General features: G+C 40.4%; 1 long non-coding RNA gene across 1 annotated transcript; it reads left to right on the top strand.

Moving 5' to 3' along the window:
- The first annotated feature begins 46,155 nt into the window (after positions 1-46,155).
- Positions 46,156-64,302, top strand: LOC140707788 (uncharacterized). Its single transcript, XR_012087970.2, has 4 exons — positions 46,156-46,424; positions 50,576-50,647; positions 52,145-52,303; positions 54,533-64,302. It is a non-coding gene; the product is annotated as an uncharacterized LOC140707788 (long non-coding RNA).
- Positions 64,303-72,089: the final 7,787 nt, after the last annotated feature.

Raw genomic sequence — 72,089 nt, 5'->3', positions numbered from 1 at the left:
TAGAGACAAAAGTCTTCCAGCATGCCTACGCGTAGCAGCTTTCAGCTCTTTAATTTAGACTTGACGGAAAGAGGATTTCCCTTTAGATCTGGTATGGAGGCTCCAACCCAAGAGGACCCCACCATACTTTCACCTCATGAGGAAGATGCATGTGTTGCTATCTTCCATTCCTGCTATTCCAGACATTTACTTGGGTAACCCAGGTGTATTTGGACTGCAACTCCCAGCAACCCTAACAAGCACAGCTAGTGGTGAAGACTTCTGGGAATATTAATCCAAGAACAGTTGAGTTACTCAAGTTTGGGAACTACTTTTCTAGAGGAAGTACTGTATATCCTTCTTCATGCTGTGTTAGTTAATGATTGTCCATTAAGACAGGCTTCGGCCCTATAACTGATGAAATTTGCTCACTAAATGTGGTGCTAGCTATCCAGATGAAACTGTAGCTCTATTAAACATTCAGATCAAGATTACATCATACTGAAGCAACATCTTGGGACCTGTTGTTAGGAAGTCTGCATGCAGCTTTCCAGAATGCAATCTGAATCCTCATGCCTCATGTTGCCTCTGATAAACCTAGATGTTGTTTTCTTTGGCCTCATTTTGTAACTCTGTGTGATACACTTAGCACGTCAGTAGAACTGGAACTTTCTTGACTGCTGAAAGACATCTGTTTACCATAGCAAGTGCCTTTGTCACTTCCCTTATCTTGGAAATTAACTTGGTTTGTTCTGTGATTGGTCAATCCGAAATAATGAGGTTTGATTTGCAAAGCTGTCTGCTCAGACGCACTGCTATGACGGAATTATGTCACTGGAGGAGTGATACGTTATCAGCTTCTAAATGTTAGTTGTAGTTTGAATCTAGAATATTTGTCTTGGGTCCTTGACTGGCCTGAGACTCCTATACCGCTGAGGCCTTTTGTGTGGAAAAGGAATACTATGATGACTTGATGATAAAATACACTGGTCTCAAATCAACTCAAGTGAGCATTGTTGGATATTTTGCTTTCACTCAGATTAAATTTTTCAGCTATAAAATGTGCACTGTTAAATGGTCACACAGGGCCTCAGATTCCAAGATAGTACACATTTTCCCCATTTTAAAGGGAGCACCCATATTCCTGTATTCTAACTCAGTTCTGTGTATCTTGTGATCTGAGCGCATGGTGAAATATCTATTCTGGTTTCTTCCTTTTCACAGAATAGCCACCTCAGGTAGCAGATTTTAGGGGTCATTTATTTATTATTATTATAGTTTCCTTGCCAGGGATTGAAAGAGAGAGGCACTTGTAGGACTTTTTGCCTTATGTAATCCAAATAATGTGGCTGGCTTGAGGGACTAATGAGTAACGGTTGTTGTGGGTTTTTTGGGCTCTTTGGCCGTGTTCTGAAGGTTGTTCTTCCTAACGTTTCACCAGTCTCTGTGGCCGGCATCTTCAGGGGACAGCACTCTGTGCTCTGGTGTAGTTGGCTTGGAAGTGCAGTATTTATCCCAAGCCAACTACAGCAGAGCACAGAGTGCTGAAATCCAAAATAAGATTATTAAAACAAGATCTATGTCCTAGACTGGGACATTTGACTTCTGCAGACACATGCAAAACGTCTTTTTCAGTTCCTCCTTTTTTAAAAAAACTGAGCCTGAAGAAGATTTCTGTATAACTGAAAAGCTTTCAGATTTGGTTATGAACACTGGTTGTCTCCATTAAATGGGCACTATTTTACTGCCTGTGTAAGTGGCAGCAAAGTTTTTGAGTTTAACATTATGTGCTCTCTTTTTCTGTCTTAAAAGAAGGGAAAGCTATTATCTCTCCAGTACATTGGAGGCAGCAGTGCCATTGCTTAAATGGGCCTTTTAAAAATCCATTTTATGTAGGATAAAGAAGCTTCGTTTGTTAGCTTTTAAAAATTCCGAGACTTTAATTCTGTATCATTGCTCCCTAGAGAAGCCAGTTGGAGTCCTCTCATCATCACCGATCTGATCTGAACTTTGTTTGCTCTTCACTATTCTGTGCTTTCATCATTTTTAGACAGAACCAGCAGGCAACTCTATGTAGAAGGGAAAAAGTAAGTCCCTGCAGCACTGTGAAAAAACATACATATAATTCACCCAGGCCCAGTTCATTATATGTTCCTAAAAACAGACTCACATTTGCATTAGATTAAAACAAATGAGCTTCCTATTTTAATCATAGAGATAGTTGTGTTAGACATTAGACTCAATTCACTGGTCACTGTAAACTATATTTTTGTGGGTGAGAAGAACAGGGTAGGTAAGAAATTAATTCACCTTTAACTGGACAAAACTTCACAAATCGAATTAATCACTTGACTCCACTCTGCCTCTCTGGATTACCAGGCAATTAAAAGCTTTTCAATACTTTTTGATGGCATAAAATCAGTCTAATCTAACACATGTTGGCTTATTGCATGTGGGTTCTAGGAAAACAAGTTGCTTCTGTAGAATGAAGTGTTTTACAATTTCATATGATATTCATCCTCACAGCATATGTACGATGCTATTTATCATTGTTGTCTTGCAGTTGGAAAACTGATGTAGAGAGCTGGTCATTTGCCCAAGATCATGATCTAAATCCAGTTGTTAGTTCTAACTAGATAGACCTAAAACTGTCAGGGCCTGGGCCAGCAGCTGAAGTATCAGTGAATGTTTATGCCTTGCCACATTTGAAAGTAGGGAGAAGATCTCAGAGAGAGCAGCACTGGAAGAGGAGTACATTTAGGTTTTGTATGTGCAGTGATATGAAAGTCCAAACAGCAAATGGTAGACAAAGTGCACAGTACCAAACACCAGAAAGGTTATCTTGGCATATGTGGCAGAAACCCCCACAAGTGCCTCTTGCCACCCTTTCTGGTAAAAATATGACAATTACAAGCTAAATAGAGTATTCCCGAAGGCTTTCACGGCTGGGGATTGATGGTTCTTGTAGGTTTTTCGGGCTATTTGGCCATGAACTGAACATTTTTCTTCCTAACGTTTCACCAGTCTCTGTGGCTGGCATCTTCAGAGAACAGGAATTAGAACTCTGTCTGTGTTCTGGTGTAGTGTAGTTGACTATTTGTAGCTATGGGATCAGCTTTTTGTCCTTTTCAGGAGATTGGGTGATTATGGTGATCAGGGTGTCTTTTGTTATGGGCAGTGGATTAGAGATGCCATGAACGCACAGCAAATAGTTATTTAGTTTGGTTGTTGTAGGTTTTTTGGGGTGTTTGGCCATGTTCTGAAGGTTTTTCTTCCTAATGTTTCGGCAGTCTCTGTGGCTAGCATCTTCAGAGGACAGGAGGTAGAATTCTGTCTGTGCTCTGGTGTAGTGTGGTGGATAGCTAAGTATTTATAGCTGTGGGATCAGCTTTTTGTCCCTTTCAGGAGATTGGGTGATTATGGTGATCAGGGTGTTTTTTTTTCTTATGGGTGCATTGTTCTGATAAGGGGGGAGATGATCTGTCACAGTGATTGGTGGGTGTTGTTAGCTAGTCTTTTGTGTGCAGTGATTACTGCTCCTTATGGATGAGTAGAGTTCGTTGCCTTTTTCCAGGCTGTATTTTTGCAGGCTGAAAAATACAGCCTGCAAAAGGTCAACGAACTCTACTCAGCCACATGGACCGGTGATCACTGCACACAAAGACATAATCACCCAAACTAAATAACTATTTGCTGTGCATTCACGGCATCTCTAATCCACTGCCAGCAGTAAGCAACCTGATTGCATGATGGTTGTGACACTCCTGAGTTAGCACCTTGTTTATTAGTCAGGTTGGTTTGTAAAATTGTCCCCGACTACAGTTGTTATAGAAATATTAAGTTTGTTTTGTTTAGAACAGCATCATTATGAAAACCTTTCCTTCCTGTAGATGGCACTCTAGGGCTAAATAGAAATCTGAGTCCTAAATCTTTTGGACTGGATGCATAAGTTTTTATAGATAAGACTCCTTTAGGAATATTAGGGCTTATCCAGATGGGCATTTGTTTCATGTAAAGTATCTGATTGTTCTCCAAAGTTCTCAGTCCCCCCCCCCCCCGCTCCGATCCAGATGATATTGACCCTTCTTTCTGTATGAACAGGAAATCATTGGGAGTTTTGGCTGATTTCCTGGACTATTTTGTCCCTTTGGGGTTCTTTTGTTGTTGTTCCACTTTGTCATGTTACCCTTTCCAGTACATACAGTAACCTACCATCCCCTTCAATTTTTCCTTTTAGAAAAGGAAAAGGTTGCCATTGTGAGGTGGTCACTTCTCCCAGCTACTATTTTTTGAATGATAACATAGAAAGTTGTCAGAGGTAGAGGTAATATGGTGTGAAATGTCCAGAGGCAGTAGTGGGGAAGGATATACCTGGTGTGTGCATATGGAGCTGTGGAGGAAGATGCAGATAGTGGAAAAGAGTTGCTGGAAAGCTACAGTGCTATTTACTCTTGTCATATGAGAATGTAGATGCAGGCTAATATGTCTCAGCACACACAAGCATTCTGTTCCATGGAGCTTACCACAGAGATGCTGTTTAATGCAATCTCTTATACTTGGTTGGCTCTACTATGAGGCAGAATGAGAGAGTCACTTTGGAGGGCAGATACTGAGAGTGACTTGCTTTGAACCCTGTTCTCTCAAACTATCTAGTTGCTCCCAAGTGTAGTATAAAAAGTTATTGTGTCACCAACCCTGAAGTAAGATGTGATTGTCTGAGTGTGAACAGCTTCTGAGCATGGGATGGAGGAAACAACACCATGTTGTTCTTCGTGGTCATCCGTGAATACACACTTCCCGCCCGTCCTTCCCTCTGTCCATCACTCCTGTATCACTTCGATGCAGTGGCGGGCTATTCTTCAGAACTGAGGTAATTACCAGGACGGGTGGATCAAGTGGGCTATGGGAGTGGTGCTTGATGAATGTATCATAAAGCTCTAGAATATTCCGGAGATCTCTGCGCAAGCGCAGATTAAATCCATTAGTGTGAATTCACAGATGACCACTCGAAGAACCGGAGTTACAGGTAAGTAATCTCTTTCTTTATATCAGGTAGCAGAGTATTTTGGGGCTATACTCCCTCTATGTGGCTGCTATACTGCAAGAAGATGACCTAAACATATGTATTGATGCTCTGATCTTTAGCATTTCAATGCTTATATATTTCCACTGCTGGTGTAACATCTCTGTAGTTTCAGAGCAGATCCCAGCTTGTTCTTCTTGTGGGTTATTCCCAGAGCACGGGGAGGGGGGGGAATAAGGTTTCTAAGCTCTTGCTTTTCCTAATTAGTTGTTTCAGTTTATTGGTGCACTAAGGGATTGGTCATAAAAGCAGTAAAGTTCTGTCAAAGCACACTTTGGTCTTCAAGCAAAAGCAGCCTCAGATTAAAAGTCATCTCCCATAGGTAAAACTTTTACTCACATATCGTTGCAGATGACATCTGAAGGCCAGTGTGGTGTAGAGTTTAGAAAGTGAAACTTTAGCTGGAAAGCCCAGCCCAAAGCTTACAAGGTGACCTCCAGCACCCTAATCTACTTTATAGGGTTGTTTGTGAAGCTAAAAGGAGAACTAAATCTACTGTGTTGAGTTCCTTCTAGAGCAGAATAAACATCTTACAAATTCCCCTGCTACAGTGTTCCATAACAACCCTCTCAAATATGCCACTGTTTGCTATTTATCAAGTCCTTGTTATGTGTCATCAAGTCACCTCCGACTTACAGCGACCTCATTAATGTCCTCTGCTCAAAAGCCCTGCTCAGGTCTTGTAAACTAAAGTTGTGGCTTCCTTAAGGGAGACAGTCCATCTCATATTTGGTCTTCCTGCTTTTATGCTGCCTTCCACCTTTCCCAGCTTGTCTTTTCCAGAGAATCCCATGTTCACATGATGTGCCCAAAGTAAGACAGCCTCAGGTTCAACCTTTTTGCACCCAGAGAGAGTTCAGGTTTGATTTGATCTAGGACCCACTTGTTTGCCTTTCTTGCAGTCCAGGGTATCTGAAAAGCTCTCCTTCAGCACCATATTTTAAACAAATCATTTTTTCCCTTTCAACTTTCTTGACTATGCAGCTTTCACACTCATACATGATGTTCGGAGATACAAGAGTATGGATGATCTTAGTCTTAGTCTCTCCAATGACACACTTGATACTGTATTTTCTAATTCCTTCACTGCTGCCCTTCCTAGTCTCAGTCATCTTCTGGTTTCTTTGCTGAAGTCTCCATTTGGATTGATGATTGAACCAAGGTATACAAAATCTGTATGTTTTAATTTCTTCATTGACAGCACTACAGTTGTGCAGTTCCTCTGTAGTTGTGATTTTTCTTCTTCATGTTCAACTTATTAATTATAAATGGGTAAGTTAGACATTGTGATAGCTTTTTTGGGGGGGGAGGGCATAAAAGTAACATTTTTCTTAAACCCAAACTGCATTATTGGAAGTATGCAAAACTGGGGAAATATGCTTCTTTCTGCACCTCACTTAGTATAGATCTTCTGACTGTTGTTGCCGTTTTACTAGTTTATACCAAGATCTTTCTAACAAACATCCACTGGAGCAAAAGCATGGAACTCTTCTGCTGAAGGAGCAAATTCAGGTCCAGAAGTTCTTGGAGGTCACATGCCAGGGTGAAAGGCCAGAAGGCTGGGAACCAAAACAACAAACAAACAAACAAACAAACAAATAAACAAACAAACCAAACAGAATTCTACCTTTTTACTGGCAATACCAGTGTGGTATAGACCAGTGGTTCCCAACCTTGGGTAATCCAGATGTTCTCAGACTGCAACTCCCAGAAGCCTTCATCACTAGCTGTGCTTGCTGGGTTTTCTGGGAGTTGTGGTCCAAGAACACCTGGGTTACTCATGGTTAGGAACCACTGTTATAGAGGACAGAGTGCTGGACTAAGACTTGGAAGACCTGGGCTCAAATCCCCACTTGACTGGAAAATGACGGGAGTGGTAATATATTCCTTTACAATCTCATATATTTTGAAAAACTGATTAGGGTTGCTATGAGTTGGAGGTGATTTGATGTCTTATGACAACAACCACTGATGACTACATCTTGCATTATAATTCTTTTCTTATTCTTCAGCCTCAACACTATTTCAGCTCATTATTCATAAAAGCAATATCTATCCTGGTCCTGTTTGCTTGTAATAGACACAGTTTATACTAGCTTTATTTTGGAAGCCCATTTGCTTTGTTAGACACAGTAGTTAAAGTCCTATTGAGTTCTCCTGGTGCAACACCATTGACAAAACTCTTGGTGAGTCACCACAAATATAGAAGTTAGTTATGAATTTGCTGTTGTGCACAGGTTGAGTGACTCAGTTCACAACAGGAAAAGCCCCCCTTTAACTTGTTAACTTGTAGCACAATGAATTTTACCCCAATTGTTTTACACAGGCAACTAATAAGATTTGAACTACAGTGGGGTCTTGACTTGAGAACTTAATCCATATTGGAAGGCGGTTCTCAAGTCAAAAAGTCTGTAAGTCAAGTCTCCATTGACCTACAGTGCATTGAAAACCAATTAATCCCGTAACAGGCCGTTTTTGTTCCATTTTGGTTTTTTTCTGGTCTGTAAGTCAAATCTCAGTCTGCAAGTCAAACCTAAATTTTGCGGCCAGAGAAGTCTGTAACTCAAAAAGTCTGTAAGTCAAGCCATCTGTAAGTCAAGGGTCCACTGTACTGGACTTTGTATTAATACGTCATTAAGCATAGTTTTTACCTCACATCACATTCCATATATTCATCCCATCCTTAAGGTTTTTCTTGTAGTTCCCAAATCTCCCCCAGTTTCAAAATTTCTCCTGTCCTTTTCAGGCTAGTCTAAAACAATATCAAAAACTAATTTTACTTCAGAAGAAAGCTTTGTTGTGAAGGGTTAGACTACTAAAGGGATTCAACTGCAAAAGTAGTTTCAGATTTGTGACAGTGTCTTCCACAGACTCATCTGAAACAGTGGAACATAAAAGATAGTTTATTTAGTAGCTGTATTTTTAGGCAAGAGACATACCGAGTTATGAAAGTACCACATGAACAATAAAAATACAGTTACACTTGAAAACTCAGAACAAAGATCAAAAAACAAAATAAAAAAATACAGGTCTTAAAACTATAAAAAGTCAATATCTCGAAATCTGTTTTAAAAGCCTCAAAAGCACTCCTTTAAAACCTCTGAGGATGAAAGAAACTATTTGGCACTGAAAATAATGCAACAGATGCCAAGCCTTTCTGATGCAGCCATCGCACAACTGAGCAGAGCTTGGAACATTTGTGCTTCTTCGGGTTTCAACTGCCAACATTTCCAAGCCAGTGGTCAGTGCTGACTAGGCTATGCTCGGAGCTGTCATCTGAAAAGTCACATTTCCAAAACTGCCATCGGAGAGAGGACTCTCTTTCTTGTAGTTGGTACCACTCCCCAGCTTTTGCATAGACATTGCCATATCTATGGCAATACTCTGGCTGGGTATCCAGTTACCCCTAGTGCAGCAGTCTGGGTGTAGAGCAAATCAAAGAAGCACTCATGGCTTCTTTGTTAGTGTTCAGCCTTGTCATAGTCTGAGTCTTTCTTTTATAATTTTTAATGCAAGTGAAAAATTAATTTTGCACCAGTGGAATTTTGCTTCAACAGAGGGCAGCAGAGGATGAAAAGATTTCTCTTTTTTTCCCCCTTTCCATTTCCCACTGTGACAGGTTTCTTTTATCATTGTTTTGAAAAGTGGTCTTTTATGCCATCCAGTGAGAGGTCATAAATTTCTGCAATATTCCAGAGTGTTGCTCCTCTATAAATGCCAGCTACCAAACATGTTAAAGTGATGTTGATCTGGTGGCACATGGAAGTATGTTTAGCCTAATCCTTTCGGGACAAATATTAGAGTACAAACAATGACTGCATTTGATATTCACTTTCTCTCTGGTTGCAGGATATTTGTCGATGTCTGGCATCTGGTAATCCAGATGGCAGCTAGTGCTCACCGCCATGATAATCACAGCTGGTTCACAGCCCCTAGCTGGATTGTACTTAGGAGAAAAGGAGATGGTCACATCAAGAGAAGGATGGCAGCTCCACATAATAATAGGTGTTATCCTATAAGGCAATTATCTTAGAACTACAGAGCTGGAAGGGACCCTATGGATCATTGAGTCTAGCCCCTGTCAAGGAGGCACAGTGGGGAATCAAACTCCTGACTTCTGACTCCATAGCCAGATACGTAAACGATCTATCTAACAATTCCTATACAATGTCTAGGTTTGCAGAGCCAGCATACCATAGCAAATAGTGTCAGACAAGAACTAACTCAGGAAACCTGGGTTCAAATGCCCACTCAACCTATTGTAGGGTGTGTGGCACTGATACAAACACTCTTTAAATATCTCACATGCCTCAGAAACCCTATCCTCTCCATATCTTGGAACTGATTCAATAGCAGATAACATACACAATATTTAAGTCTGCAGGTATTGCTATACCACTGGAAGAGATATTTGAGCCTATTAGAGAATGGATGGGTTAGGAAGCACATACCCTACTATTAGGGGCTGGCTTTATTACTGGATAGAATGAAGCAGTCATGTGAGATGTAGCAGCAAGGTATTGAAGGAGAGAGCTGTGTCCATATCTGTATGAGTTGCCTCCATGTCCAACTGCTGGGCTTCTGAGGAACATCTGTGGAGAATAGGATGCTAAACTATCCTATTGTCTTTGGTTCAATCCAGTAAGGCTCTTTTCATGTACTTAAGATGATGCAATGGAAGGCACCTCTCCAACCAACACACATGCACATGCATACACATACACATAGAGAGAGGAACAGCCAAGCAACCAGCTGCATCAGCCAGACCTGATGGTTGCCTTGATAATCTTTGACAATGCGCTATCTCTTTTTTTTTTTTTACATAAACATACTGAGCCATTATTGCTGGACCTACGACACCCAGAGAATTTTGCTAGAGAGCCTATGCAAGTGGCTCTGTTCTCTGCCACACCTGCATAGGCAGCAGAATTTATAGTCAAGTCACCACAGCAATTTTCTTCAAAGCTACCGACAGCCCCACCAGTGACGCTGCCTGGCATGTGCTTGGGTTCCAGCTACGAGCATTCTACCGCCTGCCGATGTATCAGTGCAGCCAGCTCAGTAGCACATTCTCCCAGGAGGAGATGAGGCTGGTTGGGACAGTAAATAATTAGCTTTGCTGCCGTTGGCTACAGGAATGATTATGAATTTTTAAGCGCGGCAAGCGATTGAAGAAGTTTCTGTTTGCTTTTCCCCATCCAACTTGCAAACCTTTGCTCCTGGAGGCAGTATATCCCCCAAAGCTGCTCGACATGCAGGTGAGAAAACATTTAAGGTGCAAAAAAAAAAAGAGAGAAAAAAAGCTGAGGCCGGGGCCAGTTGCTCAGAATTCAAAGCTGGGAAGCGAGGGAAGAGGAGTAACAATGCAAGGGAGATTCCAGAATAAAAGCATATTTTAAAGGAGTTTCTTACTTGTACAGTCTTGGGTCTATCAATTAACAGATTACACCCTAGGCAATTTGCTCCTAGGAAGATAAATTTGAGTGGGTTATTATGACTGCAGCAACTCATGTTTGGCAGATTTTCAGTGTTCTTCTTTTAATTTGCGTTAAATCTCTCAAAATTAAATGTCGGTGAAAAGCACCATATTGACAGCTTTGGAAAGTTTTCTCAACTTTCTTTTTAAAAATTACCTCAAGAAGCCCCTTGTTGCTACAGCCTCTTCTACGCATGTCACCTGTTTTATTCCATTGCTATGAGATCAGGCAGTGTACATTGAAAAGCAGCAACAAGATGAATGGAGCAGCTTTAAACAGCCTACATTCTGGGGCAGGTTTTGAGGATTCTTTTGTTGGTTGATGGCTTTTTGGTGAACTGATGTTGGGCTCATCATGCTGCTTGAAGCATAGCAGGGAATGGAGCCTTAGCAGCAAAGCCTAGAAAAATCTCCCCTACCAACCCTTACTTGACCTGCCTCTGTGACATCACAAAAATCTGCCATCTGAGGTTTTGGACCTGCAATTTTAGGGAATGGGTTGCTACTGATGTGGCAAACCTACTACCAACATATGTTTCCCCCCCTGTACATTTGACAATTGAATGTGTAGACAAGGGCACAAAGGAACATTGTACAACCTGAAAAACAAAGATGGTGATACCATAAGGAGCACAGCAGGTTGGGTAAATAATACCCCAATGGCCGATGGTACCCAAATATGGCAGCTATGGAGACAGAGCGCATGTATCACCTCTGTATTCCAAGATATTTACAGGAGCGGGCCACATCTTTTTTCCAACTGCCACTTCCCAGTATTTAGAAAGGGTTGCTGATTTGTGCTTTGTGTAAACTTTCCCCATGCCCAAGCAGCAGCATATCCTATCCTGAAGCAAATTCTATTGATTTCAATGGAAAACATGCTTAAGAGTGTGTCTTAGGGTGTGCATCTTAGCATAAACACTGCCGATCACATTTTTATCAAATAGTGACATGTACACAAACAAAAATAGCATAATCCAAATGTAATTTCTTTTCATAGAGGTGGTCAAATGTTATTCCGGCAGGTTTCTACCTTTGATGATCATCTACTTTGGGTGAAAGGTACTATTACTGATGTATTAAAAAATAAATAATTCTAAGAAAAAACAACTGTTTGTCTTCAATGGCACAGTCATACAACAGTTTTGTCAAATGTTTCATCTAAATATTTGAAGTGATGCTGAGTCAACAAAGCCAGCAAAAAAATTTCATGTTAAATACTCAGCATATTAGTATTCAGAACATTTTGAAAAATTAGTTCCACACTATGGGTTGGATCCAGATTTAGTCATGCTTATGTCTAGTTGAGTAAGTACCTCATCGGCCAGAGTTAGTGCATAGCTGCCAATTAACAGCATGGCAGTGAAAAAAACTGGCACCAGAAATGCTAGTGACCACTGGCTAATCAGCTGCTTGTTGCTGTAATTTATGTATATACACCAATAATAATAATAATAATAATAATAATAATAATAATAATAATAATAATAATAATAATAATAATAATAATAATAGGTGGTGGTGGTGGTGGTGGTGGTGGTGGTGATGATGATGATGATGATGATGATGATGATGATGATGACGATGACGATGATGATGATGATGATGATGCACCATCAAGTCAATTCTAACTTATGGCAACCTTTTTCAGGGTATTCCAGGTAGAGAATACTCAGAAGTAGTTTACCATTCCCTTCTTCTGAGGAAATCTTCAGACTGTGCAGCTTGCCCAAAGCCACATAGGTTGGCTCTTCTCACAGACAGCACAGTAAGGAATCTAACTCTCAACCTTTGGCTCCACAGCCAGATACCCAAACCACTGCCCTCACACCAGGGTAAATCCACAATAAGATTCTGGCCTTTGATTTCAGTGGATCTAATTTAAGCATGGCAAAGTTGGATCCTGACAAAGGTTTTTCTTGAACACAAGTGTGTGTTCTTCGAGCAGAACCTGGGTGAGTTACTTTTTTGTATTATAGTTGCCAGCCCCTCCCAGCCCCATGACTGCTGGAGTGTTCCGGGAGATGCCATCGGGGGGAAAAAAAGTAAGCTCTGTCTTAGAGCGTGAAAAGTGTTCTTAGCACAAGAATAGACTAGAAGGCAAAATAACAAGAGGGGTTTATACAGAAAAGGAATGCTCAAATAAAGTTAAACCAAACATTTCTTTCCTTTTCCTTTGGCAGAGAACTTGTTCCCATCAAAACCAAAGGTTATGCCCTGAGTTGAGCTGCCTGGAGAGAGAGACTTTGATGTGAAAGAGGATCCTGGTGAAGTACCGGATACAAATGCCTCTGTGGAAATAGGAGGAACTTCCAGAAGCAGGAAAAAAAAACATTGTCAGAGGGGAGGTTTATTTATCCCTTCTCCATCATCACTCAGACAGTCTGGGTGGTTTCCTCCCTCAGGTTCATGTGCTGTGAGGAAAATTCTATGTTAATCACAGGACAAATGTTGACAAACATCACCTGTTTGTCAAAACAAAAATATCTCACCCCCTCATGCTCAAAGCTATGTGAATACAGCTTGGAAAAATTACCTTTTTTTTTGGACTATACCTCCCAGAGTCTCCAGCTGGGATGGACATGCTAGCTGAAGGATTTTAAGAGCCACAGTGGAAAAATATGTCTTTTCCAATCTCCACAGATAAGGTGAGTCTTCTCATAAGAGACTGCAAATCCAGATGGAGACATCTTTTCATCAAGACTGACACAACTGCTTTAAGAAAAGCCAAATCAATTTTTGTAAGGAATTAGAAGGAAACTTGGACTTGTACCATGTTTCCCCGAAAATAAGACAGGGTCTTATATTAATTTTTGCCCCCCCCCAAAAAAAAGAGAAAAGAAAAAAAAGAAGAAGACCGCATTAGGGCTTATTTTCAGGGGATGTTTTATTTTACAATCATGCCATCTTCTGGTTGCTGCACAATGCTGCACAATGGTGGAGAGTGGGGTTTAACTTAACTAGGGCTTATTTTGGGGGTAGGGCTTATATTACAAGCATCCTGAAAAATCATACTAGGGCTTATTTTCAGGTTAGGTCTTATTTTCAGGGAAACAGGGTAGTCATACAAAGATGGAGTCTGTTAGGTTCTGTATAGTTTGGATTTAAACTACTGAAATGTTCTCATGGGATTTTTGTTCCAAGTTTGCTCTGCCTGGCACTAAGATAAGGAGCCAGGTTCGAGGAGAAGACCAAACGCCACATTCCTCTTAATTGGGATGAGATAAAACACCTGCAAGATCTCATGTGAAATAGGGGCGGTGAAATGCATTACGCCCTCATGATCCTAATTGGTTGACAGCTTAAAAGTGTCAGAAAGAAGGTAGTCCAGAGACGTGTAGAAAAACGGTTGTTTCATGTATGTAATGTGTGATTGATGGTTGGTGTTGTGGAATGTGAGAAGAGAGAGGTTTGTCTTTTTGAAAGAGAGGGGGGAGAGATTCACCCAGCTTAATTCCATATGTTACTGTTGTTATGTGCTATCAAGTCACCTCTGCCTTATGGTGACCTTATGAATGAGCACTCTCCAAAATGTCCTGTCAACAGCCCCACTTGGCTCTTGCAAACGTAAGCTTGTGATTTTCTTTCGGGTATCAATCCATCTTGTATTTGGCCTTTCTCTTCACCTGCTGTCTTCAAACTTTCTCAGTATTGCTGTCTTTTCCTGAGAATTGTGCCTTCTCACGACATGCCCAAAGCAGGACAGCCTCAATTTCAGCATTTTTGCCTTTAGAAATAGTTGAGCCTTGATTTGATCTAAGACCCACTTTTTCATCTTTCTGGCAGTTCCATATAGCAGTGAATATTTTGTTATATGTGGTGGATCTGTGTCAGAGGATTGAATGAAATATTCTTCTACAAACCAAAGGAATGAGTATGCTTTTTTCATTTTTTGCATCCTTAGATCACCCAATAAGTAGATTTCTCTTGGTGGTATGAAGTACATTAGAACTGCTGTTCTTCTGCTAATGAAAGTTCCAGAGGGTGGGGATAGGAAGGGTGGGAAGATTATGATGTATGGAGGGAGAAGGAGAGAAAAAGAGGAAGCTAGAGTCAACAAGGATGGAAGAGGGAGTTTTGTTTCTTAAAATAATGGTAAGTGGTTGAGCACTTGATGTTGGCCTGCAGCAATCCATAACCCTAGTGACAAAGCACTGGGTTTCAGAGAAGGAAAAAAAACTGAAGAAGCCACTTGGATGAGTAGCAAAATGTTTCAACCTAACAAGAAAGAAGTCCAGTTGCCATGAGGCAACTTCCAGATAACCACAACTGGATGGCTGAGAATCTTAACAGATTCATGTGCATTCCTTTCAGAACCAACTTAATTTTGGCTGGGCAAAGTAAAAGCCACCGCATCAACAAGAAAAACAAATATTTTGAAAATGTTTTTTAAGTTATGCCAAGACTCCAATTTTTTGGGGGGGGGGCAGAAAGTATTAATCATTTAAGAAACTATATTATTTAAATCAACCTGTCTATATATGTATACACACTCATGTGTACTTGCCTGCATGCATGTTTTCCAAACAATTGAGTGAACTATGACTCAGCTCTGGTAGTGCAGCCAAAGTTCAGAAGTAATTAGCTACAATTAGCAGCTAGTTAATTTTGCATAACATGTGTCAGGATTTGGCGACAGGAAAATGCACAGAGTTAATTGAAGACACTTACACGTTCTTCTTCTTTAGCAAGACGGTTGTATTTACAATATTTACAAGTACATACAGGCTGGCATCACATCAGCATGGCAGGAAATCATTAAACAAATCGGCATAGAGGATAGCAGCAAGTGGTGGAGAGAGAAGAGAAAGCTATGAAGACACTGTTCACTTACATACATATACAAGGCTTCTTTAGTCCAATCAGAAGACACATTACTTCATCTTCTGCACCTGGGTGTCTTCTCATTTTCAGACATTGCATCATCTTCTCAGCAGTCAGAGTGACTCAGCATACACACATCTGTTCACAATGGCAGCTCATTAATAACACATTTATCCAGGTTCAGGCCTATAAAAATTACAGTATCCTGACAACATGGAATGTAATTAGTAGTTATATTAGACAGTCATCCCCAGATATTTTAGTCCCATGGAGAAGAACAAGTTTGCCCCTTCTCCCATTCCATGTACAAAAGCTACGTGGGCTGGCAGTTGACTCTCTTTCAACACTTGGGATTTGAAAAGTGTTCTCAAGGCAGCAGGCCAGCTTAGGAGGTCCAGAGTAAGCTGCATGGTACATACTTGTCTCCTGCAATGTGTTGATGCCTTTTCTAGCTTCTGCCACTTGAGACAACAGCCTCCGTCCTAGTCCTCGTACATTAGCTTGTGTTTTGCTTCCCAAACATCATTGTTGTGCTTCCATGTCACATCTGGATATTCTTATCAATGCTACTTTGCCAAAGTAGGTTGATCACTGGCATGGCATGATACCATTTGACAGAGAAGAGAGACAAAGAAATAAGACCAAAAGGCAAAGTATTATAAAATGAGTAGGTTTTCTTCTTTTTAACTTCAGCTTGATGTTCCTTTCTTTCATCTTTCTCATCAAGGAAGCAGTAACTCTTAGCAGCCTCAGGGGTCAGTAAACAAGAGAAGGTGAGGTAACACTTTCTCATTACTGGCTGACAGGTAAATTACCCACTAGCTATTTTCTATAGGATTGGAACAGATCAGTGGTGGGCTGTTTCTACACATGCTCAAGCCACCAAAGCACAACAGTATAAATATGTCATGATATGACATGCCTGTATCCTTATGTCTATCTTATCTTCCTTATGTAAAATTTATTGCTTAACTAAAGTTCTAAAGTAGTGAACAACCTCTGTGCAATGCACTATATCTTGACTGTCATCTTCGGCCAATCAGTCTTCTAGTTAGAAAGAGATTTAATGGTCCTTGCTCATTTGAGCAGCTTAGCAAGCTATCACCTAAATTGGTTCATGTGCAAGCTTATGCTTACCTCTGAAATGTGCAAGACTGACACCATGTTTACAACTGACCTGGAACATATAAGAACCCTAGGCTAAGGTTGCAACTACACAATAGAACAAATGTGAATGCACCTGCTATGGAGTCACAGCAGGAAAATCACGCAGCTTACCACACAGGAGTTGGCAGAGAGAGGAAATTGTTTGCAGTTTGGTTGTTGTGGGTTTTTTGGGCTCTTTGGCCATGTTCTGAAAGTTGTTCTTCCTAATGTTTCACCAGTTTCTGTGGCCGGCATCTTCAGAGGACAGGACTCAGAACTCTGTCTGTGCTCTGTTGCAGTTTGTTGGATAGTTGCATATTTATAGCTGTCGGATCAACTTTTGTCCTTTTCAGGAGATTGGGTATTATGGTGATCAGCGTGTTTTTGGTGTAGGTGTATTGCTGTGATAAGGGGGAGAGATGATCTGTCACTGTGATTGATGGGTGTTGCTAGCTGGTCTTTTGTGTGCAGCAATCACTGGTCCTTGTGGCTGGGTAGAGTTTGCTGACATTTTGCAGGCTGTATTTTTCAGTGCTGGGAGCCAGGCATTCTTGAGTTTTAAACTTTCTTCTTTTTTGTTGAAGCTCTTTGTATCACAACAATACACCCACAACAAAAACACGCTGATCACCATAATCACCCAATCTCCTGAAAAGGACAAAAGCTGATCCCACAGCTATAAACACTCAACTATCCAACAAACTGCAATAGAGCACAGACAGAGTTCTGAGTCCTGTCCTCTGAAGATGCCGGCCACAGAGACTGGCGAAACGTTAGGAAGAAAAACCTTAAGAACATGGCCAAACAGCCTGGAAAACCCACCACAGCAATCGGATCCTGGCCATGAAAGCCTTCAAGAATACATTGTGTGCAGTTTGTTAAGGTAGCTCTGCTCTGTCTGTATAGATTTGAAGGATGCATGGTTAAAGCAAAGCCACCTTAACAAGCTGATTGATAATTTCCTCCTCTTTTCCTGCTGACTGCTTGCTCCCATCGCACCCTTTAGTCTCCTAGGTGCCCTTGTGCTAGGGCAGTAAGCCTTTAAAAACATTTTACATTATAATAATCCAGTTATTCATCCCAACTAGAGAGGGCACACTGAATCAGCAGGACTCAGGTAAGATGATACTAATGTATTTCTCATTGATTCAATGGACCTAGTGGGGTTGGAGCTAAGTAGCATTTAAGCCACTATTTGCAACTTTTACAGGAATCAGAGCTGCCATATATATTCAGGTAGCAGCCCTGACCTAGCATAAACAGTGCTTCTCTGCCATGATGTCAATGTAAACTTTTTATGCACTTGAGGTGACTGAGTGAGAAATATTTCATATGTGAACAAAGTGTGGAAGTGTTGTCTCAGATAGGGAAGTGTTGCAGCAAGAATATCATACCTGGCAAAATGCCTCCTTCCAATGAGATCTTCCCAGGCTGGGTGGTTGAGAACATTGACCCCCAAGAGAGGCCTGGAAAGAGAAGATGAAAAACAGGACCTGTCTGATGGTCACTCCGGATCTTTGGAATAAGTGCCTGCCTGAAATTTGCGTGGCTCTTTACTGGGAATTTTTAAATGATAATTGAAAATGTGGTTTTCCAGAGTTTACAACATCTTAACACAGTGGTAGTCACAGCATTTATACTGTATTACTAGTTCTGCCACCTTGCCTTAACATTACTCTTAATTAGTTTTAGTTAGTTTTATGTTGTTTTTGTGTATTTGCTTCAATGTTTAATTTTGATTTGTTAGTAGCTATCCTGTTCATTGGAAGGACAGATCCTGAAGCTGAGGCTCCAGTACTTTGGCCATCTAATGAGAAGAAAAGACTCCCTGGAAAAGACCCTGATGTTGGGAAAGTGTGATGGCAAGAGGAGAAGGGGACGACCGAGGATGAGATGGCTGGACAGTGTCTGCGAAGCAACCAACATGAACCTGACACAACTGCGGGAGGCAGTAGAAGACAGGAGGGCCTGGCGTGCTCTGGTCCATGGGGTCACGAAGAGTCGGACACGACTAAACGACTAAACACACACACATCCTGTTCATTGTCATTAATTGTTGTCTTTTATATTATTATATTGTAAACCATCCAGAGTTGCCTTGGCAGCCATACGGGATGTATAGAAGTCAAATGAATGAATGAATGAATGAATAAAATTCTGTTGTTCAGATTTATACTGCATCTCAGAATGGCATTTTATGTGAAGTGTGATAGGCTGAGGCATGCAGTTTACCATTCCAGTCAGTGGTGGGAGAAATTACTCTTTTGGACTACAAACAATGGTCGGGCGCTTCTGGGAATTGTATTTGAAAGAAGTTACATTTTCCAAGCTTAATTTAGGCATTAGTTTCCTAATTGTATATACAACACTGCAACTTGGGCAATTCTGGAATGAGATTAAAATGGTAGGACACAGATATTGTGATAAACAGATGAATCAGCATAATTTGTTATCATAATCACAGTGTTAACCATAGAGCAGCAAGAGCATACCACGTCTCTGCAGCCTGAAGTGGCACTATCATTTCTTCTTAGTGGTTGCTGTGGCTAGCAAAGGGCATATAACATGTAGTTTTCCAAATGAACAACAGGAGGAAAATAAATTAAATATGAAAGTGGGATACAAATGATACTTCTCAGTTTCTTCAGTGGTTTATTTGAACTTTGAATTCCAAATCTTGGCTCTGCTATATGGCTGCAACGCACATGATTACAGCTAGGATTGTGTTCTGGACTCAGGCAAATCCCAAATTATTAACTTAGCTGGATCTGGACCAATTTGTGTAAAGTCCTGAGCAAAGCAGGATGGCTGCATTAGGTTGCAGAATGAAGGACTTTGGTCAGTTGATTTGCACCTGGAGCATTTGTGGCAACCCTTTTCTGACTCTTCACTTACATTTTCTTTCCTTTCGAAAAAAGCAAATTTCAAAGATGCCTCATGTACAAACACTCTGAGCTTGCTATCTGACATTTTGTCAGTTTTAATCTCATCTTTAGGGCCCATTTTGTCCCCAAATTGCATGTATATAAATGAAAAGGCAAAGAAGTTATAGCCATTTCGGTTTTCCAATGTAAATTAATGGAAGGCTTACGATTCAGCTTAGATCCAGGCATAAATAAAATTGGATGAGGTACAAACCACTCTGGACCTAATCAGGATCTATTCAGAAGTCCCAAATGTGTGGTTCCTGGAGCCTGTGTACAACCCCGACTTGCAGGTATTTGTATAATGATAAAGTCAGGTTCTGTGTTTCAGTATGTTTTGTTTTCTTTTTCTTCTTTTAAATTCAGGGAGACATTGAAAGCCATTGCTTTTAGTAAAAGCACTGGTGCTTCTGTTTGACCTGGCAGTATTCCCTCCTCTTTGATTTTTGAAAGAACAACACTGGGTGTTTTCTTTATGCTTTAGAATCATGTGACTCAACCGAACTAGAGAGCCAGCAATCATTCTGAGGTACTTGATGGTATCTATTTAACTTTTGCTTGTTATAGGAAGGTGTGCACATGAGATCAAAGAGCTAAGCCCTATTGTGCAGAAGCTTCTCGTTATAAACATCTCCCCCTGCCTCGCAAGTAAACCCTGGAGTGGGCTCTCTTATTTGCACAGTTGCATTTCAGAGCTTGAAATCATACACATTGTAATTCTAGGAAAGATTTGTGTTATTTTCATTTTCTTCAAGCAAACCATTTTTGGGTGTAGAAGAGTTAAATTTGCTCCCACAAAGAAAGAGAGTACTATGCTGACCTCACTGCATGACTTTCATATTTGCTTTCATCTCTTGTTATATTCTTGGGTGTGTTCGGCAGTGGTCAACCAGTTGAGAGGGCGAGAGCGAGAATGATGCCAACTTTCCTTCGTAAGTCCTCAGTATGAAAACATGTACAATCTTAAAAGAAAACTATTTGCTTTCTTGTCATTCAAAAGTATCTAAAATAGATGTTTTTAATTTAAAAAACACATCAAAATGCTACCAACTGCTGTCCTGTGGTACAAAACATGCTTATGTAGTAAAGTCACACACACCCTGTTAACTATAGAAGTGAAAATGCTGCAATTAAACTACAAAAGAAGGGATTTATTCCTCATGTTACAGTCACATTGTGACTTAGTTATGTCTTTATTAGAACTTAAAAGTAACTTATTTGTATCTATTGTTGTTATGTGCTGTCAAGTCTGATTCCACTTATAGTAACCCAAACAGGACTTCCAAGGTGAGTGAGACATTTAAGGAGTGGTTTTATCAGTTCCATGCCCCCAGTGAGTTACCAAGGCTGAGGGGGGATTCAAACCCAGGCCTCCTGAGTGCTAGTCCATTACTCTGTCCACTACAGCAGTGGTCCCCAACCTTGGGCCTCCAGATGTTCTTGGACTGCAATTCCCAGAAGCCTTCACTACCATCTCTGCTGGCCAAGATTTCTGGGAGTTGAAGTCCAAGAACATTTGGAGGCCCAAGGTTGGGGACCACTGCACTACACCACACTGGGCATTCCATCTTTTGTATCTAGTTGTACTGAAATTCTTGGAAAAAACACGAAAATGTCCATCCTTTTGAAATTAAGAATCCAATTGTTTGCATTTTTAAAAAGGTATATGCTGACTAGATAGCTTAGTGAGTTGAACTATCAGGGGCCCGGAGTTCATTTTTCTACTGTGTCTCCCAGAGAAAGAGCCAGCCTGTGTAGCCTTGGGTAAGTTGAATGGTTCTAGAGCACCACCAGAAGTTGGGAATGATAGGCTCATTCTGAATACTTGTACCCAAAAACGCTCTGGCAATGGTTTCCACAGGTCTGAATTGTTTTGATGGTACATCATCATCAGTATATGTTCCATAGATGAATTATTGGAGCCTACACAGAGATATTAAACTTGAGACAAACTTCTTGGTGCAAAACGGGAAGTCTGTACCAGTGAGTGTGGAAGTAACCCCTTGTATTTGCCACGTCTAGCTCTACATCAAAATGGTTGATATGCAAATCTTGATTACCTCTTGCATTCCCAATGTATGTGCTCCATGGCATACTTGTTCAGCAAGACAACTGTCTGTCAGAATTGCCACCTATAAAGATCGTGCATGTTTGCTCCAATAGATGGCCACTGTCCAAAATGCCGTGTCTAGTATTACTATCTTGTGTCTGAAGAAAAGATACAGTGTTGTTATGCAATGAAATTGCTGCAGTATTCCTTCCTCACTGTTCCTATTAAATAATATCCATATTATAACGAATTTGATTCTGTAATTTGTCTGTTCTTAACTTGAGTAGACTTAAGCTATTGGTTCTGAGGTTTCAGTACAGCAAAAATCTTAGGGCTCCAACATAGAGGATATTACATCCATTGATATTACTGCCATAATATTTATAAATGGCTTGCTGTGTATATATGAACACATTCCTGATGACCAGTGGTTTAGGGTGGAGCTTTTCCATTCTATAAAACCAATCTCTGCAGAAAGTAGCTAACAAATATTATAACTCTCACATGGTGTCTTTGCCACATGAAAGTAACTTTCATGTGGAAATTCCTCAAGGGACATCAGAGTCTGGTGAAATTTCAAATCTGTATTTTCAAGTCTAATCAAATTAAACACAGATAAGTGCCATTCCAAAACATAGTAATATATTTAGCAGGGCTGTAATATATGGCTCCAATCCCAGCCAGCCAGTGTATTTTATTTATTAATGGTAAAATTTGATTCCTAGTTAAAACTTTCAGTAAGATATAGAAATAGCCAGCTATCTTCCTCGTGACAGATTTTACTATTCTTGTTTATATTTAACTGCTTGATTGGCTTGTTAGATATATTTGTAAAGAAAACATCTTAAGAAATCTTCACAAGAAATAAAACATAAGAATTCTCAATTAAACAAAATTTGCTTTAAAATATATTGGGCTTTGGAGTGGTTCTAATATTGTCTAAAATATGAAGATATTTTCAGCCTCGTATTGAGGTTTGCCTTCCATTTAGCTCTGGAATTTGGTGCTGTCATCTTTTCTGTTAAATCTGGATTTTAAAAAATCCCCATGAAATTAGCAAGTCAACCTGTGTTTTAAGATAAAATTGGGATAGGAACAGAATTATCTATTCATGTACATAAACAAGAGGCAGAGTAAAACACAGGAGTGTGTATGTGTTTTAAGAACAACATTGATTAATTAATGGATTGGCCATTCTGAAGTAATAGCATATTGAGCAACATGTGTAGAGTCTCTTTATAAATCAAGGAAGTGTTGTATTTTACATTAAAGATATTGATGCGAATTCTTAAAACTCTCAAAACCTCCTTTCATTCCCTAATGTGTGGTTAAAGCTTACTCCGACTTAAAATCAAATACATTCTGTTTTCTAATTCTGGTCACATTTGTCACCTTACTAAAGATGTGTGGAAAGGGGAGAGAAGAATAGGCAATTGGCAACTAAATGCAGGAAAGCACTCAGGAAAATGAAAAAAGAACACAGGTCTTCCCATAGCTCCAGCCTTCTGCTTCTATTTTTATCTCTGAATGTACGAAAACAATACTGGGCCTTCTACTGGTTTTCTGATCTGCCACCTCTTGTATAACAATAAAGTGTTATGGAAACTTTAAGAGTAAGGGTGTTTTGTTTTGTTTTTTTTAGCAGAACCTTCCATGGACTGCAGCCCACAAAAGCTTATGTCAAATAAAACTTAGTTTTTAGAGTGCCAAAAGACGTTGCGGCTGTGCCCTCACACCTGACAGACCGACACAGCTACATTACTGGAAATTCTCTCTGTAGTAATCCCATAGTAGCCTTTATCGCTTTGAGGTATGTCAGATCTAATGTTTATCACTCTGAGACGTGCCAAATCACAACATTTCATCACAGGCTCAAAGTCTCAGATGTGGAAGAAATTGGTCTCTGCCCTGCTTAAGCCACAAGTGTATTAAATCCAGGTAAACATATTTCAGACTTCACTTGATGAACCAGAGTAGCAGTGAGGGAAAGAAGGGAGGCCATGCTTATAAATGTGTTGATCTCCTCACCAAATGAGTTGCCACTCATTCTTATTGGTGATGGGAAGCAGTGCCAAATGGGAAATCAGAAGATTTAAGCCCCAGGGGCAGAAGAATTGTAGGCCAAATGGCAGGAATCTTGTGGAGAGTAAAAGGCTGAAATGCCTCAGTTCAGAGGTTGTTCTGTTTGCTTAGCATCTTTAGCTCCTACAAGAACAGGAGGTAAGAGCAAAAGGTAGCTTGGATAGATTACAAAATGAGGATGTGAAAAAGACACTTGCTGAATGATTAAGTGTGTGGTTGTTGCTCTTGCTCCAGTAGGCAAGGTAGGGTCAGGTTAATTTCCTTTCTTCGAAGGTGAATGACCTCAGATATGGTAGCACTTCGAAGTAGTGGTAGTGGTGTCTGGGAAAGTTCAAGAATCCCTTGATGACTATGCTGAGATGTATTGTCAGTGAACAAATGACAAAGCATAGTCAAACTAACTGTTAGCAATATTTAGCTTCATAATCACATGCTTTTATTAGCTTTTCAAGCAAATAACTCCAGTGGTGGCTCGAACCTTAGCTGGATTCTAGAGGTGCCACACTTTGGTTAACTAGCCATCACCCCTAAATATTGAGTTCTGGTTTAACTTTCACCATAACCCCTTGGTAATTCATGGACTAGCCATCACTCCTATGGAATAAATGTTCTTGTAGTGGTTTTATGGATTAGTTTTCTGTAGGTGGTTGACTCACCTTGCCCAATGGTAAAGTTGATCCCATCATCATCACTATACACCACGAAAAAGCCCTTAAACCTGCTAGAAATGTACAATCCCAAACCAACATGGCCACAGGCTATTCTGGCTGACATATTTTTAACGTTGTTACCCAAGAAAGGCAAGTTTCCAAACTCAGACAATGCCATAAATGAAGCCACACCTTCTCCAGAAAACTGCATTCTCTTACCCTTTGCAGAGTTGATGTCTTAAGGCAGGAGTGGCAGCCTTGATTCCCACTGGGATTTTCCCCACAGACTTCCCTTCTATTCTTCCGCAGGTGTTAGGAAACTGCATGTAGGTTATATATTTTGCTGCTAACATACCAAGACAAAAATGGCTGGGAAAATCAGAAGAGAATTTCACATCAATTTTGCAGGTCAGCACAACAAAACCTGAAGACTTTTACGACTCAGCCAGAGCATCTTCTTCCACTACTCATACCTATTCTGCTGTCTCTGGATTTTCTCAGCGTGATAAAATAAGTTGCCCAACGGCAGAAACAAGTGATCCCAGGTGGTGCTGTTTCTAAAAAAGGCTGTCCCATTTCAATTTGACAAGTGCTTCTGGCATTTGAAAGTAACAAGGGAAATCCCTGTATTGAGATAATCTAGGATTAGAGAGAAGTGTTTCAAGCAGGTACCTGAGGCAGTCAGAATGCATTTGGGTTAAGCCTGTAGCCAGTGTAACTTTTAAAATCATGTACAAATGGAGACATGCACATATTTCTAATGTAATTGTCTCTGACCTACAGTTAATACTGTGGCCTTTATTCCTGTGTTTACTGGAATTAATAGTCATATCATGTCATTCTGAGCTGCCAAATTCACAAATGGAAAAGCTGTACAGTAGTGTAAATAATAATGATGATGGTGATATGAGTAAATATAAGGGCAGTAAGAATATGGTTGTTGTGGGTTTTTCGGGCTCTTTGGCCATGTTCTGAAGGTTGTTCTTCCTGGTGTTTTGCCAGTCTCTGTGGCCGGCATCTTTAGAGAACTGGAGTAGGAACTCTGTCCATGTTCTTGCCCATAATTTAATTCTGTTTAATCTTAGTTTTAGCATGGATACTTTGCATGGAAAGCCAGATGTATTGCATTTAAATATTACGATGAACCAGGTTTCCTATAACTCTGGTTCACTTTTTATGACTGGTGTAATCATTTCCAGTGGAAGCAGGAATGTTAACACTAGGAGTGAACAACCTTCAGCCCTAGGCCTGCATACAGCCTGACACCATGTAGTTCTCAGCCTGATTTCAAAAGCCTCTGACAGTGATCATTTAATCCATCTGCAGGAGTAACTGTCCCTTTCTGCAGTCCATTTTGTTGTTTTGTACTGACAAATTGCTTCCAACTTGTGAAGACCATATGAACTAATGACATCCAAAAGGATCTATCCTTGACAGTACTGGTCAAGTCTTGAAAACTAAAGGACTTTATTGAGTCCATCTATTTCATCTTCAGCCTACCTCTTCTCCTACTGCCTTCAAAAATTTTTTCTAGAATTATCATCATTTCCACTGAATACACTGTGGAGAAGTTATGGCTGGGGACACAATGTCAGAATACATCAACTTTGGGTTTTAGTCCAAACTCTACAGAAGCTATCCAAGGTGCTGAAGCTTTGAAATTTGCACTAGAGCTGGGCATGAACTTAAAAGTCCACACCGCCTTTTTCCACCTCTGGCGGATTGCCTGGCTGCAGCCCTACCTCGACACAGGGGCACTCACTACCTTGGTGCATGCACTCGTAATCTCAAGATTAGACCACTGTACCGTGCTCTACGTGGGGTTGCCTTTGAGGCTGATGCGGAAACTTCAGGTGGTGCAGAATGCGGTGGCCAGACTCCTTACTGGAGTGAGAAAATACCAACACATTTCTCCAACTCTGGCCGCACTGCATTGGCTGCCCATTCGTTTCCGCGTCAACTTTAAAGTCTTAATGCTTACTTACAAGGCCCTAAATGGTTTAGGACCTTGATATTTGGCAGAATGCCTGCTTCCACCAAGGTCTACCCGTATTACCCGTGCAAGTCAGGAGGTGAGGCTGAGGAGCCTGACTCCGAGAGAGGCCCGGAAGGAGAAGACACGAAACTGGGCCTTCTCGGCGGTGGCTCCTCGCTTCTGGAACAACCTCCCTCCGGAGATTCACGCGGCCCCTACGCTGGGTATCATTAAAACCAATTAAAAACATGGTTGTACATCCAGGCCTTCCCTCCAGCCAATTCTTGATTTCTCTTCCTATTTTCCCCTATTTTATTTTTCTTTTATTATATTGTAATTCTTATTGAACTATCATGTACATTCCTGTGTCTTATTGTTTTATTCTGTATTGGAAGCCACCTAGAGTGGACTGGTAGTCCAGATAGGCGGGGTCAAACAAATAAATAAAAATCAAATCAAATCAAATCAAATCAAATCAAATCAAATCAATCAATCAATCAATCAATCAATCAATTGTGCTGATCTGTTTAGTGCCTGAAGACGTGTTTGGAGCTTCAAAGCCCTGCCTCCGCAGGTGGACACCCACTCAGAGGCAGCAGCCTGGCTTCCCTGTCCTGCCTCCTCTGGGTGCTGCCCCTGAAGGGGTACCTGCCAAAAGAGGCAGGGCTTTGAAGCACCACAAACCTTTTCAGCCACTAAACAAACTGGTAAGAACCACCAAAGTGACAGTTCATGCCTGTCTCTAGTTTGCACTAAAAGCAAGCGTGGATTCATCAACCAAATGACATCAGTGTCACCAATCTCTATTGGTTTTACCATTGGCTTCTGTTCCACTGGTGGGTGGTCAAGAATGGCTATTACCTGACATATTTTGTTTTAACTACCTTGTGTTTTTATTGTCTTTTAAATGAAAGTGGGCACTGTTAATGTGTAACTATGTGATTGATTTGCATTTAAAAATCACATTATACTACATAGCTTTATTGTATTACATAAGCTGCCTTGTGAGGACTTGGTGTTAACAGACAGCGTAAAACATAATTAAGTAAATAAATTCATACAACGGCTAAAAATGCAACACTGTAAACAAAACCTCAGAAGAATAAAAGCACATAATACATATTGAAATTTTATATGACGTCTAAAATTCAATTTCAGGCAATGGGTATCCCTCCTACTGTGTCCTAAATGATAAATGTGAACTTTGTGATGCAGCCATATATATTTAATCCAGAAATCACATAATCATCATCATGCACCATTAAGGCAATTCTGACTTATGGCAACCCTTTTCAAAGTTTCCCAGAAAATACTCAGAAGTGGTTTACCATTCCCTTCTTCTGGGGGGGGGGGTGCCCTGGGACTGTGCAACTTGCCCAAGGCCACATAGGCTGGCTCTACTCACAGGAGGTACAGTGGGGAATTGAACTCCCAACTTCTGGGATGCCTAAACCACTGAGCTATCCAGCTAGCAGAAATCACGCAGTGCAGACATAATCTAAAATTCCAGATAATGCTCTACTGTACTTGTATTGGTACCTTCCACTAGATGGTGCTGAACAACAGGCCTAATTTATAAATTCACCAGGGACTTAGTGGTGTTGGTGGGGAGTCCCAGAAAGCACACAAAAGCCAGTTATTGCATGTGCTTTGTATAGTTTAGCTCTTTGTCCCAAAGTGGTCCTGAAAAGGGTTACAAGAACACAATAATATGGGGAGGTTGGTCTGCCAGTGGATTCCTCAACCTCTTAAAGTAGAATAAGCCTTGAATACAAAATGGTGTATTCAATTGTTTAAATTGACAATCACAAATTTTGAGTTAATGTGAAAGCCATATGATAATGATGCACCAAACCACACATTATTCCAGAAAGTGCAAATCAGATCCTCGTTACAGAAGGAAGAGCTTTCTCAGGGCTGTAACTAGCTGTTCCAGCAGCAGGAGTAAGCAGCACTTTCTCTCTTGTGTTCTGCAAAGTCAAGGGCACAAGTCCCTCATGAAAAAAGAGGAAGAATGCATTGTTCCAAAAAGAAAGAAAGAGAAAATGTATATGCTTTCCAAAGAAGGAAGAGGAAGAGGGCCATGGGATGTTGCCATTTATTTCCCCAACACTCTGATTTCAGTGCTTTCTGATTTTTTAAACAAAGCTCAAGTTACTCTACCCTAGTTACAGCCCTAGGTTTTATAATTCCACAAGTTTCCAGCCGTATACAGTACAGTGGAGTATATAGCCATATTCTCCACAACCTGCACAATCATTTCTGCCCAAGCACAGTCTTGGGGAGGAGAGTGTTATGTATGAATAAAATGGGTTAAGTACTCAGTCACAGTAACTTGATCAACCAAAGGACCACATTCAAAGAAGTGTTTCTGGTGGTCCTATACTGGATTCCATCGTCTTCCCCACTGCAAGGACAGCTCCTCCCAAAATCTGCTCCAGAGGAAAAGGAAAACCTTTTGCAGCCAGTTGTCAAGAGGCTGTAAAATGGATAATAGGCAAAGAATGTTTTGCTGCAAGGTGGCTGAGTGTGAGCACCATTTTGTTTTTAAGCTCTCGTATATAGCCCAGCATATTGGAGTACAGGTACTTGGTTGCAGAGCAAGGGATTGATGGGGTAACATGCCCTGCCACATATGTAAAAAGGTAAAGGTTCCCTTGACAATTGTCCAGTCATGTCCAACTCTAGGAGGTGGTGCTCATCCACATTTCCAAGCTATAGAGCCAGCATTTGTCCGTAGACTGTTTCAGTGTTCACATGGCCGGTGTGACTAGACACGGAATGCCGTTACCTTCCCACTGCAGTGGTACCTATTTATCTACTCGCATTTTTACATGCCACATGTGTAGCTTTGGGTAAATTGCAGAGTTCCAGAACATCACTAGAATGAGACCCTGGTGAACCACATCTGACTACAGTACTTATTGCCAGAAAACCTCAAGAACATCACAATAAGTCAGAATTAACCTGGCAACATGTAAGTATTAATAATTAGTATGCACTTTGGATGCAACTTGGTACTAGATGCCACTAGATACTAAAAATGAATGATTTACAGCAGGGGAGATCTGAATGCCACCTTTTATCCTCAGGGCTATCCAGTGGCCATACCAGGTCCCACCCCAAAGTGGACAGAAGTTAACATCTGGCTCTCTTTAAAAAAATTATTTCGGGCAAAACAAGGTGCAGGGGTCTGTGCCTTGCTTTAAACTTTCAAAATTTAAGGTAATTTTTGGTGGGTTTCATAGATGGTTCCCAGACTACAGAAAATATAAGCTGCAGGATTCTGAGTCCTGGAAAGAATGGATTATGGAGGTTCAATTCATTCTTGATATGGGATTGTCCCTATAAATAGAATTATGGAAGAAAAATATTTTAAATCTCTTATAATTTAATAATTGAGTAATCACACTCATGAGATATTTTTAATAACTGCAGACATGAGATTTAAGGCAAAAATGTGTGATAGTGAGCCACTTCCAGGATTTTTCAAAAATTCACTTCTCTTGCCCCTCTGCTGATTTGACAGTATCTTGAAGTGGCTCGCTTGTTAAGCCACTTCACAATATAAGAAATGCAAACTGGAAGGAGCCTTGACCACTGGGAAAGCTTGTTTTTCCAGTTATCCTACATACTGGAAACAGACCAAACCAGAGCAATCCCACCCACACCAAAAAAGCAGAAGGTCCTGATGTGGGGCTCAAAAAGGTGCAGGTAGGGCTGCTCTCTGGACAGTTTGGTTCACTCCAATGATTACGTCATGTGACCACTGGGAAAAAAAGAACAAACCAAACTGTTCCCACAGTGGACGAACAGCAGGACAAATGCCTATGTGATTGATTGATTGATTGAAAATATTTTTATCCCTCCTTTCCCCTTTAAAAGTACCCAAGGCAGTGTACATCATTAAACAATATTTAAAAGCTAGAAACAGTAAATTTACAAATATTTATAAAGTTTTTTAAATTGAACTCTTGAGTCCTGTAAATAAACCTACTAACGTTGCTGGCCTACAATGGTTTTAAAAATTAAACTCTTAAGAGATTATCAAATACGTTTGTCCAATTTAAAATGCGTCAGTAAAACAAACAAAAAACCCCCCGAAACTTAAGTATTGTAGCACCTGGAAAACACAGTGTGAGTTTTCATACATTCATCATTTTCATAATTCATGAAAAATACTACTGAAATAAACCTGTGGCTGAAATCCAGTAGTAAGTCACAGCTAGAGTAGGCCCATAGATGTGGTGAGTCAACATCTACGATAGGTTTTATTGATTCAATGACTCTACTTACTATTGGATTTCACCCTGTTAAACTTCAAGGCTGCACAATAATTCTGTCTTGTTTTGCTAAGAGGTTGGCAGCCTTTGTTTTCCACAGAGCTGGCAAACATTACTTTTCTGTGCCAGAAGGAAGAACTCTGAAGCAGATTATCTTTGACTCTGCAGATACTTTAGAGTAAAATCATCATCATCATCATAACGCCTTACCAGGGATTTTAGTATTTGATAACCATATTAGAACTGCAAAGCTGGAAGGGACCCTATGGATTGTCAAGTCCGGCCCCTGTCAAAGATGACCAGTGGGGAATCGAACTCCCAGCCTTTGGCTCTGTAGCCAGAGACCTAAACCACTGAATTGTCCAGCAAGATTTCAGGAGGATTTTGTGGTTCTTCTGAAGTTATGTAAGCCACCCAGGAAAACATAAATGTAAAGTTGTCTGTTATGTCAAGGGCATTATTTCCATCCAAGGACTGAATTCAATTTTAGAGAAGTTCTTAGGAGCCATATTGTACGGTGGGTGGGGTCAAACACAAATGAGTGGGGCCAAATATCCCAGCTGAAAGCTGTTAACTGCCTTCAATGAAGCTTTCCAAGGACCACTTCATCATTTTGGAATAAGAAAAAGAAATGTTTGTGCAAAAGCTGGGATGTTATTGCGCAGTGGGTCTCCTAAGGGGATGGGAAAAATCCAGATGGCCCCAGCAGAAGCACAGGGCCTGGAAAAGGTCTAGATTTGGGACTGGAAGCTGAAGTTCTCCAACTCTGTGGAGCAAGTGGCATCATGAGATGACTTTTTACCCAGTTGTACAGGGGGGTAATTCCTTATAGCAATGCAACTGAAATGAGAAAAGCCTGAGTTCTGCGCTCTCAGCTATCACCTCTTCTGTTATATTTCTATCACATATTAGCTGTGGATGCAGTGCTTCTCTTTCTCCCATAATGATAGATCAAAAGAGTTAGGTTTCAGCCTAATCGTGCTGTTCATAACGTGAATCCTGTATAAAAAAGGAGCAGCCACCTGGGATGAGGTATCAGTTGGAATAAAAAACACTGATGACATGCTTGTTGTGAAACAGCTTGCCTTTGCTATATATCGCAAGCATTTCTTCTTGAACGATGCCCTCAAACCATACTTAACCTCTCTAAACCACTCTGACAGCTTAAGAACTGCGAACCCTTTGGGGTGTTGTATCGCTCACATCTCAGCTTTACATGGAAACTTTGTGTAAAGATGTAATGAACACCAAAGTTCAGAATGCTGGTGCAAAAATGGAAAATGTCAAATGAGGAAGGAGGCCATAGCAATGCAATACAACATACAATATAGCATGGACAGAAAGGTCAAAGGTTCAGCGCCCCTCATCTTCACTTCCAACAAAGGGGGAAGGGAGCAGGTGATAGGAAAGTCTTGACTCTAGGCAGGTGCTTCTACCTATCAGAATAAATTATGGAAGGGTAGATGGCCAAACAGTCTTTAGAGGCATGATATTGACTCTTATGTTCTCTTTAAAATGCATGAAGAAATCCCTTGACAAGAAAGCAATGGAAAGAAACTTTCATTCTTATTGAATAGAAATCCTGAATGCCATTTGACCATGCAGGTCAGTTCACAGGTCCCATTAACATGGTGTGTTCCCCCTAATTATTAAAAGCAATGATACATTAACCAAGAATTGCCATCTGATAACACTTCCTTGACAATAAGTACACTGAATGCAATAAAAAAGAAAAGAATGAAATAGGAGGAAAGACTGAAAGAACTGGGCATGTTTAGTCTTCAGAAAAGAAGATTGAGAATAATTGAAAGATTGTCATACAGCAGAGGGGCAGGATCTGTTCTTGATCATCCCAGAGTGCTGGACATGTAATAATGGGCTCAAACTACAGGAAGCCAGATTTGGACTGAATATGGCAAAGGTTCCTAACTGTTAGAGCAGTATGACAATGGAACCAATTACCCTGGGAGGTGATGAGTGCTCCAACGCTGGAGGCATTCAAGAAAAAAATGAGCAACCATCTGTCAGATCTACTTTGATTTGGATTCCTGCACTGAGCAGGTAGTTGGAGTCGACGGCCTTATAGGCCTCTTCCAACTCAGATATTTATGATTCTAAAGAGATATCTTTGAGATCATATTGTTCAGCTTTTGATTGACTTGACATGAGGCTGCAAGTTAAGAGCACATTCAGTTAACATTGTTGAGACTCCTTTGATTTTAGTGTGCTTTGGTAACTGTGAATAGCTTGTATGCATCGGTTCCTTATTAACTTATTGTCATGCTGCCAGCTCTGGAACAAAAGTAGCTGCTTTTCTATTCAGTTGACAATGGTTTATCTTTGTGTAAGCTATGAACCATCTTTGCCCATTCTTCCGTGTCACATTAAAGCTGTTTTGTCCGGCTAGTTTTAAAACCCATCTGGATGAAAAAAAAAAGCAGGCTGATCAATGTTTACTCTAAGTTTCTGTCCTGCTGCACGGGAGGTTTGCTTCATGTGTGTGGGGGTGAGTGGGGCTTCATTCGAAATGGGAAGTAAATAAACTGGCTGCCAGCTACCTGTGCACAACCCCAAGGGAGCTCTGGGCAAGCGAGTGCAGCTTAGAAAAACATTGTGTCTGATAGATTCTCAGTTACAATTGATAGTGGGTTTTCAAGGGGTGGGGACACCAACTGTATGAGTGTCCAGAGTTCAATCAGTACGTTTCCCTTTGTTGTCCTTTCAGAGTAGCTAAAGCAACATGTGCTGAAAGCTGACCTTTAATGCAACTGTGTAGGATACAGGATACCAGAGAGAAGGAAGGCTGATTGCAAAGCTGGAAAGATCAAGACTATTGTTTCAGAGTTTGGAACATTGTATTTCTGTTGCCTTTGGAGCCTTGGCAAATTACATGACCACTATGGACTGTGGCCATTGTAAGCCCCCTGCCCACATAAGGTATACTTTCAGGTTCTTGTGCTAGCTCAAGTTGGGTATAAAAACCAGGCGCCAAAACTGTAGCCAAGATGGTGACTATGTAAAGAGATACTCAGAATTATAGACCTCCTCACTCTGGACACTAAACCTAGAGCCTAAGTATCTTTACAGAGCTTTTGACATTTTGCTTCCTCAAGCAGATTCTTGCAGGTTAAGAAAAGGCTAATAACAGTTGGGATGGAACTTATTTGATTGATTGACTGACTGACTGACTGACTGCCCCATCATCGCAAGAACTACTCTGGATGGTTTACAGTTAAAACTTAAAGCCCCACAATACTCGGTGTAACAACATACTGTGTATTTAAACAATACGGCAGTATGCAATTATAACGTCTAAAATTTATTTTAAAAATAAAATAAAAGAAATTACGGCATCCTAGAGATTCCGTTGTTGAAGGCAGCTTCCAATAATTCCATAATTACCAGTTTCCTGAATATAAGGAAGAAGAGAGCCTGGTGTATCTCAGTTGGTAACTTGTTTCAGAGGCTACAAATGCTTACAAATGCTGAAGAGGCATTTGTAAGCATTTGTAAGGCTGTGGATAACTCAAAAGAGTTCCACCTGTTGGTTGGAAGTTGTGATAATCAATTTGGTGTTGCAGCTCTCTAGCTCTCTTTGTAACTGCTTCATTGTCCTCAACTTTTCTGTGAACCATGGTGTGGGTCAGGCTCTTGGAATGACGAGGGTATTTAGGAGTGAATGTGTCTACTGCCTGGGTCACCTCTGAGTACTAATGGGAGACCTGGACATCAACCAAAGTGCCAACTGGACCAGCCAGAGAACCCCCCAGGACATTCAACTGGATCCATTGATCAGGGCAGACTATTCTAATAGGTCCATCCACCCTACGGAGGGGTATGCTTGTACAAGGTCTAAAACTCAGCAGGTGGGGATTTGACTATGACAATGTGGAAGACTCAAGGTTTACCACCTTCAGATCATTTTCTTTCCACCCAAACGTGAATATCATGTCCAGTGTGTGACCTGCCACATGTTAGGGCAGGCCCATGGATGCGGAATAGTCAGGTACCTCTCTTCCCATGCATACTTAAAGATTAGGGTTGCCAGGTCCCAGGACCCTGTCTGAAGAGACAGAAAATCACCGGATATCTCTGGTTCTCTAGGAACATAAATCTCAGAACAAGTTGGGGCTGTAGAAGAATGAAGTGTGTGTGTGTGTGTGTGTGTGTGTGTGTGTGTGTGTGTGTGTGTGTGTGTGTGTGTGTGTGTGTAAAATGGCTTAAAAACCCATCCTATCTCCACCTTTTCCCAGCTAGCACAAGGGCTTGCTGGCACAACAGAAAAGGGTTTCTATGTATGTTGCACTGACATGAGACTGGTGTACCAAAAAGCAAAGGAGTGAGAGGGAAAAGATAGTGAGTCCTGAACTGCTGGATACCTCAGTGGCTTAGGCAAGTGGCCGCAGAAGTTGGGCATTCGATTCCCAACTGTGCCTCCTTGACAAGAACTAGACTTGATGATCCATAGGGTCCCTTCCAGCTGTGCAATCTGTGCCCATTGTGCTGTTTAGAGCAAAATAAGGAATGCATATAACCCATGAGCTTTCTTATTGCACCAACTCAGACAGCAGGGCCTGGGAGAGAAAAAAACTCTCTGTGGATTGGCAGTGAAATTTCCACAAGCCTCAGAAGCAGCACAGGGCCTGGAAAACCTCCACCAGTATCATGTGTGCTGTAGGTGTAGCACAGACTACAAGCTGCAACCACTGCAACTGCTGGGAACACATTTTGACATTGTTCTGATTGCGAAAACAAACAAACAAAAATTATGCTTTTTCCCTTTCTTAACCCTGGAAAATATTCTCTGGTCAGCTGATCTGTACAGATATTCTTGGCTCATTTAACTGAATTCTTCTTGTCCTACTTCCATAATGAGCTGTGCCAGGAGCAGTTTTAGGCCTGCATCTATGATATCACAACAGCCCACCTTTGTGGCATCACAAGGACCCTGAAATCTCAAGGAATGGGATGCTGCTGACCTGGCAAATCTACCACTAATGCATTTATTCAGTGCCCAAGGCTATTCCTCACCAGCTTTCAGCTTCTGATTTTCAACAGAAAAAATATGCAGTTTGGGACTCTGTTGAATTGCCTCACTTCTTTTCTGAAGAACTTCCCTAAGGAGGCTCAGCTTTGGACCTATGTCTAAAGCCAAACATTTTAGAAGAGCTTTTGAGGTGTGTAGGAGGATTGCAACCTCTATGCAATAAAATCTAGTGCTGTGTTATAGGCAATACTGGATCACCAAGCAAAAAGCACATCTTCAATGACAGCGGAACGCATAACTAAGGCTTACTCCTCTTTGCCGCTAGGTACGTCTCTGTGCAACTCTTGTAAAATCAGCAAGTGTGGTGGCTGATCTCCCCAGATAAAAAACTGTGGCTGGGCCAAGCCTATCTGAAGACACAATCAAGCTCTGTGGGCTTTGTCTGCCATATCCCGCTTGCAGCCGTAAACATTGCTTGACTGACATAGAAATCTTTTGCTGACATCTTATCCTTATGAGCATAACAGTCAGATCTTGATGTTTGTTGTCTTGCAGGCACCCACTGATCCGCCCTAATGGAGAAAAGCATTAGACACGCAGTCTTAAAAGCGAAAGAATGGCTGAGAGAGGCAAGGAGTGATAAGCAGCAGAAAGCACTTGTCTGAGTTAGCGCCTCCACTGGGGGACTCAGGTAGGAGTTCTCTAACCACTGAAGGGAGGCAAGCCTTGAACTATGTCTGGCATGCAAGGGATAGAGAATGCATCCCAGTACCCTGTGCATCCGAATTAACCTCTGCATTAATTTTCCTTGGTTGTTTCATCTGGTCTTGTCACACAGGTCACGTATGTAGAGACCAACTAAGAGCTTGGAAAAGTTACTTTTCTAGACTGCAACTTTCAAAATCCCCCAGCCAGCATGGTCGTCAGCTGTGCTTTACACCAGTGCTTTCCAATCTTGGGTCCCCAGATGTTCTTGGACTAAAATTCCCAGAAGCCTTCACCACTAGCTGTGTTGGCCAGGATTCCTGGGAACATCTGGGAACATCTGGGAACCCTGAGAACATCTGGGAACCCAAGATTGGGAAGCGCTGCTCTACATCATAGGAGTTGTCATCCAATGCACTCGGAAGGCACCAGCTTTGGGAAGATGGGTTTAAACCACTTAGATGCAAGCAAACAACAAAGGTTTTGCACTATTAGCTCTTTCTTCAGAAGCTGTTATAGCAAATGACTATAGTTCCATTCCTGATACTTCCTGTTAAGACGGGCCCCCATTTTCTGAATTACTAGCCAGAAGGAGGTTCTAGTAATTGGAAGAGACTGGTAATAGTGCAATAGTCACCTCCAATAGTCTTATGCAACGAACAATATGTACTCAGGTTTGCCCCATTATTGAATCCTGAATCTGAAGAGGAATCATTAGGAATCCATGTACAATGGAACATGAAAGTCAAAGCTATAAAAGTTGGGAAATACACTCTGTACATGCCTGAACGTACCTCTGAATAGGAATTTCACATGTTCTGAGGTTTAGTCCAGTATTGCAAACAGATTCCAAGACTAAGCCCTGAAACTAATTAAACCTAGTTTCTCCTGAACACAACCAGTTTTTCTGGCATCTTTTGCTATCATGGCGTTGAGAGAAAGCTTGCAGAAAGCTTATAAAGATTTTGCACTTCTTTTATGGCTGTGTGTGATCAGCAGCAGTTGCTCTGCTGTTAAGAGGCTGAGCAGCGTCTCTTGACAAACCCATTAAATAGTTCAGTCTCCCAGTGACTGGCTTGAGGCTACAGGCGGTGCTTACTTTTTATGGAATTTATTCCTTTGGAAAATGTTGTCTTTACTCAGATGTTCAATACTGGCCACTGCTAAGTGAGCCAGCTCTCTTCTAAGTCACTAGAGCACAACGGTCATCTCTTCAAATGGCCAGCTAAAATTTTCAATTCTAGAGGGCCCAACACAGTCTCAGTGAGGCTGTGAATAAAGTTTAAAATTTTGTAGGCACAACGAGTCAGCCAAGAAAAAAAAACATTTGTGTTCAAAGGTCAGGAAGTCATAATTCTGCATTTGGGCCCAAAGGTGATCTGAAGGCAAAATAATAATAATAATAAAAAAAAAATGGCATGAGGCCTAAACAAGGAGTTTGTGGAAAGAAAACAGGTACATTTTATTTGTGGTCCAGTGATCCATATGAGTGTGTGAAAGAGAGACAGATGGGGGGGGTGGTTCTGTGTGTGCGTGCGTGCGTGCGTGCGTGCGTGCGTGCGTGCGTGCGTGTGTGTGTGTGTGTGTGTGTGTGTGTGTGTGTGTGTGTGTGTGTGTGTGTGTGTGTGTGTGTGAGAGAGAGAGAGAGAGAGAGAGAGAGAGAGAGAGAGAGAGAGAGAGAGAGAGAGATACAGCCCTATCCTAGATGGAGATTGGGCTCTTGTAAGTATCCACTTTGGTTTTTAGTTTGAAATTCTGTATTTGGTAGGTTACAACCAAGATTGATCTAATTTTCTGTGTGCATACATACATTTGGCCTGATATTGCAAAATGTCTCACAGCAGAAGGTGAATGAGAGTTGTCTGTTGCATGTTTGGCGAAAAAAAACACCATCTTGTATTTCTGTATTTGTGTTTGCATCTGCTAGAAAGCAGATAGTGAAGTAATTTTTGAATGAAGTGCATTTTGTCCATGTTAAAACTGTTGCTGCAACCATACACTAAGTACAATACATAGATTCTGGAATTTTGCATTGATCAGACAGAAAGGGAAAAGAAACATCGTTCATTTTGATGGGAAATGGAAATTGAGGGATTAAAGGCATCAGACGAGTGATTTGTAATTGGTCTCCTGGCTGCCCTCCTTCCTTTAGTGGAGCGAATAAAATGGCACACAAGGACTTTATTAGCGGCAGCTTTCTTTCCTGACCCTGGGATTAGTGGAATACTTTAACCTTGACACATTCATTCTATATCCACAAAGCTTCACTTTTAAAGTCTTGTCTCCTTTCCACTTCATACATGTCTGCTTCTGGCACATGCCTTTTTAAATTAGAAGAGAATCGTTTAGTGTCCCTTACTTGAAAGTTAAAGCAACTTTTCCCTCCCTCCGGTTCTCTTTGTCAGCAAGAGCTTCAGGGATTCAACGTTTCTTTCCAAAGGTCTCCTCTGGATGGCAAAATTTAAGAAGAGAAAACCGTACAGCTGTTTCATCCAGCCCATTGACTCCATTTGCAGGAAGCGGGGGCTGAATTATGGGAGTTGAAAGGATAAAAGGAAATTTCCCAAGCTGTAGTCACAGAACCCTAGAATAATGGAGTTGGAAGGGGCCTAGAAGGCCATTGAGTCCAACCCTTTGTTAAAGGCAGGAATCCAAGTCAAAGCAGCAGATCTGACAGGTGGTTGTCCAACTTTTTCTTGAATGCCTCCCGCACTGGAGTGCTCACCACCTCTCAACGTAATTGGTTCCAGGCCAGCTTTCTAGTTACCAGAGCCACTCCTGTCCTGAGGTGGTTGCTTCAGGCAGCAGAGTGCTTAAGATGGCTGCCACTGTACTCAGCTGCCCAACACCACTCTGCCACAACACCCAGGTCCCTGAGAAGGGTGGCATCCAGCCCTCCCTTTTTTGGAAACAGGAGTGTCTCCATACTCTTCTTTCCTGTGGTTGCTTGAAGAGGGACCTGGGTGCAAAACGACAACCAAGCTGATTCCCCCCCCCCTTTTTTTCAAATGCCTGTCCCTCGGGGTCGGGCAGGGAGGACGGTTCCTCTGAGAACCAAGGCAAGTGGGATGGATGTCCCAAGAAGCTGACTGAAATTACAGCAGGGGCGATTTCTCTGGATAGCTCTCCCATCAGCCTTGGTTCTGAGAAAACCTGTCAAGAGTCTCCCCTGTAAAGACGAGGCCGGTGCAGGCTTGCCCTGGCTGCTCTGCTACCGGGCCTGCCTTTTCTTTCCCACTGGCAGCATGCAGGGAAGGCCTGCTGCTTCCCAGGGGGAAAGAGGTAGATCTTTCCTCCTCTAAAACTGGGCAGCAATGCAGCAATCCTGACCATGGCAAGTGCTGTCAGTATGCCTGAAACTCTGTGAGGTGTACAAATATGTTCCCTGAGGTGCTTTGCGCACCAAGCTCAATGTAAGACAGACAATGAAAAAAAGAAGACAACAGAGGGGTGAAAGAAACAAAAGAAGAATACACATTTTCTCCTTGTGTTTTCTTAAGGTAAAATATAAATACTAGCTATCATGTGCTGTCAAGTCAGTTCTGACTCATGATGGTCCTTTTCAGGGTTTCCCAGGCAGAGAATACTCAAAAGTGGTTCAGCATTCCCTTATTTTTCGGGGTTCCCTGGGATGGTGCAGCTTGCCCAAGGCCACACAGGATGGCTCTACTTACAGGAGGCACAGGAGGCGATTGAACCCCAAGCCTCTGGCTCCACAGACAGATATGTAAACCACTGAGCTATTCAACATCCTTAGAAAAGAAGAAATCGTAGGTCTCCCAAAATCTGGTGGTACAGCAATTATATGGCAGTCACGTAGAGCTCAAGAAAGTTACTCTCGAGGCTGTGTGTGTGTGTGTGTTTAGTCGTTTAGTCGTGTCCGACTCTTCGTGACCCCATGGACCAGAGCACGCCAGGCCCTCCTGTCTTCTACTGCCTCCCGGAGTTGTGTCAGGTTCATGTTGGTTGCTTCGCAGACACTGTCCAGCCATCTCATCCTCGGTCGTCCCCTTCTCCTCTTGCCATCACACCTTCCTAACATCAAGGTTTTTTCCAAGGACTCTTTTCTTCTCATGAGATGGCCAAAGTACTGGAGCCTCAGCTTCAGGATCTGTCCTTCAAGTGAGCATTCAGGGTTGATTTCCTTTAGAACTAATAGGTTTGTTCTCCTTGCAGTCCAGGGGATTCTCAAGAGCCTCCTCCAGCACCACAATTCAAAGGCATCAATTCTTCGGCGGTCTGCTTTCTTTATGGTCCAGCTCTCACTTCCATACATCACGACAGGAAAAACCATAGCTTTGACTATTCGGACTTTTGTTGGCAAGGTGATGTCTCTGCTTTTCAAGATGCTGTCAAGATTTGTCATCGCTTTCCTCCCAAGAAGAAGGCGCCTTTTAATTTCAGGGCTGCTGTCTCCATCTGCAGTGATCATGGAGCCCAGGAAGATAAAATTTGGCACTGCCTCCATATCTTCCCCTTCTATTTCCCTGGAGGTGATGGGACCAGTGGCCATGATCTTAGTTTTTTTGATGTTGAGTTTCAGACCGTTTTTTGCACTCTCCTCTTTCACTCTCATTACAAGGTTCTTTAATTCCTCCTCACTTTCTGCCATCAGAGTGGTATCATCTGCATATCGGAGGTTGTTGATATTTCTTCCGGCAATCTTAATTCCGGCTTGGGTTTCTTCCAGTCCAGCCTTCCGCATGATGTATTCTGCATATAAGTTAAATAAGCTGGGGGACAATATACAGCCTTGCCGTACTCCTTTCCCAATTTTGAACCACTCAGTTGTTCCATGACCAGTTCTAACTGTTGCTTCCTGTCCCACATATAGGTTTCTCAGGAGACAGATAAAGTGGTCAGGCACTCCCATTTCTTTAAGAACTTGCCATAGTTTGCTGTGGTCCACACAGTCAAAGGCTTTTGCATAGTCAATGAAGCAGAAGTAGATATTTTTCTGGAACTCTCTGGCTTTCTCCATAATCCAGCGCAAGTTAGCAATTTGGTCTCGAGTTCCTCTGCCTCTTCGGAATCCAGCTTGTACTTCTGGGAGTTCTCGGTCCACATACTGCTGAAGCCTACCTTGTAGGATTTTGAGCATAACCTTGCTAGCGTGCGAAATGAGTGCAATTGTACGGTAGTTGGAGCATTCTTTGGCACTGCCTTTCTTTGGGATTGGGATGTAGACTGATCTTTTCCAATCCTCTGGCCACTGTTGAGTTTTCCAAACTTGCTGGCATATTGAATGTAGCACCTTAACAGCATCATCTTTCAAGATTTTAAATAGTTCAACTGGAATGCCATCACCTCCACTGGCCTTGTTGTTAGCCAGGCTTTCTAAGGCCCACTTGACTTCGCTCTCCAGGATGTCTGGCTCAAGGTCAGCAACTACATTGTCTGGGTTGTCCGGGATATCCAAATCTTTCCGATATAATTCCTCTGTGTATTCTTGCCACCTCGTCTTGACGTCTTCTGCTTCTGTTAGGTCCCTCCCATTTTTGTCTTTTATCATGTTCATCTTTGCGCAGAATGTTCCGCTAATATGTCCAATTTTCCTGAACAGATCTCTGGTCTTTCCTTTTCTGTTATCTTCCTCTATTTCTTTGCATTGTTCATTTAAGAAGGCCCTCTTGTCTCTCCTTGCTATTCTTTGGAAGTCTGCATTCAAGTTTCTGTAACTTTCCCTATCTCCCTTGCATTTTGCTTCCCTTCTCCTCTCTGCTATTTCTAAGGCCTCGTTGGACAGCCACTTTGCTTTCTTGCATTTCCTTTTCTTTGGGATGGTTTTCGTTGCTGCCTCCTGGACAATGTTACGAGCCTCTATCCAAAGTTCTTCAGGCACTCTGTCCACCAAATCTAGTTCCTTAAATCTGTTCTTTACTTCTCGAGGCTACAACTCCCTAAATTCATCAGCCAGTGTGGTATCCTGTCTGGAAGATTCTGGAACCTGTAGTCTTTCTTCAGCTCTGACTCAGCCCATGCTGTGCACTGCTTTTGTTGTCTTAGGAATCAGCTTTCACTCTCCTACTGTGGTGGCAGTTTGTTTAGTGGAACATATTATTTCTCTTATTCTCCCTTGCTAAAAATGTTTGTAGGAATTCAGTCCTCCTGCTAACCAAGTGGCATGATCAGTGAAACTGGTGGATAGCTCAGTGGTTTAGGTATCTGGCTGCGGAGCCAGAAGCTTGGAGTTGAGGGGTTGATTCCCTAATGTGCCTCCTTGACAGGGGCTGGACTTGATGATCTATAGGATCCCTTCCAGCTCTGCAGTTATAACACTATTATTTAATTCTTAAGATCCATGGCCCAGTCCCCAAAGTGGGGGTCCTTCATAGGGAGCCCCCCCATGGGAAAAATGGACAAAAAGAGCATAAAAGGAAGGTAGTGTGACTGCAGCATATACAGATGGCGGAAGGATGAATGCTTAGTGAGGCATCTGAAAGTTAATTGAGGAATAAAGAAATATCCCTCAAAGGTATACATTTCCCCTGTGCACTGATTTATTATAATTACAGAGTTTATCTATACCTTTTTTCTTTATCCAGCCACATATTTGAGTTGCTTTAGATTAAAGTATATGTCTTGTTAATTATGGCATTTAGTTCTCAAAATGTAATTGGTGTCTGGTGCTCTTAAGCTCCTATAACTCTTCTTGTCACTGTTTCAAGGGGGCCTGCTTAATTTGCCTGGGGTAAGCTGAAATGGAAAGTACCGTCTTACTTAAGTAATTTGAGTTTCTTCTTGTGGCTTTGGTGATTTAATATTGCTCTGGTTTGGAGATTGGGGGCGGGAGGAGCAAAGGAACAGCATTTGGGAGTATTGTTTGCCAAGATTTAATCAAGCCTCATCCTCTGCGCCAATAACAATTTTAATGGCTTTATTACGTCCTCTGAAAAGATGAAAGTAGCAGTGCTTTGCGGTAAACAATACAGCACTGGACATTAAGAGGATTCACTGGATGAGAGAGTGCAACGAGCATTTTCTTGTGAAGCTTTCCTCTGGGGGGGGGAACTATGTGGGGATTTTACCCACAAGGTGTGTTCACAGATCCACACTGGCATATGGGCAAGTGACTTTGGTGACCCGTGTGAACAGGTTTGCAGCATCTTTAAGACTAAAAGGTTTTAGTTTTCATCTACTTCATCAGATGCATGAAGGGAGTCTCTGTAGATGGAATTTCTTTGCAAACATTGGGAGTAGAGAAATATATAAAGGGATTGGAGAAGTTCCAGCATGGAGACAGCCTCATCAGTAGCCGTTACCCTTATTAACCTTAATGACCGATAATGTGATAATTCTCATATTGGACAATAATATTTCATCATCAAGTCAGCTGGGACTTCTAGGGACCATGAAGTGCTCTGGGACTGTGTCAGTTGCCCAGGACTACACAGGCTGGTTCTTCTCCTACAGGAAAGGGTAAGGAAATTAATTCCTGACTTCAAAACCATATGCTTCCTTTCACTGAGTTATCCAGCGACCATAGCCTTTAATACAGTGGTTCCCAACCTTGAGTCCCCAGATTTTCTTGGACTAAAACTCCCAGAAGCCTTCACTACTTGCTGTGTTTGATCAGGATTTCTGGGAATTGTAGTCTGAAAACATCTGGAAACCTAAGGTTGGAAACAACTGCTCTAACAGGTGATGCTAAATAAAACCAGTCAGTCTTTAGCATGTGATAAGATTCTTCATCGTTTTGCTGGTAGCAATATTGCTGCTTCCTAAGAAAGTGGGTTACATTCCTTCCAATTCTAGCATAATTCCAAAATTATTTTAGGGAATTTCCAGAATGCAGGTTGCCCATCTTACCTACTCAGGCACTTTAGAAAATATTGAAAAGATGCTGTGCCTCACCCAGGTTTTTACTGAATTTCAGGATGTGAGTAGATTGTGCTCCATGCTTGGAAGGTGTACCACCTCAACATCTTCTGGAGGTTGAATTTTTTCCTTTAATCTTTCTCTGGCAGCAAGATTATGGATGCTTCTGACTCTGATCAAAAATTCTCTTTGGACAGGGAAGCCTGTGTCATATGCTGCTGAGCACAATGATTTTCCCCTTCTCTCTGCTAAGAATGTTGCTGTTTTATCTCACAAAGCTGCATGTCTGCTGCAGGAAAGCAAAGAAAAACACAATGCTTGCATCTAAAGGGGAAAACACGATGCTGGGATCCAGCACTAGTGAGCAGCTTTATCAGGCAGGCCTGCCCCTAATGTCAAGCTGACTGAGGCAGTTTCCTCAGGCAGCAGATTCTGAGTGTCAGGAATGGGCAAAGAAATTTTATTTTCTTTATAATTATTGCATTTTTACTGCCAGGGATGGGGACAAATACTTGTGGGATTTCCTATTTTATGTGCTAAAATAACTTAGAAGCATAAGAAGCTGCCTTATCTACGAAGGACACATCTGCTCTCGTAGAATAGTTTGCTATTTGCATTGCTTTTGGTGCTGTTTGGTTTACACTGTCCACACATGTTTTGATTTGGAATGATCCATCCTGTCCCTTTTTAGAGCTGCCCCACCACTTTTTTGGCATAGGACTAGGACTACAGTTTTTTTTTCCACAATGTGGTAATTATCCCATTCTGTAGCCTGTGTTGATAGTTAGTCCGCACCAAAATAGAGCTGTGGGTGGTGTTATCTGAGGTGACCACCCTGTGGCAATTGAAAGAGATGACAGACAGCCTCCTCTACTCTACCATTCTAAATTTTAAAACTATATTTTCTTATTGATGCACCACTATTATAGATAAACAAGATACACTGGAACAGTATTATGTATGCCATTTAACAAAGGAAAAATAAAGGAAAGATGGTCATGGGAAAAGGCAGAGAAGGGATTGTCATTAAATGAAAGGGGGGCAAACTGAGGTGATCCAAAGGCTTTTCATGGGAGAAAAAACATCAATCCGTGTGAACAGAAGGCTCACTTAAGTGAGAGATAAAATAGATTGTACTAAATATAAGATCCTTTCAGGTGCAAACTGCAGACTGCTCCAACTTCTCCCATCTGGACGTGCCCTAAATAAGGCCTATAATCTATCCAGCCCAGTATTGTTGTTCGCACTGGTTGGCAGAAGCTTTCCAATGTTTCAGGCAAAGTCCCCCCCCCCCCCAGCCTTACTTGGAGATGTTGCGGATTGAACAAGGGACTGCCTTCAGGCAAAGCTGGTGCCTTAGTACTGTACTGAGCTACAGCCATAGCTGACTTTGGATACAAAACCGGGTTGGCTTTGGATACTGTACACCACAAGTTAGATGACGAAGAGGCTGCCATTTGCTGCTCTGACTCAGGAACCAGAGTGTCTTCAGCCAGGCAGGCTAGGGGTGCTGATTATATTGATTAGCCATGCAAGTTTATTCTTCCTCCAGCAACCCATTCTGCACAGAGGAGCTGATCTGTTGTGGTGATTACTGCACAGAAGCGTCTTTCAATGTGAGAATCTCCCTGGGGCTAAGAAAGGGAACTTCATAGCAATACCATAAAGCACCCGATAATGTATCAAACAGTGTCTTCTTTAGAAGAGTAATGAACTTTTCTTAAACTTGTAAGTAAGCAATAAAATTCTTAAACTATGTTATTTTGTCCCGAATCCAGCTGTTGAAAATCTCTTTTATATTTAATCCAAGATAATTTTCTGATTACGTATCACCATATGTGAGTAACTTGAGAACACTAAAAAGGAATTCCTATGGAAAACCTCTGTCCTTCAGGCTACTCATAAAGAGAATGCTGTGTATTAATGAAAATATCTTTATTTTATAATTGCTATAAACTTTAATTTGATAGAGTTAGGAATCAGTTTGAGGCAAATTCCACTTCAAAATTTAGGAGCTTCTTTTTTTGGCAGACTTTTCTGAAAGGTTTTCCTCTTGCTCTTCAAACTACAGAAAAATTACTGTACAGATGCAAGTATAAATAACTGTAGCTCTTTCCTTTAACTGTCTCCCATATCTTGCTGATTTCAGCACAACATGTAAAACAAACAGGCATAGGTTCAGGGTCAATCCTGTTCATCTTTTGTAAATCCACAATCCATCTTCAACGCAACCTCATACTCCTCTAATTCTATCCTATTCCACGCAACACCGTCCTTTTTGTTTTGTGTTGTGTTGTTTTAAATCTTGCACATCCTTTTCCTTAATAGTACTGTGTCCACTTCAGGATTGCCACATCAGCAGCATCTCATTCTCTGGGATTACAAGGCTAAGAGCTGAAACCAGAAGGGAGCGGTCCTTGTGATGTCACAGACGCAAGAAAAGTAAGGGCTGAGAGTAAAGGAAGGATAGTTCAATAAAAACACCCTCATACTGTGCTAGCGAGCTCTGGTGTTGCTGTAGATGATGGAGATGGGTGTCAAACTTTAAAACCACTCCATGCACAGAAATCAAGACATGTTCACCCTCAGATTTGCTTCCATCGCTGGAGACCTAGAAAATGCTCCATTGCAATTCCTTGATCTTTGAAATGGACAAGACCTGGCAACCCTAATTGTCACTGATTTCTGATTTCCTTCCTTCCTTCCTTCCTTCCTTCCTTCCTTCCTTCCTTCCTTCCTTCCTTCCTTCCTTCCTTCCTTCCTTCCTTCCTTCCTTCCTTCCTTCCTTCCTTCCTTCCTTCCTTCCTTCCTTCCTTCCTTCCTTCCTTCCTTCCTTCCCTCCCTCTCTCCAAGAGATCATTGTGATGTGACGAGGGATGCAGGGGACATAAAATGTACCAAATTCATTTTCTCTTACATTTGAATATTTTTTCAATCTATTTGAAGAAATTTGCCAATTTTGGCAAATCGTTCAAAACCAAACTGACAGAAAACACATGCATCCCTTTTGCACTGCTCCAGTTCAGTAGTAGCATGTGTTATCAGCATGTCAAGGACCCCATTGTGTCAGTCTCCCAAGCAGTTATTAAAAATGAGGAGCCTCATAGAAGAAGAAGAAAAGACATTCAGCACTCTATATTGGCTGAATACACTCCTATGGAATACACTCCTATATAAACCAAGACTTTTAAGAGCCAATCTTCTAAAGCCCTGAGTCTGGATAGAGTAATCTATCAGATTTGGTTAATCCCAAATTATTATTTTTATTCTTTTTAGTTATCTATTTATTTCCATCCCGGATATGAAAAACATGAACAAACCTGAGTTAAAATAAATTTGTATAAAAAGAAATTCATCTGTTCTAAGATTTAATCCATTTTAAGTCAAATGTGCATTTTGTGTCAACTTCTCTGTTGAAGATCAGTGCTCCAGGAGGCAATTGCAATACCAGTGATGAGCATGAGGGATATGCTTCCATCCATGATGTGCTAGAAATTGGGGCATTGTGCTGATTTCAGTAATGCATGTATTAACTGGATCAAGACATGCCAAAGAAGAAGGTTATTGGTGGAATTAGGCCAAAACACACTGAAGACACAATACCTAGTTTGGAAGAGACCTTTATTTCCTCTTCCTGTTGTGATTCTTGCTTAAGGCAAATATGTTGGCTGACTCACTTGGCACAAGCAAGGCTGTCATAAAGCACCTCAGTATGGCCCACCAACTGTTAAATTAGAACAGAAGCTTGTTTGCACAGTTAATGAGCCTGATGACCACTCTCTACAAGTAATGATCCACCACAAGCACAGTTTAAAATGCAGTTCCCTGTTGCTTTACAGGCACAGTGTTCCTGAGCTGTATACCAAGTGCTCCATTTATAAAATAACAGATTCCTGAACTGAATCTAGTATGGACGTCACACCTTGTGTCTTGAAGAAAACTCCCCTTGCCTCAGACATGCATGAATTGAATTGGAATGAACTTGAAAATGGCTTTTATTCTGAATCTGATATGTCATTTATTTAGTTTTATTGTCTATATGTACAGGCCTGCCAAGATATCTGCTGCCAAATAGGAAGGCCAAGATGGCTCTGCTTCTTGTTCTGCATGCAAAAGCCTGCTGATAAGCAGCTCATTCTCATCTCAGCATTGGAGATGAGGCAGTATCTGAAGGCATCAGGCTAGCTTAGAGAACACAGGAAAATAATACACAAGCTCTGTCTTCACATAGAGTAGAATAGTGGGTGGGTTGGTGGGTGAGTTCAGGCAAAATGGCTGGAACATGCTGGCTCAACATTGTTAGTTTTCAGTGTGTGAACTGTTACCTTGTACTAGATCATAGCTTGACATAAGGAGAGTTGCAGTCATAAACATTTTGATTCATGGGAAATAGGTGGGATATAAGCTGAATAAATAGATATACATTGAACCAATAATAAATAGTAATACTATCATCTTCAGGCCTTCTGCATACACAGCACAGCTGCTGTCCCTCACTGTAAACAATCTCAGTTATTTTTTCTATATCACTTTACATGTTACAGGACTAAACCCTAACAAACAATATATGTTGCAGGCAGATCTTGGAAAAAGAAAATGTGTTTTTTGTCTTATTAGTTTGCCTTCTTGTTTGGATTACTACTCTCTGTACCCCGACACCAGTGACCATGCTGGTGAGAATTCTGGGAATTATAATCCCAAAAACTCCAAAGATCTGGTGTTGATCTGAACCCAAGCTCCATTGCTCACGCTCTACCTAGGACAAAACGCACAAAAAGTCTTGCACATTTTTTGTAAATATATTGCACTACAAAATGCATGAAAAAAAATTCACTTGTATTTTTCAGTCTCCTGAAATTCAGTGTCATGAGGAGTGGGAAAAACTATATTTTTTCACAACAAACTGATCATTCTACCAGAGTCTGGGCTATAAATGAGCAAAGTCCTTATAAGGGATAAGAAGCTACTTTGGTTATCAAGTTCAAAATATATACATAAAAGGGAGAAATGTGTTTCTGTTTAACGTGTTCAGATCACCACTTATCAATCATGAAACCTAACAAGCAGAAACAAATAAGGCAACCATGGTTTTGGGGCATCTCCAAAAAAACATCTGCTAGGCAAGTTCAGACAGTAAATGACAGTTTTCAGTACGGGCAGGCTTACACTCAACATTTGTCCAGATGCAAATGGAAGAAGCCTGGCTAATTGCAAACCTTTTCTTCGCAGCAGTTTGGCTTAACTGTGCTTGAAAGTGAGGTCAGTACAACCCATTTAGGACTCATTCACCCACGTAACTTCAGGACTGTTGCTAATCCACTCTATCACCCAGTCAGAGCATCATCATCCATACACTGGGCAATTGGACAAAAGCATGGACTGCACAATGAAGATCAACACAGTTAGTGTCTATTGGGCATCCTGTTACCTTTAGTAGGTACACAGAAGAAAGAGAGACATTTGTTGTTCTTGACCTGTTCCCGTAATAATATTACATAGAAAAAGACAGGCTTTGTGTGAAAAGCTTTCCTATTCATGCAACGCTATGATGGGAAAAAGTAAAAAAGACAACAAACTTCTCCCCTGTGCAACTACTAAAATATATGCCCATCTGAGATTTTGTTTCAAAAACATCACTGGTTAATTGTTGCCCATTTGCTACCATGCCATATTTTACAGAATAGTTATGAAAAAAGCCTTTTGATTAACATGTATGAAAGCATAACTTGATTGTTGACACTGCACACTAGCCTTTGTTTAGCCATGGAATTCACCGGATGTTCCTTAGGCTATTCTCCAAAGACTATGGCCTCTATTTGCATACAATCAGGATGTAAAGGGTAGGAACTATTACAAAGTTTTGAATTTATGGCAACCTTCCTTTTTATTATGCAGTAAAGGTACAGAGATCCGCAAAGGAGAACAGCCAGAATTTCCCCAGATAGTTCACCCCTTTCTCATTAACTGGCACTTAAAGTCTCAGTAACTCACTCTGAGCCATTGGTAGAAGAACAAATAAAAACATTACTTACAGTTGCTTGAAATTACAGAATGCTTTTTTTCCTGCATACATACTTAGCAACTAACTGAACAGACCAACAACAAACAAACAACTGACTGCTTCCAACTGAGGAAAGAGAGGGGAAGAAAAACGCAATAGTGGGATGGGGCTTTCTTATATTTATAAGGCATTTATATATTTCCCATATTTTTTCAAAGTTCATGTCATGCAAGGGGAGCATACACATGTGTTGCATGCCATCATGTAGACTCTCTTATGCACAAAACATGGAGGCCTTTGGGATATGGGAGCCACCAGAAGCCTTTTCTCCCATAGCACACATTGATCATACAGACTGCTCATTTCCCAGCCTGATCTACCTCACAAGTTTGTTCTGAAGATAATTGTGAATGCTTTGGGAAGAAAAGAGCCAAAAATAAACACCAAGAAGGGGAACTCTTAAGCAAACATACACCCAAAATGCAGATCAAAGGAAATCAAACTATCATGACATCATCACTTGATATATAATAATAATAATAACGTTCCTGTTTTATTACCATCTTTTAATCACATGTCTCTACACTTTTAGTACCGCAGACCACAATTTTTGATGCAAGCATATTGCTAAGAAACTGCTTCAAAATGAGCAGCAGAACGGAGAGTAAGTACACTTATAAGATATTTAAGTCAGGAAAATCTTCTTATCCGTGTCTGTATTAAAACTTGCACTTAGGATGTTAATTCATATGAGACGCTGATATCCTTTTAACTTACGCTATTTTTGCTTAAGTATTGCATGACAACACACTTGTCACACAAGGTGGCCTTTTGAGCTGTGCACCAGTTCTCAGACATGTAGGAATGGTGAGGGCAAGTGGGAAAAGAGAGAGAGAGAGAAGTGTATTTCTCTCTGTGTTTGCTTATGTATGTGCAGGCTTCTATGAATGTGTGTGGACAAAACAGAGAGGGCAGGTTATTTTTGCAGGGCAAATTCAAAAGCAGTTGAAACAAGAAATGTGTTTGTTTTCCAAAACCAAAAGCCCTTTGAAATATCCAGCATTAATCAGTCCTACCTAGAACAGACCTGTTGAAATCACCAGGGCTCAGGTTAGTCTTACTCATTTCAATGGATGTACTTTAGATAAGGCTAGTGCTTGATTTATCTTCTTTCCCATTCTTGTATATTTCTAATTACTGCCTTGTTTTGCACCCATCAAAAAGGGCTTCAAAAACTTGTTGTCCAAATAAATATCTTTTGTTATAATTTGCTATCACAAGAATTCTGGTAATGAGTTTCACAGCACAATGGGATTTTGATAACCCTCTAACCACTACACAGCACTGGCTGTCTTCATGGTCTCATGCACTGTTTTAGATTTTGAAGCAGTAACTGTATTGTTCTATGCACATTTGATAAACAAATACATCAAAATAAACAAAAGCAAGAGACAAGAGCATTACAACACCTTAAAGGCTAACTGCTATGTTTCAGTGTGAGCTTTCATGGATCAAGTTGACTTATTCAAACATTACAGTGAGACTATGTGACTGTCATATTTATACATGATCCTGTGACCAGGTGAGGGTATAGATAAGGGACAAAGTGCCGATGGTTGCTTGGTAAAGGAATCAGACTATCAGGTTGTGAATAATTTCTGTTATCAGTCTAGAAGTCTACAAGGTAAGAATCGTTGTTTATTGCTCTGTTTGCTTGAGAATACACTCTTTCCTCTTCTGCACATATGTAAAACTCTGTGATGTGGTCACCTTTTTTCAAGAGATTAATGTCTAGAGAAGCAAAGCAAATTAGGTTATTCAGAAGATTCCTCCTACCAGTACAAATCCTAACTATGCAAATATTGTCTAGACAACAGTACAATCCACTAGCATGAGTTCAGATTGCCTGGAGGAGATCTGAAGTGTTTGATTAATTTAAAGACCAGATAAATAGGCGTATCATCAGTAGAGTCTGATGAGCATGAGAGAAAATGGGTAGTGGAGGATTTGGTGAACACCTTAAATTCATATATATCATTCAAGGGCTTCTCATGGCTATTCTATTTATTGCTGTGAAGCAACCTTTATTCCTAATGAAATGGCATATTAATACAAGCAGAATCAATGGCTATGTTTATTCTTTTGTCTGTATTTTGCTCAGGCTCATGACTCCCACGCTTTGTATCCTCACACAAAGGTTATCCAGTATGGATGAAAGAACAGCACCTGGTTAATATCTGACTCACCTCAGCAGCTTCCCATCTGATTAATGGAATGGAGAATGGCAAAGACCCTGTCAACAACATTCCTGTAAACACAGGTGAGAACAGTTTAATGACTTTCTGCACTTGAGCACAGGTGGCCTGTGGTCCAGAATTTTGGAACTCCAAAGCACTCTTGAACTTGGGCATCAGAGCTTGTAACAGAACTTTGGAAGTTTTTGTTAAATTGGGTAATTGTGGTGGTATTCCAAGAACCCCTTCACTAAATAATTTGTTGTAATTACCTTGTAATTTTAAAAAAGTAACTCTGCTTTCTCAGAAGTAACTGAAATAGTTGCTTTTAGATAGTTTTTAAACAGACAAATGCTGTAGACCGCTGATCTGTGGTATAAAAACCAGCCTTCTTCCATCCAGCTCACTGTTCCCTCAGCACCTATGTCTCTCACAACACAGGGAGCACTGGGGGGGGGGGACATGAGCCAGTACTTCACCTATACAATATTACTTATTCATCATTAGTGAGGCCACATTCCATAATAATAAAATTAGCTAAAAAATGTAGTTACATTGCAAAGACTTTTTTATACAGTCAGGCTTGTGTCAATTGACCATTGAGATATGATCTTTCGATCCAGTTGTCTTTTAATATTATCATTTGTGTATATTTCTATCTCTGTTCTTTTCTGTTAATTTGTTGCAAGCTATCCTGAGCCCGTAATTGGAGAAAGATGTGATTTAAGTCCAACGATCAGTCAAACAATAGTACTGTTCGATAGTCTTTCATATGGCAGGAACAGCTATCTGATAGCAAACACTCAGACTTCGTTTAGATTGTCATAAGAAGATCAAAGAATAATAACATAAAATGGAACTGCTTGGATACATGATAAATTTTCTGTGACTGTGCAGAAATTCAATCAATGCAGCACTTATGTGCATGCAATTTATACCCCATCACGTGTACAAAACAAGATCTAGCAAATGACTAAGATGATGTTATTGAAGTAGCCCAGTTATGGTCAAAAATAGTCCAATCATCTGAAGATTTTCATTTGTTTTTAATTTTATTTATATTTCATATACATCCATAATTATAAATTGTGCAATGCTCTGATACAAATATAGAAAGAGAGATTAGTATTTCATGCAGTGGTCAAAATTAGTCTTGGGTGCTATGGGTAGACTTCAAATATGAACCTTAAACACCATGGGTGAGTACAAAGAGAAGTTGGAGGTGTGGGAAGAGAACCCAGTAATGCAACCCATGTGACTTGAGCCAGACATAGATTCAAATAAGATAAATTGACAGAAGGTCACACTTGCTATTAAATAAGATTTATGCTGAAACTACACAGTCAGATACCACAGCATTTGCTCTGGATATGTAATGGGTTAATTTTATTTTTTTTTTAAAAAAAGACTAATCACAAATGACACAAAGGCCAATTCAAAATGGTTCGGCCATTTTTGCTCCTGATGCAGTTTTTTTCTTTGCCACTGGTGGCTCTTACTTTTTTCTGTCAAAGCACCTTTCCCCTTTCCTCCTGCCTCACAAAGAAAAAGCAGAACATGTGCATGCATTCATAAACACATGCACAAGCAGCGCCAGCACCCACCACTCTCCACAAAGCCTCTTTCCCATGACACGTTTTCTTTTTTTAACAGTTTTTCTGTTTATTTCCTGTTAAGATAAATAAATAAATTTATTTCCTGTTAAGATAAATTTCCTGTTAAGATAAATAAATAAACAGATCCCCTGTTTGTTTATTTATCTTTTGCAACTTAACTAGCTATCCAGCGGGCAAGACAAGGAAATAGTCCTTGAGGATGGAGAGCTTTCTTAAGACAGTTCCTTTGAATTGCTCCACCTACAGATGCTTCAAATGGAAGCGCAAGTAGAAGGATTTCCCCTCTCTGTCTGTGTGGCCACTTATATTGAAGTGAACCAAAAAAACACACCATGTGACTTCACAGCAAGCAAATGCAAGTTAATTCACATTTCCCTCACATACATGTGTAACCTTTATCACAAAATTTCACTGAGAGCAATGGGATCAATATATATCCATATATATGGATGAATAGAAGAAGAAAAACAGTCATTTAAAAACAGAAACATATCTGGTATCATTCATACAAAAGACAGGCACAACATAGTCAATTTAGCCTCCATTAAATGGAGGATCCTGGGTGTTGTCACTGAAACAGACAGCTTTTCCAGATTCTATAACTAAATGCCAATTCTACCATGTGTACTCATTTGAGGATAGATATGCATAAGACTGGGCAATGTAACAGGCATTGACTTTATTCCTTGGTTTAAACAGGAAAAGGGAGAAGAAACTTAGATGAATCGGTGCCAAAACAGAACAAAAACAAAAACAATGAGTCAATCCCATTGGAAAGTGAGCTGCTTCAACCCAAAGGCCCTTTTGGAAAACGTTACTGAGGCCCAAAGAAGTTTATGTTTTTCTGAATCCATCCAAAGCCAGTTATTTTCCACAACAGTCAAGTCTGGATCATCATCTCATCACAATTATATTTTGCTGCATTTTTTTTGGTACGTTATAAAGTTCCCTCTCAGCTCCCGGTTCCTTTTTAACCTCTTGCCAAGAGCTGAGGGGGCTGAAGGGGGAGTGACAGGGAGAAACACCTACTGAAAAATGAATGAACGTTTCTATGTCTTATACATCTGGGGCCCATTAGCAAGAGAGAAGACTGTAACTGAAGGCATTTTGACGAGGCAACTTCAGCCGTCTTCCGATAGAGATCTTGGGGATGTGGTGGGGGACCATCTTGGCAGTTGACAAAACCTCAGTTGTGGAAAAGAAGCCTGTCAGCAGCTGCCGCTGCCACAACTGCAGTGTGAAGCACACTCCAAGGTTAAAAGTTTCCCCAGAGGACCGGAGGGACTGCTGCCTCAGAAGTCGAAGCCATATGAAGAGCGATGGTGGCGTGTTAGAACGCACCGAAAAAATGTTCGCCTATGCATTATTTATTGCTTTCCTGTATTTATATAATATTCAGCTTCCTGAAAGTAATTTGTTTTGGATTGTGTAATGCTGGGCAGAGCATCAAAGGTATGTTAATCAGTGGCAATAAAAAAGCTAAGGTTTTATGGTCACTGAGGTATTAAATATTGCTAATAAATTACAGGGTTAGCATTTTAAATGAGCTATCACTAGAGAAGAGCATCAACACCAAGGTCTAAAAATACTAATTGCCATGGCTTGACTCAAATGCTATCCACAGATTCAAAATAACTGTTTTTTTCTTCCTACTCAAAGCAAATTTTGAATACAGGCCATCTATGATAAAATTAAGACCAAATGAATACCTGGCTGTATTTCACAGTTCACCTCAAGTCCTATCTTCAAAGCATTCTATAGGTAAATCACATTTTAAAAAAAAGGTAAAAAGGTTTTAGGACCACATAGTAAGACAGGGTCAAACCAAAGCCCACAGCATATACAGACCTTTTGATTGTATGTTTGTAATAGCAACAGTGCCCGTTTGTTACTGTGAATTCAGGTGAGCTTCAAGTTGCCGATGAGAAAGACTGAGGCTGCCATAATGTGCAACAGCACCTTACAAAGGCTGTTATAATGTGCAACAGCTAGAACATTGGCATAAGCAAAATATAGGAACCATGAGATTCTGTTTTTGTAGCAAAGACAATTGTTGTCAATACTCTTCTGCTCCAAGCTCAAGATGCTGATGATGACTTTGAGAGCTCTAAATCAATGGTTCCCAACCTCGGGTCCCAAGATGTCCTTGAATAAAACTTCCGGAAGGTTTCATCATTAGCTGTGCTGGCCAGGATTTCTAGTAGTCCAAGAACATCTGAGTCACCCATGGTTGGGAAGCACACCTCTAAATGGATCAGGAGCCAGATGTTTGAGGAAGCACTTCTTCCTATGTATTTGCTTAAGATATGTGAATGAGGGGGACCTCCTCTGAGCGCTGCCACTGGGAACAGTACATCACAAGGAGACATAGGAGAGAGCTTTCTCTGCTGTGGCGCTCAACTGTAGAGTGCCATCCTCTAAAAGTCCTGATTAGCAACAACATCACAATTAATTTGATGTCAGTTTTAATGTCAGTTTAAACCCGGTTATTCCCTCAAGCATTTGAAGCCTGGTGAAATCCTGCCTTGGTTTTGATCCATCAGATTATGGGTTCCATTTTGTTTGGGTCAAATTGTTTAAATTTGTTCCTAAGGTTTTTTTTTATTGTTTACATTATTTTAGCTAGATTGGTTAAAATAGTTTGGTTGGTTCTTTCCTGCCCTTCTTTTTTTACTGCTGAGATGGGGCACATTAAAACACCTTTTAGCAAATAGATAATTTCAAATGCTTTTTCAATATCTTGGTCTAGCAAAGTCTAGGTCATCTCCAGATGTTTTCGGTTGCTACTTCCATCAGTACCAGCTAGGCCAGCTGATGGTCAGGGATGATGGAAGTTGTAACTCAAAATGCTTGGAGGGTGCCTGGGTGAGGAAGGCTGGTCAAGGATTACAACATATATGATAGGATATCAAAAAGTCTTCAGTTTCCACGGTGCCAGAAGCAGCAGCCAAGGAAGTGAAGAAATGGCAAGAAAACTCAGAGTGAAGTAATGGCACATCATTCCACTAACTCTGCTGAGAGCAGCTTGCCTCAGCTGTTATATCAGGCTACATGAATTGTGTCTGAATTTGTCATAGAAACCACAAATTTCATAGGTGTGTGAACCTGCTTCCTTCCATGCAGCTTCCTTCTTCTTTGTATCTCATGACCTTAAAAGGCTTAAAAGAAATGTAAGGTCATTAGTTCTGAAGGCTAATTCTATAGCCCCAAGGACAAATTCATAGGTAAGTTTTTCTCCCATAAACATCCCTGGGAACATACTCCTCTGTTATCTGGCCTGTGGCCTGTTCTGGCTTGGCTTGACCATACAAGCCACAGTGGACCAGATCAAGGGTTTACTTAATCCAGTATACTCTGTTTGTTTGTTTGTTTGTTTGTTTGTTTGTTTGTTTGTTTATTTATTTATTTTATTTTATTTTATTTTATTTTATTTTATTTATATCCCGCCTATCTAGTCGATAGACCACTCACAGTGACCAAGCAAATACATACTGGGAATCTCATCAGCAGAATCTGTCAATTTACATATATTGTAATACATACACATATACATCTATCTCCTAGTACTCATTGTTAGCGCCACCTTGTTTGCTCTTATTGCGTGAACATTTCCAATCTTTTTTTCCCAATACACCCAGATTAGCAGCCGTCACTACATTATGCACATTGTGAAGAAGTACTTCTTTTTATTCAATCTGAGGGTCCTACCAGTCAGCTTTTGTAGATGATCCAGGGTTCTAGCGTTATGACAGAGGGAGAAAACTTTCTTCTTATCTAGTTAGCATATGCACATTTATCAGGATTCCCTTTGCATTTTTCTAAGGTAAACAATCCCAGGTGTTGTTCTTGTAGCCTCAAATTTTATAACCTTACCTGATAGGGTAGTTCCTCTAGTCTCTTTATCATTCCAGTTTTGTTTTTCTGCACATTTTCAACTCAAAAACACTTTTTTTTGGGTGCAGTGACCCAAACTCAATATAGCATTTAAGGGTTCATGGCAGTGTCATGCATATGCACTAGGATAACCACATGGGTGAAGTACAGCCATTCCAAAAAATCCCAATCTAATGACATCTTGAAATGTGCCATTTCAATCAAGTTAGTTCCTTTTTGCTCTTCCATGTTAAAAGTCACCCTAGATCAGCCATGAAAGTGACAAGCATGGAAATGCTCTGAAGGAATCCCCAGAACATTATGTGTTTGTGTGACAAATATGCATGGATTTCTTTCACTGAAAATGCCTTTGCAGCTGTTTGTTGTTATGTGCCATCAAGTTGGAAACGATTTATAGTGACCCTAATAGGGCTTTCAAAGTAAGTGAGATACTTACGGATTGGTTTCGCCAGTTCCACTTTCCCAGTCAGTTTCCATAGACAAGCAGGGATTTGAACCCTGTTCTCCAGATTCCTAGTCCATTACTCTGTTCACTGTACCACACAGGGTATCCTTTGCAGCTAGAAAGAAAGAAATATTTTAATGATAAGTCATAACACAGACCCTCTGAAACCTGCTTACTCATTTTGGTTTCTTTCATTTGTTTCAAGAAAGGAGAGCACCTGTTTTCATCAAGTGTAAGGATATCTCGCTAGAGAACATGACCAAGATCATCCACACTCTTACATTCATAGTTGTTATATATGGGTGTGAAAGCTGTACAGTTAAGAAATCTGACAAGCAAAAAATGCAGTGCTGGAGGAGAGCTTTATGGATACTCTGGACTGCCAGAAAGACAAACAAATGGGTCCTGGAACAAATCAAACCAGAACTGGCAAAAATGTAGAAACTGAGGCTGTTCTACTTTGGGCACATGAGAAGACAGGAGTCTCTGGAAAGGACAATAATGTTAGAAAAGATGGAAGGCAGCTGGAAAAGAGGAAGACCAAGAGATGGGCTGACTCCCTAAAACAGACCACAGGCTTGAGTCTGCACGAACCGAGCAGGGCTGTTAAGGACAGGACATTTTGGAGGTCACTCATTCATAGGGTCACCATCAGAGGTGACTTGATGGCAGAGTTAACTTGACAGCCGATAAAAACTACAAATTCTAAAAATGGAGCGGGGGGAATCCTCTTTAGAAGGGCAAGCAATAGATCTGGTTAGAACATTTCCAATGAGTCTATGCAGAATAGAAACTAGCTGTTTCTTTGGGGAAAACAATCTTAACTGAACCCTACCCCCACCTCTTTCTTATCAGAACAAAAAAGACAGCTGATCAAAACAGTTCATTTTGTTTCTTGAACATTTTTACTCGCACTCTAAATGTCCGTAATGTATACTCTCCTGAGAACCTTTTGTGTGTTCATGGAAAAAATTCCTTTGTTTCTCATGCATTCATAATCTCGAGGTTTCTCACAGTAATTGCATCAAGGTGTTCCTCTGGGTTAATGAAATTTGTTAAGCTTTATGAAAAAAAAATCAAATTTAATATGAGAAGCAGGCTGCTAATTTAGATAGTTTTAAAAAAGATTAGATAGATTAGACTCTCATTTATGTAGGAGAAAAACAGCATTGAACTCCATGAGACTTACCTCTGAGTAGACACGGTCCTGGACCAAGATTCTGCTGTTAATGGAATGTGTCACATGATTTATCCCAGGTAGATAAATAATAGTTTATTGATCTGAAAGCAAGTAGCTCTGCTGAGCTTCCAGAGATAGCTGATGCTGGAAAGTAGGAAACATTCCGGGTTTGTTTTTTTTAAGCATTTTCATCAGTCTGTTTGGGAGTTCCTCACTCCCTTAACGTTTTTCTCTCAGATTCAAACTAGACAATATATTTAGCAAAATTCCTTGTCCCCCACAAATTGCTCCTTAAAATATAAGAAAGAGGTCTGTTTTTCATCATTTGTGATTTTCCTCACCTACATATATTGCATTTAGCATGTTAATAAATCATCATACACACTCCCCTTCAAGTCCAGTTTGATCTTTGGTGTGCACTCCTTCTGTTCAGTCATGTCCTCTTCCAAGATGCTCCATTCCTGCTAACCAGCTTCCACACCCACTATGTACATTGAGACTTCACTGGGCTTTTCAAGTGTCTTCTGGGACTTTCCCCTTATGATCTGGCAAATCTTGGGATTCATTCAAACTTGCTGAAAACTCTCTTCATTGTGCATGCTGCCAATTAGCTACACAAGGAGATACTCATAGCATATGTGATTTATTCCCTGCAACATTAATAATAAGCAGCAAATGGCAGCTGAAAAAAGGGTGATGGACTCTGCTTCTGAAAATTTTGGATCTCTTTATTTACTAATTTCTGTCACTGATAAAAAGACAGTATTTGTATATATTGTTTCATTTTTCTTTTGTATGCCTTCATAAAACATTCAATCTTGAACACTGCATTTGAAATACAGGCATTTTTAGGAGTGAGAAAAGACACATTTTTCTATGTCCAATCTTACAACCATTTTATAGTTAAGATCTTTTAGGTTGTTTGATCTGATCCCTTGGGACAAGCGCCTATTGGAAGCACTGTTAATCTAGTCCAGGAGAGTTAGAAGATCGATGAATTCACACATTAAGAGACATCAGCTGAGACATTATTTTCAACCTGGAAAGATACCACTAACGCAGAAAACAGACAGATGCAAAACATAGTTTATAATGACAGCATCAATGCAAAATCTGATAATTCTTTCAAAATAGTGGAAAGGACTAAACAAGGAATGTCACACTACTGAGTTGTCATGAGAGAAGAAATTTAAAATCCTTTTAGTGGTTTAAATGACAGAAAAGATGAAGGAGAGCTTCCCACAAAGGGCTAATGAAGACATTGCAGTCTCTGATGTGCAGTCATAGATGTTGCCTGAACCTCACATATATTCAAGACACATTGTACACAAAGCCAACCAAGTTATTTTGGCACAGAAGGCAGAAAATCCCTCAAGCAGCTCTCGCTATCCCCAATAAATAATAATTGTGTGCCATCAAGTCAATGTTGACTTATGGTGATCCATTTCCAGAGTTTTCTACTCCAGGGACTCTTCTGCTGTGTAGCCCATTCATTCATTCATTCATTCATTCATTCATTCATTCATTCATTCATTCATTCATACATACATACATACATACATACATACATACATACATACATACATACATACATACATACATACATTTACATTTACTTAAAAAAGACTATCAAACATAAAAAAAACAAAAAAGCATGGTATGATAACAAACAAATCTTTTAAAAATGATTAAGCAGATAAGAATTAAAACATATCAAAACATTGTGAAAACACATATCAGTATTAGAATATGATTACTGCTGCCCATCATCCCATAAAACTTCCAAATTTCAATGCCAAATGCATGCTTAAAAGGGAACGTTTTTGCCTGCTGACAGAAGGATAACGAATCTCCCAAGTAAGGAAGGGCCTTCCATAGCGCAGGTGCAGACCACCAACTGTTGCTGATTATTTCCTGGTTGTGTGCATGACTTTAGACAGTCCGGACTACACTTCTTAGTATTCTGCTCTGAGTCCCTGGAATGAGTGACTTGGATCATTCAATATAATTTTCCCATGATGCTTTCAACATTGGGAAAGACGACTGTAGGAAATGACAGAATAGCAGCTCAAAACCAATTGGCACTAACCACAGTGTTTCTGCCACTACCAGAGAAATCCAATTGCCTCTGGATTATACTTGTTTCAAAACGATATTATAAACATTGATGGGGTTGGGGGTGATTGAATTACCAAATGAAAGCTGATGTTTTCATAAAGAAATATTTTTGTGGTTAAAAACCAAGATAATATTTTGTCTCCACATCTTCTTGAAAGACCAGACCATGGGTCTCTCAGGCAAGCGTATCACCCTCTGAATAACTTCCATGTGAATGTATTTTTCTGTGGAATTAATTCCAGCACCAGATGGAAAGGAAGGTTGAAATCTTCCAAACTTCACATCAAACAGTAATATTTCATGGTAATGTGAAACATTGATGTAAAAGTCTCACAAAAACCTCTTGTCCAAAGAATAGCCATCATCTACCCAAACCAGGACATATAGTTATGAAATTATCAAGAGGTAATAAAATTAGAGTATTTTTGAAAGTATTATTACACAGTTAAGCAAAAGAAGCTGTATATCACTGATGCTTTTTTTCCTTCTTTTTTGGGTAATTATGACTCCAGTAGCTTTGTTGCAATACTTACAGATTCCACCCTAATAGAGCTTGGAGGTAACTACTTATATATAACATAATGACTTGTAACTCATTACTTTGGGGTAAAGGTAAAGGTTCCCCTTGACATTTTTAGTCCAGTCATGTCAGACTCTGGGGCGCAGTGCTCATCCCGTTTTCAAGCTGTAAAAAGACAGTTTCCGTTGTCATGTGGCAAATCTAAATTGCATTTCAAAAGTAATGTTGCAAGTTGTTATAGTTTTTCATGTAGTGAGGAATATGTTCCAATTACTTTCAAAACTTAATTTCAAAGAACATCTTGTCAGGAATTGTTCAAGTTTTATGACATTCTCTTTATCAACTTTAAATGGCAAGGGAAGTATGGTTTTGTTTTTCTTTTACATTTTCATTAAGTATTTGTTAACTATTGCCAAGGTACAATATCAGAACTGGCCACTAAAGTGAACTGCAGAGCATTTCCTTGTATTTTTCTGGAGATAGGTATAAAAGATTCCCCTTGACATTTAGTCCAGTCCACCTCTAGGGCACGGTGCTCATCTCCATCTCCAAGCCTCTCATTTGTCCGTAGACAGTTTCCTTGGTCACATGGCCAGTACGACTAGACATGGAACGCTATTAGCTTCCCACCATGGTAGTCCCTATTTATCTATTCACATTTACATGCTTTCGAACTGCTAGGTTGGCAGGAGGTGGGACAAGCAACAGGAGCTCACTCCATTGCGTGGATTTGATCTTACAACTGCTGGTCTTCTGATCTTGCAGCACAGAGGCTTCTATGGTTTAACCCACAGCACCACCATGCCCTGGAGATAGGTATAATCAAGGGAAAACATTAACAATCTAGACCTCAGCAGATGGCTTTTACGAACCCAGAAATAATAATGCCAATGATCAGCTGGCTAACCCAAATTAATTATTGTCTTTTAAAAGTTCCCTTTATTATTTTCTCAGCATAATGATACCTCCCTCACATTTCTTATACAAAAACAATCACAAATCTAAAGATCTAATACAACCCTTGGTTCTTGCCTTTTAGCAAGTTTAGAGTTATAGTGTTGCTTGATGTAGTAATAATAAAGCTATCTTTTGCATAGCTTAGAATAAAAGTAATAATGGTTATATGATATTATTCCTGTAGCGCTGATAACATACAAACTCTCTTGGTCATGGAAATAATCCTCCATACTCCACACTTACAACCCTTTGTAATTTGTGTGACATACTTATAACTCATGACAGGTACTATCAATTCTAAGCCAGGTCAGTCAGTTCCTAACTTTCTCTTTGTCCTGGGAAAGCAGAATACCCTCTCAGAGATTAAAATGATTTATAAAGTCTTCACGATTATTTTTCTATACAACACTGAAAAACACCGCTGTAAGTTTAAGCAGAGCAACAAAAATATTGATTTTGTCTGCCTAGATTGATTGATATATGAAATAAATTTCCTGTGAGAGCTTAAAACTAAGGACAAATGCCAAGTAGCGTAATCTCCCATCAAGAGTACCTTGCATAGATTTCCAACTGTCTGGAGGTTGGTCGGATACTTTTCCACAGGTTATTTTTTGTACCAAGCAAATGGTTGAAGCTTGGACAGACTTTGCAACATGTAATGAGTACTTGAATAAGGAATACAAACAAAGAGCAAGACACAGAAGCACAAATGAGCTTATCTGAGGCCAAAGAAAATGGAGCTATTCTAATCAACCAGTCTCAAAATCAAGGACTAGACTAGAGCAAATTAGATACAGCACAACTGATCTTAAGTCAATAATCAACAGAGACCAGGCATTTCTCAAAGTCAATCAGGCAAAAGATTTAAGGCATGACAAATTCAACACAGCAATGCAAGAGCAAAACCAAGCTTACCCCTTCTGCCAGCAACAGAAATAGCTTTACAGAACAAAAAAACACAATTCCCAAGTGGAATGCTAAAACCCAAAAAAGAGATGTAGAATGCTTCTGAAGTATTATGAATATGGTTTTCTGAGTTGGGCAGTAAATAAAGAATAATGTAAACAATGCATATTAATTTTAAAATTCTGAATTCATGTTGAATATCAAAATGGGAATTTATGTTTGTGAAACTCAAAGCCATTTGGGAAGCTCTTCAAGTAGCACAGCCTTTTCTGTTTCATATTTTATGCCTTTCTAGGAACCAAGTCTGCACTCATTTTTTGGAATACTAAACTATAGTAGGAATTGGAGTTTGAAATAGTTCGTGTCTGTAACAAAAATGTTCTTTGGTTTGAAGCTGCCATAGGAGATAAAGACACCTGTCTTTTAAAAAGGGGTAAGAAAAAGAAAAATCCTAATGGCAAAGTCCACATTATTGAGAAAATCTACTAGGAGGCGCATGAAGCACTGAACTCTCATGTTAGTAAGACTGTGAGATGTTTAGAGAAAATGGTGGGGAGTAGCAGATGAGATAAAATGAGCTCTGGAAGAATGACAGACTAGAATGGAGGAAGAACTCGACAGTTGTGCTATAGAGTTGAATGAAGCAGTGCTACATATTAAAGGGGGTGAAATCCACGATGACGAAGAGTAATGTTCTATTACAGACATGATGTTTCTGGTGAGCAGGGACAGGTGTTAGAGGCTAAAGTTCAAATTAGGGAGTGGGGGCCATACAAAACAGTGCTAGATGGCTGCTGAGGAACAACTGTATGAAAAAAGTTATCAGACACTTGAGAGGATGTGGTTGGTTGATTTTTAAATACTTCCATTACTTGTTGGCATTATTTTAATTGATTATTCCTCTGATTTTTGGATAGTGGTGTGGTTTTACAGATCTATGATCCATACTGACTATAGATTAATTAGATTTGTAAAACATGTATTTTAACTGTTGGAAAATGCCTTGATTATTTTGCAGGAAGGAAAAGATATGTGATCATTTTTGAGCCTGGCAAAAGACAGAGAAGAGAAATGGTGGCTCAGCTACTCAGTAGGGATGTGGAAATTATAATAAATGTCAAGGAAAAGGCAGAAGTGCTCAAGTCCTTCTTTAGCCCAGTCTTTCTCCAAAAGATAGTCTATGACCTTCCTGTAGGGTCACGAAATGAGAAGACTGATGGGCTAGCTGATCACCAGATAATTAGGATAGCAAATAGTCCTGAAGTTAAAGACGTCAGCCACAAACACAGGGATGTCTGCCAGCAGTACTCCTGATGGGTGACTAGTAGAAGAGGACCTTGAATAAGACTCCCTGCCCCCAGGAGGACTGTGTTTTGTTAACCTTACAAGCTCACAGATAGTTGACAGAGTTCAGATAGGACATTACATAATGGCATCAGGATTGGCCCAAATAAAGGCTTTGAAGATAGCTTCCTATCACTATAAGAAAGAGGAAGAATGGGTGAAGAATGGGTAGCCACACCTCCTCTCAGAAGCAGATATGACATCATCCAGGAGAGTCTGCTTTACTACTGTAGAATCACCCAACAGTTTAGCAACTTTGGGGAGGGGCATTCCCCCACACTTCCAGGCAAATGTGAAGTACAAATACAGAGGACAGGATTACAGGTTGATATTGATAAACAAATAGTCATGGAATACCATATTAAATTGAATGACTTCAGATCTCCAGAGGTGGATGAATTGCAATCAAGAGTATTGAAGGAACTCGCAGAAGAACTCTTATAACCCCTATTATTTTCTTGAAATCATGGAGGATGGGTGAAGTACCATATGACTGGAGGAGGGCTTACATTGTCCCTATCTTCAAAAAGGCAAAAAGGAGAACAGACCAGTCAGCCTGATATCAATCCCAGGGAAAATTCAAGAGCAGATTACAAGCCTGTCACTCTGCAGGAAAACAATGGAGTAATAGCTAGAACCCAAGAACAAATCCAGCCAGACTAATCTTATCTCATTTTTTAATTAGGTAATCTCCCTAATAGATGGTGGAATTACTGTAGACGTAATATATCTTGATTTCAGCAAAGCCTTTGACCAAATGCCCCATGATATTCTTAACAGCCAGCTAACTAATTGTGGTCTGGATAGAATAACTTTCAGGTAAATACACAGTTGGTTACGGAATCGTGCTCAGAGAGTACTTATCAATGGCTCCTTCTCAAACTGAGAGATGATTACAAGTGGGGTACTGTTAGGCTCAGTCTTGGGCTCAGTGCCCTTCAAAATTTTTGTTAATGACTTGGATGAGGGTGATCAAGGAATGCTTTTCAGATCTGTAGATGACACAAAATTGGATTGAATAGCTAATACCCTGAAAGACAGAAACAAAATCAGAAAGAATCTTTCAGCACTGGGCTGAAAACAACAGAATGAAGTTCAACAGGAATATGTGCAAAGTTTTGCACCTAGGAGAAAAACAAACACACAGTTACAAGATGGGGCCTATTTGGCTCAATAATATTATGAGCGAGAAGGATCTTAGAACTATTGTAGAACTCAAGCTGAATATAAACCTACAGTGTCATGTGGTTGCAAAAAAGGGAGGTCCCATTTTAGGCTGCATTAATGGAAGTATAGTCTCCAAATCCCATGAAGTACTAGTTCCCCTCTATTCGTACTACTCCGGTACTAAGACAGTACTAGTTCTGAATACAGCACTTTAAGAAGAATGCCAACAAACTGGAGGAAGTTCAGAGGAGGGCAACAAGGATGATCAGAGGATTAGAAACCAAGCACTATAAACTAAAAGAACCGGACATGTTTAGCCTTGAGAAAAGAAAACTGGGGGGAGATATGATAGTACTTTTCAAATACTTGAAAGGTAGTCATACAGGAAGGGCAGGATCTGTTGTCGATCATCCCAGAATGCAGGGCATATAATAATGGGCTCAAATTACAGAAAACCAGATTTTGATGAATATCAGAAAGAAACTTCCTAACTGTTAGAGCAATATCATAACGGAACCAATCACCTTGGGAGGTGGTGAGCACCCCAATTCTGAAACAGCTTTTTTTTTACAAGTATAGCAAATTTTCTAACATAATGCAGATTTTTTTAAAAAGCAAAGGGACTGATGCCATTGCCTTTATGCCTAAATGTTTAAATTGTTCTTAACTTTAGTAACTCAACCTGAAATATAGGTGTTTCAAAGGGAGTGGAATACAGTCTTGTAGACCCTTAAAAAGAGGGAGGAGAATCTCTATAATTTTTCCTAGATGTCACTTTAATCATAAGTGGTTAAAATAGCTGTAGTTTAATATTTCTTTAATTGACTTTTTTCTTAATCAAATAAAAATAACAGTCTCTTATGCAATGCTTGCCACTTCAAACACAAGAGGACTTTGTGAGATGATGTTGGAATGTCTTGATAAAAGGTTATGTTGTTGACTAATTACTTTCTTTAAACATCCCTGGAAGAGCCGTGTGGTCTGGATTCACCCTCTTTGTGAGGGTTTATGCCATGAACACTCAGGAAATGAACAGACTGAACAGAATGGGGATTCAATAGATATTTGTTTTGCACAAGATTTTGAAATTAATAACCCCCTTCTCTGTACTTTTAACTACAGTGAATAGATCCATTCATTTCAACAGGCAAAGGGGAATGAAATCACAAAGGATTCTGCTTGTGCTAAAGTCTCAATTCAGTCTGTGTCAGAGAAGCAGGGAGAAAGAGAGAGACTTGTCTTAAAATGCTTGCTGGTTTAGCTCATGGCAAAAAAAGAAAACACAGTGTAACCAAGAAAATAGCCATAGACATAAACTATTGGCATTAATATGGAGAACACAATTGCCCCATTCAGGAGAACTGGGAGGCAGAAAGATGCTAAAAGTGACTGGTTTTTGTTTATTTGTTTATCATTTTTATTTCTGTCACACTTGCATCTCAGCATAGCTAATCATCTTAAACATGCATACAGAGAGAAGAACTAAAACACACTGAAATAAAAGGTACCTTAAATTATATCAGTGCTGATTAAAAATACCCCACTGTGGCTTAATCATATCCCTTCGTATGTGTTCAAACAAATGTGAGAAGGCACAAGCTTTGTAGGGGGGAGGCATCGCCACACCTCATGCCCCTGTGCATGCTGTTCTCACCCTCTTTGCTGCCAGTCTTCACGAACTCAGCAAGGAGGTCTGAAGGAAGATTCTGATGAGTGTGGTCAACCAGGATTCCCTTGCACAAATCATGACTCCTGAACTGCACTAAGCAGAACACACTTAAGACCAAACTGTATGTTATGGATAACCTGCCACTAAAGCTAAAATCATCTTAGTGGCCTACACTTGTGATTTAGGCAGACCTATATGCCAGACATCTACCTCTTGATCACTAATCACCAGCAAGCCAATCTGTAAACTACACAAAATGCAAAAGGTTCCTGCTGTGATAATCACATATTTTCAGCAGTTAGAGCATTCCCTCCTCTAATGAAGCACAGTATATAATCTATAGTTCAATGCACCAGATGCTCCCTATGCCAGGAAACTTTGCATTATAGAGTTCTCAATTATAAGTAATCACAAGAAAGTTTTGGAACATGTTCTGCTATACAATATCTGCATAGAATCTTTTTTTTCCTGTTCTTCAGTAGAAAGTTCTCCAGTGGGAGTAGAGATACTTGGGGGGAGGGGGGAGAGAGCAGAGCCTGTACATATAACCCCATGGCTCTCTTTGCATGACAGTCTGAAGAGTACTTTTGTCAAAGCAGTTCCATTACAGCAGGAAGAACAGTAAGGTGATACCCATTCCACACACATTGTGTTGTATCAGTGTATGCATCTGTATTGCCCTCAGGTACACATGTAAGAAGGACAGAGGCAGGAACTGTGCAAATACTGAATGAAAAGAAGCTTTGCAGATATGCTCCCCTCTATGTATTGGGCCATCCTAGGGGAAAATGTATTCTTCAATCCAACCCAATAAAAAAAATCAGGATAGTGCAATGGGAAGCACTAATGATCTCTGGCAAAACAGCATCAAAAACACATCAAGATGCTTATTTAGGGATTGTTTTTTTTGAATGAGGTAACTCCCATAATGGGTTTTATTCATATTTAGGAGCAACAGCTCTTACAAATAAAAGGTTATAAAATGTGAAGGAAGCCTCAGAGCACGCAAACCCACACTGTGCATGTTGAAGCCAAAATAAGTTTCAACAGAGACTACTAACATATTTCCTGTTAACCTTACATACAATAGGACCCTCATATCCAAAGCTGATTGGTTCCAAGCCCCTCCGCAGATACCGAAAACCATGGGTTTATAGCATACATACTTGAACACAAACACTGTACTCACTTCTTGAGCACTTGTCCGCTTTGCGGAGTGCATAGCCCTCCTCTTGGTGGGCAGGGATGAGGTAGCTATGGGGCTCAGTCTAGTTTGTAGGCAAAGAAGCAGAGTTATAAAAACACACAAAATAATGGTGAAAGATGAGATAAGAAATAAATAAACTGAGGGTGAATATATTTATTTGGTTCTAAATAGACATTATATGAATATCTCACGACACAGATGTTTTTTTAAACACATCTTTTTCAGGCTGTTGTTTCCTAAAATGTTGGTTTCTGCCCACATTGTTTAATATGTTGAGCCATTTCTAACAACGAAGTGTTGCTGTGGTGTGGTGTGGTGTGGTGTGGTGTGGTTTGTGTGTAGAACAGATACCAAAGTGGGCCCATTAGTTTGGCGACCTTCAAGCTAGAGAGGATTGTCCCTGTCACTGTGATCCCTCCACTTCTTCAGATCCACTCCCAATCACCAAGCTTTCTATACTAGAAGAGTTGAACATAAGCACTCTAGTATTGTGAAAGTTGATCTGAAAACCAAGAATGTCTAATAGCTGGGTAGCAATATACATCATGAATCTGCTGAACAAAAAGTTTATTAGTGTCCTCAGGACAACACACATTATTTCAATTATGACTGTTTACAAGTATTGTATTATGCTTCTGTTATTTTCTAATACTGCACTGTACATTTTTTTTGGACTGTGGTCACCTGTGGTTAAGTGAAACTGTGGATATTAATCCCACAGATACAGGCATCCTATTATATAAAACAGAGCATAGGTTTTAATGTAGCATTTAATCACTGACATTGCCAGTCAAAAGTGCTGCAGAGTCATTGCAATACAGAGAAAATAGTACTGGATCAAATCAACAAATGGTCTGAGTCATCTTCAGCCAAATCCACCACATTCTCTGGAACAAATAACACTCTCAAATCATTTGGTAAGAGAAGTTTGCATCAAAACACGCAATTTCTCGACAGTGCACAACTCCATGAGTAGCTACAAGGAGGACAGTGTTTACCTTTTCACCAAAATGTGATATAAACAAGTAACACTGAAACAGGTGGACCACTGGTTTGATATATTGATTCTTACACCCGCAAGGAAAGAGCCTCAGAAGAGACTACAGAGACACACATCACTTACATGTGGTTTGGAAAGCTGCCAAAATAGGGCATACAGAAGCCACATTTTCCCTCTTAAAGTGTCACCCTTCAGGTACAGAGTACAAACAGCAACAAAAACATAATCTCCTCCTCACATGAAAGAAGAAGAAGGGAGAAATTAGGCAAAATGCCAGCCGCCTGCTGCTTAGAGACACACCACATCACACCTTAAGTTTTGAAGTTCATAAATTAATCCAAAATATTGACACTTCAGGGGAATGGTGGGTGGAAGCCAGAGGGTTCAATCTCTCTCTCTTTTTCTCTTAAAAGGCTTTAATTAATTTATTCAGCAATAAGACTAATGACTGAGAAGAATATTCCTTGAGGTCCCACTCATGGTTTCCCCTCCAATGCAAATGTTTGCTGTTGAGACTAGAGATGTTAATGATGCCTGAATGAATATATTTGTATCTCTTACCAATGACCTGCTCACAAAACACTTTGTCATCCATGTCTTCCCTAGGGATTTGTCATCAATTCACCTGGCCATTACAGGACCCTTCAGTCAAAGCAATTCTGTGACCCTGGGGAAAACCGCAACCATGACTGGTCCTCTCTTTGCAGAATTAAGACATAATGATTCATATGTTCAATGAACAGCCATGCATCGGGTAGCTTATTTCTGATGAAATTAATGAAATGAAGCGCTGTAGTTTTGTAGCCAGAGCTAACCAAGCAATGTATAGAATTTTTCTACTGGAAGTTCTAGATACTGAACACAATGTCTTTGTTCTAGCCTGCAGCAAAACTAGAAACAACACACTGGGGGCGGCACGGGGGGTATCAACGTTTAGTCTACACCAGGATAAGAGTGTAGACTAATATAGCCTAGACTGTCTCCTACTCCAGATGTGATCTTTGATCTTGATTTCTGCTGCTTATCTTTTCCTAGGGGTGGCAGTGGTGGATTTCTTCCCTCGTGGCAGGCCATTAATTCCCTGAAATGATACACAGAAAATCAGGAAACCCTTCTGAACAAGAAATGTTGTAGCTCAACATAGGTCTTTACAAAAGCACCTTCTGAGAGCCCTTACAAGAAGTCCGTCTGTCTGATTTTGGGGATCCATTGTCTGTTTATTACATTTATATCCTGCATTTTTTTCTAGTTAGTACATATGTTCTTGAACATCATAATGGGATTCTGATAGAGCTTTGATTTTGAGCAAGAATACTTGTAAATGAAGTCTGTGTTTACTTCCCAATGAGCGATCATGAAACCAAGCAAATCAGTTTGCAAGCTACGGGAAGTGTGAAAAACCCATGGTGTGACAATCAGATTTCTATTGCTCCATTAAGAAATTATAACAATACGGTGTCTATATTGTATAATTTTATCCAGAATTGGACATTGCAGACTGTGTAGCTACAGCAACATGTTATGTGCAGATATCTAACTGATGCCACAGACTTACCCATCTATTTGAATCAGGCTTCTGACAGGCTTAAGCTTTGGCTTTTGGAAACAGATGCTGAAAGATAACATCCTGGCTTTATTAATTGACAACTCTTCTAAACATCTGCCTCCAAATATAGAAGAGAACATCCTTTGCATTACCAGCATAAAGCTCTGGGCCATGCTAAACATATTATTATATCTATCACAACATGTTAGCAAGTGTGACTTGGTACATTTCGCATGCAGGAAATAAAGATTCCAAAGATAAGATATTAGGAGTGAATCAATAAAGCTTTCTCGTTTACATACC

Source organism: Pogona vitticeps, chromosome 5, assembly GCF_051106095.1.
Source record: "Pogona vitticeps strain Pit_001003342236 chromosome 5, PviZW2.1, whole genome shotgun sequence".
NCBI classification, from domain to species: Eukaryota; Metazoa; Chordata; class Lepidosauria; order Squamata; family Agamidae; genus Pogona; species Pogona vitticeps.
The sequence above is the reverse complement of the archived record's forward strand: the minus strand, read 5'-3'. Positions and strand labels throughout refer to the sequence as shown.